This window comes from Cryptomeria japonica, chromosome 8, assembly GCF_030272615.1.
Source record: "Cryptomeria japonica chromosome 8, Sugi_1.0, whole genome shotgun sequence".
Taxonomy (NCBI): Eukaryota; Viridiplantae; Streptophyta; class Pinopsida; order Cupressales; family Cupressaceae; genus Cryptomeria; species Cryptomeria japonica.
The window spans coordinates 407,631,168-407,703,256 of NC_081412.1; the positions used below are offsets into that span (position 1 = coordinate 407,631,168).

The 72,089-nt window shown below is 37.0% G+C and overlaps 1 protein-coding gene across 3 annotated transcripts; it reads left to right on the forward strand.

Annotated features, from left to right (window-relative positions):
- The first annotated feature begins 5,172 nt into the window (after positions 1-5,172).
- On the forward strand, positions 5,173-54,665 carry LOC131028586 (transcription activator MSS11). Of its 3 annotated transcripts, none has more exons than XR_009102609.2 (5): positions 5,173-5,886; positions 47,411-47,468; positions 47,611-47,735; positions 47,841-47,958; positions 54,224-54,359. XR_009102609.2 is itself a non-coding variant. In XM_057958898.2 (5 exons), exons 1-5 carry the CDS (start codon positions 5,293-5,295, stop codon positions 54,272-54,274), a joined length of 939 nt encoding a protein of 312 aa, XP_057814881.2. In that variant the 5' UTR covers positions 5,176-5,292; the 3' UTR covers positions 54,275-54,665. The 3 variants fall into 3 exon arrangements, 2 of the variants coding, with proteins under 2 accessions (XP_057814883.2, XP_057814881.2); XM_057958898.2 differs by having other exon boundaries at positions 5,176-5,886; positions 47,611-47,728; positions 54,224-54,665; XM_057958900.2 differs by lacking the exon at positions 54,224-54,359 and having other exon boundaries at positions 47,611-47,747; positions 47,841-47,959.
- Positions 54,666-72,089: the final 17,424 nt, after the last annotated feature.

Consider the following 72,089-nt stretch of genomic DNA (forward strand, 5'->3'; position numbering starts at 1 on the left):
TGGAAGTTCTTCAACTTGTTCACAACGTTGTAGCAGGTCCATTTCCATCACCTTCATTTAGTAAGGCCCGCTATGTCCTCACCTTCATTGATTACTACTCCCACTTCACTTGGGTCTATTTTCTTATTCGCAAGAGCGAAGTGTTTGACAAATTTCTAGACTTCAAGGCTCATGTGGAGAAGCAATCAGGGAAAGTGGTCAAGATTCTTCGCACAGATAATGGAAGGGAATATGTGAACAAAAGACATGAGGATTTTTGTACATTCGAGGGGATTGATCTTCAGCATTCAGTTGCCTACACTCCACAACAAAACGAAGTTGCAGAATGCAAGAATAAAACTCTCAAAGAAATGGCTAGCCGTATGATACGTGCACATTCTCTTAATCCCGCCTTTTGGGCAGAGGCTATTAGTTGTGCCACACACATCCAAAATCGGGTTCCTCACAAAGCTTTGACGGGTATTACTCCCTTTGAGGCTTGGGCTGGTAGGAAACCGATTGTGAGACATTTCAGAGTCTTTGGGTGTCCAGCATGGGCTCGCATTCCTCTGCAGAAACGCAAGGCATTGGAACCTCAGAGTCGGCCTTGTGTTTTTGTTGGATATCCCGAGGGTGTTAAGGCATATTGATTGATGGATCCTGAGACACATGAGGTTTTTATTGAGAGGAGTGTTCATTTTGAGGAAAGCTCTCCTAACTTAGCCTCTCTACCTCCTCTACCTTCCTCCATTGTGGATAGTGATGCGAGTGATTCAGATGATGAGACTCCTTCAACTCTGACTCGTAGGGTTACACCTCCGCAGGGTCCACTTGCAGTTGAGGAGCCTCGTTCTCCACCTCCATGTAGACCTCGTTGGGCTTGATAGACACTTGAGTCAGCGGGTTCTCTTGTTGGGGATCCTTCAATTACATAGAGGACTCGATCACAGTATCAAGACCTTCCACATGCTTACATTGCTACCACTTCCGATCCACAGACATTTCAGGAAGCATCAGAGGTTCCCGAGTGGGACCAAGCTATGGAGGAAGAGTATAGTTCCTTGATGAGGAACAATACATGGGAGTTAGCCCCTCTCCCTAAGGGGAGAAAGATGGTTCGATATAAGTGGATTTATCGGACCAAGTTTGCAGCGAATGGTAGTGTGGATAAGTATAAGGCTCGACTTGTTGCGAAAGGTTTCTCTCAAGTTCTAGGTGTTGACTATACTGAGACCTTTACGCCCATAGCCAAGATGAACTCCATTCGCTTGACACTTGCTATTGTTGCAACTCATGGTTGGGTTTCATCGAGGATTCTTCCTTGGTTTGCAGACTGAAGAAATCTCTCTATGGCCTTAAGCGGGCCCCCAGGGCTTGGTACGCCAAGATGAATTCCTTTCTTCTCTCAGCAGGGTTCACCAGGTGTCATTCCGATCCGAATGTCTACATTTTGCGACAAGATGAATCACACTTGATACTTGTGCTCTATATTGATGATTTGATCATTACAAGGAGCATCACATCCATCATTAGCAGTGTTGAATCTGCTTTGCATGACATATTTGCTATGACTAACTTGGGTCTTTTGCATTACTTTCTAGGGATAGAGATTTCACAGTCATCTTTCGGGATTACTCTTTCGTAGCCCAAGTATGCTCTTGATCTACTTGCACGCTTTAATATGGCTTATTGTAAGCCTGCATCGACTCCCTTTCTTTCAGGAGTCAAGCTTGAGGCTAGGTGCTCTTCTTCACTAGTTGATGCCACATTGTATCAACAACTTGTGGGTAGTCTCATCTACTTGAATCACACACGCCCTGACATTTCATTTGCAGTTGGCATGGTTTCTCGCTTCATGCAGGAACCACATGAGCTTCATTGGAAAGCCGCCAAATGCATTCTACACTACATCTAGGGCACACATCATTATGGGATTCACTATGCAGTAGACACAAGACTTCACTTGGTTGGTTACATAGACTTCGATTGGGTTAGCGATCTTGATGATTGCAAGTCTACTTTTGGTTACAACTTCCACCTTGGTTCGGGCCCCATTTGTTGGTAGAGCAAGAAGCAGTAAGCTATTGCTCTCTCTTCGATAGAGGCTTAGTATCAAGGGGTTGTTAATGCAGTGACTGAGACTATTTGGCTTCATCATATTCTCACTGAGTTTGGGTTCTCCACTCCACGACCAACAGTTCTACATTGTGACAATTAGAATGCTATTGCAATCTCGAAGAACCCGGTTCAACATCAGTGGACCAAACACATCGAGATTCATATGCACTACATCCGAGAGTTGATTCAGGAGCAGGTCATTGATTTACAGTATTGTCCTACAACGGAGCAGGTTGCAAACATATTCACCAAACCCTTCACTAAGAGTAAGTTCCAACAGTTGTGAGCTCTCTTGGGGGTGCGTGATGTCTCATTAGGGGGGGTTAGCTGACTTCTCCTTCCTCTCTTATGGGGGGACTTTTTCCTCTTTGAGGTTTTGTCCTTCTTCTTTGAGAGTCTTTTATACATTTATCTCTCTTTTGGGGAGGAGTTTTTTCCCACTGGGTTTTCTCCCTTTATCCATTTGTGAGAGATTGTATTGCATAGGTTTGCTTGCATTTGCATATTGTACATGGGTACCTATCATGGCCTAGTAGCCAGGACCCATCTTGCATTGTTGACTTGAGTCTTCATTCCCCTAAGTTGCACTTAAGAGGGGGTGTTGGTGTAATCATTTATTCTTACAGGATATAATTACACTTTACTTAAGTTAACTTAGGATAATGCATCTCATTGTAGTTTGGATATGAGACACTTAGGGCAGTGTGCACATAGGGATGTAGCTTGTAGGAGAAATTCCACCTTTTGTGGTCCTATCTTGCTGTTACACTCCACATTCAGTGGGTCATCCACCTCTTGTGGAATATTATATTATTTTTGCTACCTACCCCTACTCTTTCTTTTCTACCCTTGTTTCTCATTGAGCCACATGTCATGATTGTGTGCTCACATATCCATTTGGCCTTGCCTATATATGCAGGCTTATATTCATTGTATTGGTTAATCTAGTTGATCATTTGCATATTGATGAGAATACAGTTTGTTCTTGTCATACTATTGTCTCTCTTTTATGCTTTTCATTGTGCCCTTGATCTTGGCAAAATCTCACAACATGCTCTTTAACTTCAAGGATGGAAGATTCATTCCTTCGATTTCATGGATGTATTCAAAAGGAGACTGGTATTATTTTTGTAAATCCTAGTGACAAGTAAAACTCCATTCTCATGAAATTAGCTAGGAAATTATAGGTATAATCAAAGCACATAAAGAACAATCAATAACAAGTAAGGATATGTAATTTTTTAAGATTCCAAAGCTATCAATGTATAAATATGTTTTGTATTCAAACTTTAATCCTTGTAATATGAATGGGTTGGATATTATTTGTGGTATTCTTGTTTATTATCTTTAGTAATAGTAAATATTAATGTGCGAAAAAAATCCAATAAGTTTTAGTGTAAGAGGAAAGAGTTTGTTATAGAATATTACACAGAATGAAGACCAAATAAAAGTCAAACTAGAGAAAGTTCAAAAGCTATTAAAGAGTGCATTTATAAAATCAAAGGACAAACAAGAGGAGACATATATAAAGAAAAAATAGGAAAAGTTTGCTCCCCCTTCTTGAGCTAATAATAAAAGCAACAACGAAGGGCAAATAATTGAAGAAGATTCTGTAGATAGCACTTGGTGCATTATATTGATGTCAACATCATTGTGAAAGGCAAAAATCAGATAGGAAACCACCATGGAGGTATGATAATACATCGAATCAACATGTTGATCATTATATATCTACATAGAATCAAAAGAACAACTACAACAATTAGTGGCATCCTAGCTATATGACTACTCATGGCAAGAAAATACATACCTTGATGAAGAATGATATTAGATGGGTGCAAAATATATATATATATATCAAGGATGGGATTTAGGTACCGTTAAGCTCAAACCACTACAATGATCACCTATGGATGGTTGGATGATAGGATACAATGTCATTATTGTAATGACTTATAAGAATCTTATTATTTAGCTTCTTGTCACATTTCGAGGATGGAACATGCCAATGAAGGATGGTGTATGATATTTATCTAGTGATTTGATAATATAATGCATTTAGGTGGATGAAGATGTAAATACGCGACACACATCCCTTAAGTCAATTTTATCAAGTCATGTGAACAACTTATGTGATTAATTAAATTAGGTGATAAGTAGGTCTTCACTACGATTGTGGTTTACCTCTCCACCGTTTTATTATTAGGAGGTGATTATTATTGTAAGGGGGGTTGTTGTGTATGATATTGTGTTTGGGATCTCTTAGAGATATAGTGTGGGGTTGCTTCTACCATGTAAAGAGTTTTGTATGTTGTTATCAAGGATGAGATTTAGGTATCATCAAGCTAAAATGCCTACAAAGATCACCTATGGATGGTTAGATAATAGGACACGATATCATTTTTGTAATGGTCTATATAAAGGAGGTAATTATTGTAAGGGGGGTTGTTGAGTATAATAGTGTGTTTGAGATCTCTTGTGGTTTCTACCATAAGGAGTTTTGTGCATTGTTATCATACTTCAAAGATTATTCTATTTTTGTATATAATTGATATTAGGACATCTTGACCCATAATCATCACTTATATTGTGTGTTAGAAATCTTTGATATTGCGTGTCATTTATCTTCTATATTGACATATTGCTATAATTACACAAATGAATCTTATTATAATAATAATCATTTTGTTAACTTTGAAAAGTGACAATTTGAATTTTTAAAAGTAAAATTGAAATCATATTTGAAATCTTAAAAATACAAATTTTAAAATATAAATCAAATATATATAAAAATAAATAATTTTATATATTAGAATATTGATTTTAAAATTGGAACTAACTTTTTTTTTTTAACCTACATTAAAACGTCCACATAAATAACTTAAAACATAACAATTAAAAGTGAAATATAAATTTTATCCTACACATTACAAGCATATTGGAGGTTCTTTTAAGATTGGGTATAATGCTTTGACGTCTATGCGTAATGTTTTTCAAACCATAAACAAAATATTGGGCGTAAATATTAATTTAAAGCTTCTTTAAATATATCATTAAATCTCATTTCAAATTTGAAATTTAAAGGAAGCTTTAAATTAAAGGACAAAGAGCAGAGCTTCAGGAGAAGCGGGAGGGCGACTGTTCGAATCCCCTTGGAAGCAAATTTGAAATTGGGTTGAAAAGAGGGAAAAGGCAATGGCTCTGGTTCAATTCTGCGGAGACGATAACGATTTGGACGATGCAGAACTCTGGGCCGTCATCGACTCCGCGTCTGCTTCACATTCCGTTCAGAAACAACAGTCCCGCAATAAGCCTCCTTTTTTTCCCCCGCCCGGCGGCCAAAAGACGATCTCAAAGAATGCTTGTTCTCCTTCGACAGATGTTTCTCCGTACCCGCAAAGGGCCCAGAAAAACCAGAAAAGATTTCAAGCAGACTATCATGTGGAAGAGGATTCCTCCTTTTCTCCCAACGGCGAAGTTGTGCAGCGCCCCTGGACGCGCCCCCTTGCTCCTCTGCATAAATTCGCCAGACACGACAATGGAAACAATAACAGCAACTACAATAACAATAATGATTCATGGAGACAGCAGCATAATAATAGCAATAGCAATTATGCCTGCTTCGTAAAACCGCTGCAAATTCAGCAGTCTTCATCTCCACCTCCGCCTGCCTTAAAAAAGCATCCGATTCAAGAGCTTGCTTGCCGCGACGCCATGGCTTCAAAGGAGAATGCCCCTGGCATGGTTTCTGCGACCCTGTTCAAGCACTATCAAGATACAGCCATGTCGGTATGTCTCTTTTTCTTTGCACATTTTTTAGAATTTATTGCCATTATAAGTATTCTCAGAAGATATTTTACAGATTTTCCAAATCTCTTCTAGATAGGCGACCAGCTTGTAAGTTTTTAATTTTTTCGGTCCACGGTTCTTATACCAAATCACAGTTTCTTGATGAAGAGTGAGGAAAGTCCCTTGAAATGGATGGCATATGCTTCTATAATCCGTAAGAGCTTTGGCAATTGTTAGGTATTTTCGAACTTGGAAAAACCAAAAATCAAGTAAAACCTGCTATAGATGTTTTTGAACCTTTGAACCTTTCAAGTTTTGCATTATGGTTTTTTGATACTGCTTAAATCCTGATGATGGATCGGTTAGCGAGTGATCCAGGTTGTCGATGGTTCAAAACTGTATTAAAGGTCTTTAGACAATGAAAACCTTAAAACATTGATTTTGAATCCTTTGTTCCACAAAGCATCTTAGCTGCAAATATTCATCAAATTGTTTTTTTTTCAAATGTTTTTCCCCCAAGCTGATTGAAATTGAACATTTTCACATTTTCACATTTTGCATCATTGTCTTTAATTTTGCCAAATTTCTGAACATGCTAGAACAATTAGCCGGCTGTTCAAAGTCCTCTTTAACCAATTTTAGAACGCTTCAGATTGCCAAGTAGTTGAATGCTTTAGCACCAGAAGTTGGATAATCGAATCAATAATATTCCCGTGGCATACTAAATGAAGGAATCTTGATTAGGATGCGAACAAACAAAAACACAAGTGAGGGAGCATTAGTCAACAGAGTAAGTCTGTCTATTTTAATCATACTGAATCAAATACTTGAAACCGGTAAATGGAATTGCAAGACACGTGCCAATGTATGCAATATAGACCGCCATCTACTTATTCTGATGGATGCAATATGTCATTTCTAGTGAATCTTTAGGTTATGCAATAGCTTTGCATTCTCCCGCAGCAGCGTTCAAGGAAAAAGGGAACATGACATACCATTGATCCCGATTTGGTAATATATGTTGCATTCTTATTACCTACAAGAATTTGTTGCATGTTATGGTAGATAATTACTTGCAATGAACTCTAATTGTTTGGGTGTAGCTTAGACTTTGAATTTGTATTTCTTTTCCAATACAATTTCTCAGGAGACTAATACTCAGAGGCTCTTGCAATTGTCGATACCACATAGATTGGCAACTCCATGGTGAATGGAAAAGATAGATCACAAAAAATTGGCACTAAACTAGCTAGAGATGCAAAAGAAATTTGATAGGAAGTGGGCAAATTGTGAAGGAAAGTATTCAATGGATGATTCTGTACGAAAGTACCATTTTGTGTTGGAAAATACATTATTTATTTAAGGACTTAAGGCATTATCACTGAAAATGAGACAACTATGAACATATCTCACATTATATGGATAACATATTGTTTTGCTGCATTCGAAACAAATGAATACAAGAAATAGATCTTATAGGACTAGATGCAATGCAACTATATTGAATAAACTAAGTCTATTCAACAGTTAAGAACAAAATTGCGATTGGTTGAAATTGTGCCTAAGAAAGCAGTATTATCAACCAAATCTCGCAACAAAATCCTATTTCTGTGGTAAATGTCATGGTGTAACATAATGTTGCTTTCCCAGTAGAGGAAGCTTAATTTGTAGTTCTAAATTATCATTATGTTATACCCAGTTTTGACATTCTTATCCGAGATGAAGCTGAAAGTACATTTTTCTTTTGATTTATAAGATAGTTATTACTTATTTTTCATTTTGTAAAAGTGCTCAAGTTTCAAGTCTTGTCAGTTAAATTGGGCCCAAAACATCATGTTCCTTGTCAATTGTCCTTCTCAAATCAAGAAGCTGATTATGTTGATGATAACTGTGTAGGGGATTGGATTAATTGGCATAGGAAAGTAAGGGAAGGATGGGATTGAAAAGAGCAGTAAAATGCTTCCGAACTAAATTCATGGAAATTAAATGATTTCAGTGAAATCTGTGAAATTCATTGGATCCTTGTCAAGCCAAAATTAGTAGAAAGAATTATAGGATTGTGCAATTCTTTCCACAAGAATGATCACCAAACCAATTACCTCAAGAATAAAACAAAAGAAGATTTGAACACATAGTTATGAAGTGTTGCAGGATACACTTGAATGGTGGCAATGAAAGAACTTGATTGCTTACAAGTGTTTATCTAGGCTGCATATATGTAGTCAAACTCAACTAAGGCATGATCCATGTGGACGTGCCTAAATAAATGATCCATGGATTAACAACATGCAAGGGTTGAATCACGACCTTTGATCATAAAGATCAAAATAGTATATACATTAGGTGTATAATGAATATGGGAGAGCTAAACGACAGTTCATTTAATTTTAATGAACACAAGCCACAAATCAATCTTGTTACTCAACACCCTCCTTTAATATTGAGTGAGCCAGGTGAAGATACCATAAATTGAACACCTTCCCTTGATGATAATAACTTGTATCCTACCATCTCTCAAAGACAAACAAATGGAACCTTTGCCAAAGGTTTGGTGAAGATGCTTGCTATTCTCTTTTGTTGTTGGAATATATCGTTCATCACTCTCCATGTTGCACTCACTCGTGAATGCAATGCATGCCCATCTTAAATTGTTTTAACTGCTGATGCAACACTATTTGTGGTCATAGAGGTAGCACTTTGATTATCTATCCAAATCTTGTAAGGTCCATCTTGTGTGATGGCAAGCTCCTAAAGTAAATGATGTGACCATTGCAATTGCGGTCTTCCTTGAGCCAAACTATAGAACTTGGCTCCTGTAGAAGACGTAGAAATAACAGTCTTCTTCTTGCTCATCCATGCAATTGGGCCAACACCATAACTGGAAATAAAATTAAAAGTAGATTTTCAGTCATCGTTATCAACACCACAATTGTAATTTGAATGACCAATCAACTTGGGCTAAAAATAGATTGAGCACTTCAATATCCAAAGCAATATTTACATACCTTTACATATGCTTTGTTGCATGATTCCAATGACTTTCCTATGGGTTTTCCATATAACTAGCCACATAACCAGCAACGAAAGCAATATCTAGTCTATTGTGAGTCATATCCAACAAACTCCCCACAAGTGATTGGTAAAAGGAGGCATCCATGTTAGAATCATTAGCAAAGTCCTTCCCTAATTTTGTCCTTGAACCATTACAATCTTCCATCTCAAATTTCTTTGAGAGTTTGTATAGACATCATGATCAGTGATATGTATGGCATGTTGATGTCATGGTAGGTTAGAATATACTTCTGTGATTCTTGGTATTCGATGGGTTGGTTTTACAATTGGATGGTTGGTATTCCACGATGACACCTATATGTATTTTTTGATGGAAGCATGAGTTTGTATGGTTGTCACTAATGTCAAACCTGGTTATCCGGATAGATATTGGTTCGGATATGCTCTTGGTTGTTGGAGTTACGTACTTTTGGTGTTGGTTGTGGCATTTTGTTTTGGATAGTTATCTCTTTCTCTTGCAGGAAGTGTGTCTGTCAGAATGGTCCAAGAAGCCTTTGATGCTCTCTGGATATGTTGCAGATTGTGTTGCGGTTTAGTGGATGTGGTTTCATGGCATGTTTGGTATTCTCAGTGTGTTTCTCAAATGGTTTCTTTGTTCTGCAAGAGAGCTTTGTTGATTTATGCTCAGGATATTCAGTTATGTTATGACTTGGTGTGTCCGATTAAGTTATCTTAATTGGATCATATTCTTTTGGTCTGGATATGAGTTGGAAGTTGTATTGAGATGTTTTTATGGGTCTCACCACGGCTGTAATGTCCCCACTTTGAAATAGAATTTAATAATAAATAATAATAATATTAAAATACAAAAGAATAAAAATAAAATTTAAATTTAAATGTAAAATAATATAATTAAATATAATTAAAATTTAATTAAGTTAATGAATGGTCAAAAGACATGGAAGGAAAAGTTGAGACTCCCTAAAACATGGGATATAAAAGGGAGAAGAGAACCTCATTTGAGAAGGGGATAATTGTGGAATCAGAAGTGCAGATCTGGTTTAAATAAGAAGTGCAGATCTGATCATGAAAGGTTTTGTCCCTTTCAAAGGGCAGATATAATGAAGCGTTACACTCTTTCAAAGGGTGCTAATGGTGGAAAGGGCATGTCTCTTGCCAAAGGGTATACATGATGAAGAGGTGTGACCTCTCCCTCACATTGAGAGATATAAAGGAAAGAAATCAAAAGCATCTGGTGACATCACCATGGATCAGATCAGATCAGAACTGTTATTAAGTTACAGGCAGTAACATCTTTGTTCTTGGTGGTATGCATGGGGATGAGCTGAATATGTATGCTTAATAAATGAAGCCTAATGATGTTCTTATGCAGAATTTAATAGTAATATTAATATGGGCTGCAATATGTATAACAGGGAATTAATGCCTTTCTATCACCAACTGTTCATATGACGATTAAGTAAATTATATGATGGAGTCTGTAATACCTTTCAATCTCACCATCCAATTATGGAGGGAGAATACAAGGAAGCAAGAGCACTAGGCTCCAATAGGTACGCCGACCCCGAGTGTGGGCCAAGAGGCCAAGTTGATGAGGTCCTCGGTGCTCTTGGGCTTGTTGGAGAGGCATAGACTCAAGGTGCCTTGGGTGATTCTCCTTGAGCTCCATAATGGTAACTGGTGTAGGGAGAGAAAAGGTTGTTGAATCCTTCATATAACTATGCAACATATAAGAATGCTTAATATATAGTTTATCAAGGCATAATGGAAATGTTGACTAATCTGTTGTGTAGGGTCCAGACCAAGCTTAGTTGACAATAGTGTCCCTCTATTGTAATCACTATGCCCTAAAATTGTGATTCAAGGTCAGATAATAAGAGGGTCCCATTAGGGGACATTACAATGGCGTGTGGAGATCTGCACGAAGTATTTTGCATTGGAAGATGTTGTGCGGCCGATTGATTGCTATATATACACGTTACGTTTGGTAACGACTTTGGAGAATGTATTAGCGTGTGTGGATTGTTGGATTAATCTTGGAAGGATGTATTTTAATATGTTTTGGTTCCCTTTTTCTATTGGAGTGGACCGCTTTGAATATTTTTGGTCAGGGTGGCTTATTTTGTGTAATATTGCTTATTCTGTTTTCGTCGACCCTCAATCAGATTTTCAATGATGTATCTCATATTTAAGAAGTGTGGATGGATGAGTTGAGTGTGTTGGTTGTGTGTGAATTGATGAGAAGTGTATGCAAATGATATGCAAGCAGATTTGAGTTTGTGAATGTCTGAAAGTCAGGTTGAGAAGAGCTTTGAAGGTGATATATTCAATAAGACAATGTGTTGTGACAATATAAGTTATTAGAGATGTTTGCCATGATGTTGGTCACTTGATCTAGTTGTTCAAGGACGATTTCATGTTTAGGAGAATCCTGCTAGTTTTAATTCAGCTATTTCCTTCATTGCTGATTGATAGTGAATCTTTCGGCAACAGTTTGTATCTTGCCCTAAAGTAGCGAGCCTTGGCTGTACAAGTCCTTGTATCTTGCCCTTAGGCAGTGTGCCTTAGCCTTGCAAGTCTTTCACGTGGTGTTGCTCCTTGGTAGTGAGAGTAAAACTTTGTAATCATTCTTATTCATATTGTGAGTTAGATTCTCACCGTGGTTTTTCCCTGTTTGGGTTTTCCATGTAAATCTGGTGTTTGTGTGTTGATGGTTGATGCTTATGTGTTGATGATTAATGTGTTGTTGCTAAATGAGTCGATGCTATTTATAATTACTTTGTTTTGAAGTTTTGGACTGATTTACCGCCCCTCTCAGTCTTGCCATGTGTTCAACATTTTTTTGCGTGAAGATGCCAGGGTTAGATTGAGGATAGGTGGAACAAAAGGTTGACCATTTGACATTGGATGCTAGACCTTGGAAGGTTGATTGAAGGGTATTCTATAATACCTTAGATAGAGACTCTGTAAGTGACATGTTGTATTGAATCTCTAGAAACTGAACATTATAACAACATTTGCTTGTTGATTGTGGGTTTCTCTCTTGCCTTCGAATGTAAACATTGGTGTCTTGTGTAATATTGTTTCTGTATATTGTTCCATTTACTTTTTGACATTTTTGTTAGATGGATTGGTTTATATGATTTATTGTTTTTAATACATAATCTTAAGTTCATTTAACCTAGTATATCGGTCATTTGTTGTGGGAGTACTTAATCCTTGACACCATGTATGATGCAAGAGCATCCTTAGTTATTTTGTGATTTTCTTTGCCCCCACAAAAAGGAAAATAAGAAAGTCTTTACGTCCAATGATCATTTGTGTTTTTTGTTTTGCAATAGGTGTTGAACCATCAAACAATTCACTTGCATTGTTAATGGTTTTAGTCCTTGAAGGTCAACATTGGATGCCTTTTTTTTGATGCAATAATCTACACAATTCCTGGAAGTATTAGCAGCAATTTTTTCTGATGCAAAGAGTCCCATTAATCTTCTAGGACTTGCAATAGTGCATACTTGTGGACATGAAGGACAACAAGCCATTGTTTTTGGGAAAAGGGGTGCAAAATAAGTTAAAAATGGGGATTTGGCATTTGAATCAGTAAACAATAGTTCAGAACACTCGTTTGTCTACATTTGGAGTAATAAATGGGTTGAAACATATACCACCAAATATCTTCGTGTGTTTCTTTAAGATTGGTTGGATATCAATGTGTATAGTTTTGCCTTGGGAAGAGTATTTGTCAAGGATCATGCATTGGGTAGCCCATTCCCCTTGTCCATGTCTAAGGATTCTTTCCATCTTTGTGGATGAAACTACTCTTGGTGATCCATCTCATACCCTCGTAAAAGGACTTCGTACCCATTATGTTTAAAACAAAGCTCCAATTTTGGAAGCTCTAGGTAAAAACACCCCAAAGAGTATCCATGGGGTTACCAAGATTACATCAATATCCCCCAAATTTACAACATAGAAATATTCTTTGGTCAAATGCTTCCCCAAGGCTACGTTTAGTTATGGAATTTTTCTAGTGCATGGGGAAGTGGATCCATTAACCAAGGCTACTTTTAAACCCTTAAAATCTTTTGTTTCTAATTTCATTTTTGGAAGCAAATTTTTGTCAATAAAGTTGTGGGTTCCCCCACTATCCACAAGGGCAGTTACTTTTTGTCCTTTTATAACAATTATTTGGAAAGGGTGGTGTTTGGATGTCTTTGAGATGGCGGCTAGGGTTCCATGCTTTTCTTTTTGCTTGTCTCGTGTTCTTTTGCTAGGGTTTTCCTTCTCCTCTTTCCATGCTTCTTTGTCGGACAATACTTCTATATTACATGCTTGGGTTTTCTCTCCACAAATGTGTCTTGGCCCTTATTTTTTCTTGCATTTGAAGGACAAACCTTTCTTTTTTAGGTGTTCTTGTTGTCTTTCAAGGTTTCCTTGTTTACAAACATGCCAATACTCCCATTTTTCCTTACAATTGAAACACAATTTTTCTATTTGAAGTTCTTTGTGGTCATTTCTTGGAGGAAATTTCCTTTTATGCCAATTTCTCTTATGGTGGGGAGTTTGAGGTTAGAGCTTTTGTATAGGGCTTGTCTTTTGATGATGAGATTTCTAACCTTGTTGCCTTTTGAATTGCATTTTCAAGTGTTGTAGGATCGAGGGCACTTGTCGAGCGTCTGATTGATTCTTTAACCCTTCTACAAAAATGTATGTGAGTCTACTTTGTGAAACCTTGATTGATTCTTTAACCCTTCTACAAAAATGTATGTGAGTCTACTTTGTGAAACCTTAGGTACTATGACTAGAAGTTTTTGGAATTTAGTGGCATAATCTTCTATGGTTCCATGTTGTTTTAGTTGTGTTAGTTCTTTAAGGTACCATTCAAGGTGTTTTTAATCAAATCCCTTGATAAGCCTTTGAGTGAATTCATTGTAAGTGCTTATATATTGGTGGCCTTTGGTAATAAGGCCATGATGCCACCAATCATGGCAGTTCCTTCCAAAAGTAGGATGGCAAATTTACTAGCATATTCCTCTGTCATGGGACTAAGTAGAGATAGGTGTCCCTTTTTTGGACCCATGAACATGTCGTGACTCTTCTAGATCCATCGAAATTGCGAAATGTCATTTTACTTGTCCTTTGTCTTAAATATTTGTTGGCCCGTCCTCTTTCCCTACTAGGGGCATTTCGTGTTTTAGCATCATAATAATCCCTAAAGGAAACATTCCTAACTTCGGGATCTAGTCTTGATTATGCTTCAACAATTCATCAACATTGTTAATGGGTGGATTATTTGCTTCTTCCTCTATTGTCTTTTATCCCCTAGGTACGAAGGAAGGTTGTGTTGGTCTAGGGGTTGATCCCCTTGGTGGTATGTTGTTATTTTCTAAATGATTTTAAAACTCTTCTATTTGTTTGGTTGGGTTTGAGGATATTGATTGTAGCATTCATATTTTCTAAGGTTTGGAGGAGCTAGAGTTGTCTTTGCACTGTGCTCTATGAAGGTCAACATTTCATCTCCCAACTGTTCACCCATTTTACTTCCTTGAGTAGAGTTGTTATTTGTTGTAGGTTGCTTCCTTTCCCTTTCTAATGCTCTTTGAGCTCTTTGGCTTAGTTTCATCCACTATCTTTCATAGGATGGTAGGAATGATGCTTTGATACCAATTGTAATGTCTCCCCTTTTGGTATTACCCTAAATATTGCCCTAAAATCACAAGTTAAAATTGTAACTCTACCAATGAATTGTAATTAGAAAAAAAAAATTTAAAATAGTTAAAATTGTAACTCTACCAATGAAAATGATTTAAGCAATATAAATCTCGGTGTAGGTCCTACAATCATATTAGACAATATTGGACATATAATTTATAAGACCAATTATTTCTACAAGGGTTATGGATCAAACATATAAGTACATAAACATATATTAATATTTATCATATTCCATTAGATAAATCATGTAATACCTATGTTCACTTTTAGTATTCAACCATAATTGGGGTTGAATGAGGGAGCACGATAGGGTGCCCAAAGCAACCCTCACACTAAGCTCAAGAACAAACTTTATACCCCTTGGCACATAGGTGGCAGACACGTCAATCATCCACCTTGGGGTGGCCTACCTAGTGCGGGTGCTTGTCTCTGCCCTCCCTATTCGTGACACCTTATTCACCCATCTATGATTGTGACTTCAACAATCAACCATCGTAGAGGTTGGAGAGAACCACAATAGGGCGCCTAAAAATCCTCTTATCTAAGCCCAAGAGCGGACTATATACTTGTTGACGTGTTTTTTAGGACCATGTTTAACACAGAATAAAGTTTACCAATAGTCATTGTATTCTTTGTTGATCAAAGTTATACTGTGTGCTAAGATTGCAAAAAAGTTCAGACGGCTAACTCTAAGGTTCCTTTAAGCCTGGACGTGACTTAGTCAGTTGATGAGTTTGCTGTTAACCTAAGGGGCCTTACGCATTCACTTGAAGAGGATAACAAATTTGTGCAAGTTCAAGGATTTGATATGAATGATTTAGCTTTGAAAACAATGTTTTTGCGGGACTTTTTTGATTTGGAATAAAATGAAAATAAAATGAGGTAAGGGTTGAGAGAGCTATGCTAAGACTAGTCTAGTCCTAAGAACAAAGAGATGAGATCACTTGAGCAGAATCAAACCACACTTCGCTTCGCTAGCATAGCACAACTACACGAAGGCGGTGCAATATTCAGGGGTTGTGTAAAAGGTTTATAAATCAACAATGAATGCCATCAGTTTGAACAACATTCATCCAATAATTGAAGTTAAGTCCACACATAAAACATGCTTAGACTACCCTTACAAAGCATGCAACAATCAACTACACACAAAAGGTATGAGCTCAGATTCTACAACAAGCAATCCTCTCAAATCTCGTTCATCTAACAACTTAAATAAAATTTACTTTAATTGAAGAGAGCGAGAACATGCAAGCTTCGAAACAACACAAGAACACACCAACAATTGAACAATGTATTAAGTGTCTGCTTCAAAAACTCTAAGCAACAATCTCTGAAAACAATCTCTCCTCCTACTTATGAGGGGGGTCACTCCATATAGGCCTTGAGCCACGAGAACATGCAAACCCTAATTAGGGTTTCACCTTGAAAGATTCTCCACTCAAGATGCAACAAGGTGGGAATCAGCAATTAGTACCCATCAAGCCCATATACTATAAATTCAAAAAAGCCCAACAAATGGCATCCATTTGTGCATTAAATGCACCCCATTACATTGAATTTGCCCAAAATACCATAAATATTCCTCATGTAGAAATAAATGCCCATCATTCCCCATGTGACAACTACATGTAGAAGGAATCTGTCATAAATCATTAATATGGCGGTTGCATGCAAAAAGATTCTTCATGCATTCAACATGCATTGACTAGGCTGCCACTAAGTCAAAATATTCCAGCAGTAAATGTGCTACCACTACTCAGTCAAAAGATTCTCATCCAAGAATGGATGACCATTATCCTGCTCATTAATTGCATACGTGATGAACTTAGTGATGATGGCTTCCAACTCTCTTACGGAGACACTTGGCATGCTTTTGATGTCGAACTCCATCAAGGTGATTTCTTCTTTGCTCTTGGAAAAGAAGCTCTCCCGCTGAACCATCATTTCCTGTGTTTTCTTCATCATGCTAGAGAATGAAGAAACATTTGCAAAATGTTCCTTAGAAAATAATCCTACGAAGAAGAATTCGCGCAGTTGGGATTTCAGGGAGTTCACAATCACTCCAGCTTCACTCAGCTTCTTTGCGAACAATGTTTCAATCTCGCTGATAATTTCTTCCTAGACCCTTCTAATCGAGTCTTTTAAAGTTGAAGACTCCATGCTAAATTTCTCAAAGGTATTCCTTTCTGAGCAAATGACGCAGAACCATCAGGAAAAGTCATACACCTCGTTCTCCTGAATTACTTTCCCATCAATCAGTGTTTGCTTTGGAATCTTCATTAGAGCCCTAAGTCGCGGAATGGTTAAGTCCTGATAGATCTGAACGTCCTCCCATAGACCTTCCGCTACCTCCAATCTGTTTAGAAGGGAAACAAATCTGGAATGAAGACGAGCCAAGTCTTCATTAAACTTCCCAGTTGTAGTAAAGACGTCTTCCACCTATTCCCTTGAACTTTGGGCCATTCCTCTGATTACTTCTGTGTCATCAACGACTTCCTTAGGTAGAGAGGAAGGAGGAATGAATGAGGGATTTACTTCTTTGAGCGGCCGCTTGAGACTTCTAATGTATTCACACAAAGGCTTATTTTCTTCCTTCAACCTTTTACATTTTGCCTTTGTTTTCTACATCTTTTCTCTCATGGCCAAGGAAGACTCCTCAAAGTCTTCTATTACTTGCTCGATAGAAGCATGTCCTAGATCAACTTGTTTGATTACATAATCTTCTGGTCTAATCTTGTTCCTATCTTTATCTACTGCAAGCTCAGCTATATGCAAGGTTTTGGATCCAAATTCATCCCTCACAACCTTGGAGAATTTCCGGGGAGCCTTCTTCTCTGTCGGCTGATCCATTCTCTTTAACAACTCTTCTAACTCCTATGCTAGATCAATTTCTTTTTTCGGCTCCCTTAATCTATCCATCAGCCAATCATGAGCGGGACTGGAGTGACTATGAATTTCCATCTGCTCGTGCTCCTGCGATACCTTATCCATCTCCCCAAGGATGGCTTCTACGAAATTATTCTGGTGGGTTTCTTCTTGATGAGGAAGAATTTCCTGTCTCTGATCTCTTGGCTGATTGGGTCTATGTGAAGCCATGACATTGAGAATGTCCTGCAATGGAGCATTGTTAGGAAGATTGTCTTGAGGTAGACTTACTGGATTCTCCTATATAAACATTTCTACCTCCTGCACACTAGAAGAGCTGGCTGGTGATTGCATCCTTTCCACCCTTGCTCTTTTCTGTGGTGGTTCATCCTGTTGAACTTCTTGCTGAACTTCTTGTTGAGCTTCCTGATGAACCTCCCGATGGACCTCTTGCTGGATTTCTTGTTGTACACTCTTCCTTTTCACTGTTTGCAACCCTTTTGGAACATTCCTTCCTTTTTTAGGACCAACCTCCTTTTGTTGAACTCCCCTTCTTCACCTTGGGCCTATGAAGATCCTCCTGTAGCCTTGTTGTGAGAATCAAGATTTATATTTTGTTCCCCAACCTCCTTTTGTTGAACTTCCCCTTCTTCACCTTGGGCCTATGAAGATCCTCCTGTAGCCTCGTTGTGAGAATTAAGATTTTCTATTAATTGGAAAGTCAGGCGGACATTTCCTTCTTTTAGCCTTCTTATATGCCGATCAACCCAATGTTTAGTAAATTTTAGAATCGGTCTGACCAAAATATCCAAATCATCAATTTCGGGTTTTGACCAATCTAGAAGCTGAGTAGGTTGATCTCTCACCTTTTCAAATTCAGGTTGCACTAAGTCTGAATCTTTGTTCACTTGATCCAACACCTGCATTACTTCACCTATTCTGATTGTTTGCAAGGGCAGCTTGGAAAACCTTTTCCTTTTGACATCAAAATCGTCCCTTGCATCTTCCCAATAGTCCTCCAGGTGAAATTTGTGCAAAAACTTCACTCTAGCAACCTTTTTAATCTTACGATATGGATCGTAGTGAAACTTGGTGGTGATTCATCAGTTGCCTTCTCAGCTGTTGCCATGTTCGGGCACACTTCCATATAGTCCTCGAGGGCGATTGGGAATTCAATAGACAACTTCCTTTTCTTCTTCTGAATTTGATCATAAGCTGTTAACTGCCTCATAAGTTCTAACATTATCAATTTGTCAGATGGGTACCGTGGCAGTTTATATGGCTGGAAAGCAAAGCCCTGTGTCTTGATATATGCGAACATTGGAAATTGCAGGAATGTGGCTCCAAATTTTTGAACCAATGCCCTAGCTTGTGGTGACACTTTCGTGTGGAGCTCATTCTGCATGAATCTGGTCAGGTACATAGTGAAAGCGTCATTCGCTAGCTTGAAAGAGTTAGTATTGTAGAGGTGCAACTAAGGATAAATCTCATGAACTTTTAGCTGTGCCGGTCCGCAACCCTCAACTCCTTTTCCAGACAGACCATCAAAGTCTCCCATCCTTGCAAGCATGTAAATTACAAAGGAGCTCATGTAGAAGGACTGGGACTTGTTTTCTTTCAAATCCTTCAGTTGTTCATGGATGTAGTGGTTGATTAACCTGGCCCAGTCAACTAACCCATTGGAATTCATAACCTCACCGATGTAGAAAAACATCCATGGCCCAAAATTAATGGTATGTGGACACCCCATTATCCTGCTCAACATCATTATCAGGTCCACATTCCTGTTTGAATTCAAAGATAGTGAGTGTCTTTGGCATTTTGGAGATATGCGGTCTAGGCCTCAGTAACCAATGCTTGTCGATAGTCTCCGCACATCTGTCAGGACCTGCATCATATATTGCTTTAGCTCCATTCGTGGTCCGGTAAGTCATCGAATGATGTGAAGGAATTCCGAAGGCTTCACCAATTGTTTTTGGAGTCAAGGTGGCTAACTTGCCACTTGATGTTGAAATTGTCCTCCTTTTTGGATTGTAGTGTTTTGCACATTCCAGAATCAAATTTGGACATTGAATAGAAGGGGGAAATCCTTCTGTCACAACAATTCCACTTCTGATAATCTTGGCAGCTGTGGGAGATGGACTATGCCCTGTTGTTCCAAACATCCTGATCCTGAAAGCTACCAAGTTAAATGTTCCTAAATTTGTATCATGGATCTCCTTCCACCTTGTTGACGTGTATTTTGTACACAATCATGCACAGAATAAAATACCCAAAGGTACCTTATCCTCTCTTGAATAAAGTCTCTGATTGCTGAAGATGCCGCAAAAAAGGATCAATCAGGGTGACTCCAATGTTCTTTTATGTAGGGTCTACGTGTGGATAAGCACCAGTGGTCGTTGTGATTGCTGTTTCATCAAGGGGACTTACGTATCCGGATTGCAGGAACAAGATTTTCCTAATACTAATGAATTCCAAAAAAGATCAAAAGGGGAGGGTTTGCAAGAGATAAATTCAAATCTAATCCTAAGAATGACTCAATGCGGGCAGGACTTGGTAAGATTCTACCAACTTCAGTATCGCCAAGGAATTACAACTTTACTGAAACTGATGCGATCTTCTAAGGTGAATAATGATTTTTCAAATCATCAAGAATCATAAGTACTACCATGAAGGTACATATCAATGACTCAATAATGAATGAAGGTTTATGCAATCCAAATATTTCCAATCGACCACACAAGGCGTCTTTACAATCAGTAAGAAGCTAGTGGTTTGGAGTATGAATCTCACCAAAGATCAAGCCCAACACTTAGTCCTTCAAACTTAAATACTACTTTGACTGAGAATGATTTAAGAGAGTAAACAACCATGAAGATAACCACAAGAATTGCAATAAAACACCATAACTTCAATATTTTATTGATCTCAAAGCCATCATAAACAACAATTGTTTGAAATTCCTTCTTCAAAGCTCAATCTTGCTACAAAATAACTTGCTTTTCAAAACTCTAACTATTTCTTATTGCTCTCTCTGAATTCTATATCTATCTATCTATATCTATAAATGAAAATGAATGAGGGTATAAATAGCATCCTCAATTACAATGAACGGTCCAGATCAAAAGAAGATCAATGGCCAAGATTATGACACCTAAACCCTAATTAGGGTTTATTACAAATAGCCCCCCTTTTATTGAACAATATTAAATGCATAGCCAAATATTAAATTTGGCACAAAAACCTAGGAGACATAGACCAATGAAAATTAAGGTGCCACATCATCTATAACAACCTTTCTTCTAGAATCTTATTCCCTTTCCAATGCTCTTTCTTAGCATATGCAATGAATCTAGACACGATTCCTTCGATCTCAGCAATTGGAATCTCGGGAAGATTTCTCATTCGTTCCTCCAAGTGGATGACCTGATCGAAAGCCTTGAGAAGAGCAGCGTCCCATCCAGGTTCAAGTTCCTTGATTTTCTCAATCAAGAGCATGGTAGCAAACATCTGATCCCGTTGCTCATCTGTAATAACATTCTCATCTTTGCAAAAGATGACCTTGACTCTATCTTCTAACTCTTGCAAATCCACATCTGTCTCAACTGCAATCCTCCTGCCAAGAATAGTACATAATACTTCAAACACTTTGTCCTGGATCGGATGGATAATCTCTTCAACTTGATTGCATTTGTTACTGATGTCCTCAAAAAGGACTTCCTTCATCTGGAGTAAAGTTGACCATTGGAGTAAACTATGAGGTCCCCCATCCATTATCTTTTCTTGCGTTAGGACCTTCCTTGATGTTTGTCTGATTACTTGCAGGACAGGAATGATAACATCCTTAGTATGAGCAAAAGCAACTACAGTTATCACCAGGTTGTGGATGATCTCAAGAACCTGAATAGCCCGATGAATAGTCTGCATCATTCTTGTTGCAAATTCAATAGCAACTGTATGGGATTTGTCAATCCAAGAGCTCATAAGCTGGACCAAACTCCTGACTCTCTCTGCCTCACCAATTGATTCAAAGGGAAGTGCCTGCGCAAGAGATACTGCTGGATCCTGACGCCTCAAAGGCTGATTGAGATGGCTAAAGTAGCCTCTCCAAGCACTGACCTCTCGCTCAAGCTTTCTATTCTTTTCCATTTCTTCTCTAAGCTTGTCCTTAAGTGCCTCAAATGAATCAGTGGCATCATCCAACGTCTGCTCGGCTGTGAGTGGACCAAGCTCAAATGTCTCTACATCATACTCTTCTGCAAGGATTTCACCTTCATACTTGTCCACTGCTGGTGTAGCTATCTGCAATTTCCTGGATCCTGTCTCATCTCTGATCATCTTGGACATCTTAGTGGCTTTCCTCTTTTCTGTCACTTCCTGAGAATTTCCAACAAGGCTCTCTAAATCAATCACATTATCTTCGTCCTCGATTACAATCACCCTTGTTAGTCTCTCCTTTAACCAATCTGGAATGGCAGATCTTGTTTCTCTAACTTGTATCTCCTTAGGCAATGTTTCTTCTTCTCTGAGAGGAGATGTCGCTTCGTCATCATTCTTGTCTTCATGTAACTCATTGACTTGACTTGGCGAACGTTGAGGTGCCTGTCCTTCTTCCTGTTTATCGTTCTGTACCATTGATTCCATAGATTCCTCCATTTCAAGTGTCCTCTTCTCTTGTCGAGAAGATGTGCCGGATGAACGATCTCTATTGGCCTCTTGCTTCTTCTTGGAGGATTCTCTTTTTTCAGGTCTCTCTTTCCTCTTCGATCCTCTAGGATGAGGATTGCCTTCACTTACGCTTCGAAGGTTGCCTTTGCTTGTGTTTCTGGGATTAGGATTACCTTCACTCACACTTGCTCCTCCTTCGCCTGGCCTTTCCTCCAAAGTAAAAGTCATAGATTTGCCCTGCTCTCTCAACTTTTGATGTTGCACATCAACCCATCTGCGAGTACAAGACAAAACTGGAGCCATCAAGGTATCTAGATCCAAAATTTCAGGTTCATTCCAATCTAGCCTCACTGCTTTGCTTTCTCGGTCATAAGATGATTGGAGATGTCTGCCACTGTCCTGAGCTTGGTCGGCCACTCTATAAATTTTGCATTTCCTGATGAAGTCTAAAGGCAATCTGGAATGCATCTTTCTTTTCACTTCAAGATCATCTGAGAGATTCATCACAAAATCCTCTATCTGAGGTTCATGTCTGTATTTCCTTCCGACTGTCTCTTCTATATACCCATAAGGATCGAAACTCTCTCTCATGGCAAAGAATGAAAATGAATATAAAGCTAACTCCTTTTCTGCATCATCCATGGCTAGAGCATTAGGACATACCTCAACTGAATCATACCTCAACTGAATTTCCTAGTATGATAGAAACAGGAACTCCATTTCCATGCCTGTGTCTGAATGCCTTCGCATAAGCTGCCAACTGTCTAGTTACCTCAAGTAACACTATTCTGTCTGTCGGATATCTCGGCAACATATAGGGAGGTGAAGGACATCCATGAACTCTAATATATGTAAACTTCTGAAATTGGATGAACCAAGCACCGTACCTCTTTACAAGCTCTTGTGCATCTTGAGATAGCCGATTGTGAATCCCGCCTTGCAATGTCCTGGTGATGTTCATCGTGAAGGTATCATTGACTAACTTGTAGTCACTTCCTGGAGGATGATGCAAATGAACATAGGAATCACAAACTCTGACTTCCCTGGGCCCTCTTCCGATCACTCCTCTGTGAGGTAGTCCTGCATATTCAAAACTCCTTATCAAGGCATATATGATGTATGAACTCATGTGGAAGGACTTGGTAGCCTTCAGTCTTCTTAACTGCACGTCCAAGCAATGGCTAATCATTCTAGCCCAATGAATTGTTCCTTTTCCTTGAACTATCACTTGGATGAAGTAGAACATCCACTTCTCAAAATAGAAGGCTTGAGGAGCCCCTGTAACTCGGTTGAGTAATGTTATCAAATCTCTATACTCCTCCTGGAAGTCGATCCTATGTGGTGTGTTCGGAATCTTGCTCAGGCGAGGACGACTCTTGAGTAACCAATTCTTGTTGATGATGCTCAAGCAAGTGTCTGGATCATCTTCGTACATGGACCTGGCTCCTTCTAAGCTTTTATAGATCATATCTTTATGTTCGGGCAGGTGAAGAGCTTCATTGATAGCCTCCTCTGAAAGATAAGCCAAAGTGTTTCCTTCCTTGGACACGATCGATCTGGACTGTGGATCATAATGGCGAGCACACTCGATCATCAACTCATGGCACTGGATTGCTGGAGGGAAGCCGGCCGTCTTGATAATGCCACTTTCAATTATTCTTCTTGAAATAGGTGATGGCTTGCCAATGTAAGGGACCTCTCGAAACTTCTTCACACTGAAGTTTCCCAAGTTGGTATCTCCAATGTTGCTCCATTTAGACAAGATCTTGGTCTCCAATTCATCGTTCTTTTGATCCTCCTTCATGAGGGCTGGATGATTGGTAGATGCTCCTGCCTTCGGGGTCGCCATCGTGACACCTAAACAACATTTCATAATGAGTAATAGATTTTGCAATATAGAAATATAGACTAGATTAAAGATTGAATTTAGGAAACCTCATGATAAATCTTTGAATTATCATTTCCTAAATATAACGATGCAATTTTGGAATTCAAGATTCAAAATTCAAAATTCAAAATTGAGGCTAGGACGATTCAAAATTCAAAATTTGGAATTGAGGCTAGGACGATTCAAAATTTGGACAAGGGGGATCTTGCCATACCTTTCTTGAGAACTAACTCTAAAAAGATGCAAAATTAGGAAATTCGCCTAGGCAAAAATGGAGATTGGAGTCTTCAACGTGAGCTTCTCCTAGCCAATGCGCCTCCTTTATCAACTTCACCACCTTGGGGTCTTCAACGCCTTAAGGGAAAATTCGCTCCAACTCTAACCACAAACAAAGTTCGCACTCCACCTTGGATGGAAATTTCGCTCCTTTCCTTGGACAAAATTCGCTCCTTTTATTGCTCTTCCAAATTCGCATGCAACAATGATTGAATGATGGTTTAAAATGCTTGAAAGTACCCCTCTTATATAGGCGCTCACCTCCTTAATTGCACATAGGCCGACTTTTGGAAATAAGGCAAAAAATAAATAAAATTGAAATAAAATGGAGGCCGACTTTTATAAAAATATGGAAATATAACCCCAAGCGCTCTCCTTTTTATTTAATTTAATAATTAATTAATTTAAATGCCTTTGTAATTAATAATTTCGATTTTTTTAAAAGGCCAAATTAATTATTAAATGCCTTATGCGCTATTTTTTAAATGCCATTTTAATTAAATATTTCAAAGTTTATTGAATTTTAGCATTTAATGTATTTCAAAATTTATTGGCGCCAAAACATGAGAGATATGAGGGATACTAACCACATCGCTCTGGTCCCTGGGAGAGGGACAGGAGCGATTAGCCAACTTGGATTGATTTTCACATTCAAAGTCGCTTCCTTTACGTCCAAACTGGGATCTTCATTCGTAACTTGGAGTTTGATCTATTCAATTTTTGAAATGAATGCCTCTTAGACCATTTTCGCTCTGGTCCCTTGGTGAGGGACAGGAGCGATTTTTGCTTTTACTCCATGGTCCTTGCCTTTTGAATCGCCAAATCAACTTGCGAGGTAGGCAATGATCATCCTTGTTTGTTCTACGCATGCCAATCTTGTCCTTTGCAAAGCAAACTTGATTTTTGGAGATTTTCGCCCTGGTCCCTGACTGAGGGATAGGAGCGAACTTTACATTTTAGTCAAAATTTGCCGAGCCTTGGGGTCAATTCCTTGTTCATCATCTTCGAAAGGCACTCCTTACTTTGCACAATTCTTGCCTTGGCGTGATTCTGGAGGGAGATGTTTGATTTCATAGAAATCGCTTTGGTCCTTGACTGAAGGACAGGAGCGAACTTGCATTTGTGGCACAAAATTGTTGATTTTTGACGTTAACTCCTTATTCATTATCTTCCTAAAGACATTTGGGATCCCGCATGATCTTGCCTTGACGTAGTTTTTGAAAGGAACGGTTGACTTTATTGAGATAGCCTTGGTCCTTGACTGAAGGACAGGAGCGCCATTTTGTTCTTTGTGCGAACCCTTGATCATATCAACTTCAAATTGTCTTCAAAGCGAAAAACGTTGTTTCTTATTCCTTCTTAAGTCTTGCAAACGATAGTAGTACTCTAAAATTAGGCACACTTGAAGAGTTCGCTCTGGTCCCTGGGAGAGGGACAGGAGCGCCTTAGGTAATTTGAGCAAGTTTTGTGGTCCTTTGCAACTTCGTTCCTCTTAGAGACATTCCAAACATCATTTTGACTTCGTGTCTTGACTTGGACCCATTCAAATTCGGAGGGAGAGGCTAGATAACCAAGATTTCGCCCTGGTCCCTTGGTGAGGGACAGGAGCGAACTTTCATTTGTAAGCTCATTTGTGTTTTGCCAACCTTCAAGATTATCTTCAACGGATTGGTTGGGTCGCCTTTCCTTCATCTCAAACTTGAAATTCACTTTTCCTTGGTCCAAAACTTGTCCTTTGAGAAAATCGCTCTAGTCCCTTGGAGAGGGACAGGAGCTATCTTTAAAATTCGCCTTGTTCCCTGACAGAGGGACATGAGCGAACTTGACTTCTTGGGTAGATTTTCTCTTTCGGGGTCCATTCAAGTTATATTCAATAGGCAAAACGTACCTTCCTTGATCTCTTCCACATTGCGAAATCATTTAATCCTGCAAGAATAAGGCAAACTTGGTGTTCAAGCTCCGGTCCTTCAGTGAGGGACAAGAGCGATTTTGTCATTTTAGCATATTTCCTTGCTTGCAAATTACTTCAAACTATATTCAATGGACAAAACGTGTCCTCCTTGATCTCCTCGAATCAAAGAATTGTCTTGACCCTGCAAGGACAGTGCAACTTTGCGAAACAAGCTCCGGTCCTTCAGTGAGGGACAGGAGCGATTTTTGTCCTTGAGGTCAAATGTTCAACTTTTATTGCAAACGACTAAGTCTGGGTGCTCCATTATGTTGATTTCATCCCTTATTGCGTTCTTGATGTTTCAATTTGATCAACTAAGGCCAAAAATGCCCTAAGTAAGCCATTTCGCCCTGGTCCTTGGGAGAGGGACAGGAGCGATTTGGCCTAAAACTTAAAAATTTGCCATCTTGAGTCTCAAAAAATCTTCAAAACCTTCAATTTATGCTCGATTGCATCTCCTGGCGACCCTGCACAAGACAAATGAAACCAGTCAATAACCAAGATGTATAAAATACCAATTTCGCCCTGGTCCCTGACAGAGGGACAGGAGCGATTTTACCCCTATAGGCCAAAATATCAAGAATTTAGGCTTTCAGTCACTTCACAAGGCATTATTAGGTCATCTCCAAGGCCAGGGGTCAATTATCAAACTTTCCAAAATTTGGTCCAAATTCACCCGGACAAAATTGCACAATTCCATCACTAACACTTATGCAAACTTTGAACTTGCTTTCAAAATCCTGAATGGACCCAAACAGACACACCTGACATCCTGACGGACTCGTCCTATTTCAAAATTGCAATTCATACGAGGATGCTCAATAATCTTCCAAAAAAATGACTGGACTTCGGCTTGAAAATATCAAAAAGGAAACCCTAAGGCTTAGCCCTAATCCAGACGACTCACTCACTTACTCAAAACCCTAAAAGCAGAGAGAGAAACAGGCAAAGCCGAGCAAAAAAAAAGAGGGGGTCCCCATTTCAATGGGGCGATGTGTGAAATGGTCACAACACACCTAGACACCATCTTGGCTTTCGGAAGGAATCCTTTAAGCTCTGCTTTTATCTGTGCCTGCCTGGTGATGGTAGCCGCCTTGCCTGATTCTACCATCTTGGAAAAGCCTCTTGAAAAGAGTGAATTTTTTTTCTAAGTATGACTTTCTTCACTTCCTCTCCAACTTTTCTTTCTTGAAACTTGCATGTGAGAAATTAATTGTACCTTCATGCTTATATAGAGTTTCTCCAACATGCTGCTAAGTTAGGAGGGATCCAATTTGGTAATTGCATTAATTATGCGTCATACTTTCCCTTTCACTAGGGCATGCAAATGGAACCTTCCTTTATTGCATTGAGTTGCATGTCATTCTTAGAATATTCCCTCGCCAAGTCATTATTTTCCATTTTTTGAAATTTCGAAGGGAAATTGGAAGGTTCTTTCAAGATTCACCTTATTTGTCCACATGGCTTGATTTTTCTTGCTTCGGAGGGAATTTTCAATGCTTTTCCATCATCTCCTATTTTTTAGGAACTTTCCTAAAATTTAGGACCCGGGTCCAGGAGAGAGAGATATCTCTCACAAGCCCAAATCTGCAAAAAATTTTGAATTCCGACAAAAATTGGTGCCTAAAAATGGATTTTTTTCCCAAGGGGATTTCTTGCTTTTAATTCCATTCCTGACCCCTAGATTTTCATGCCTTAGAAAATGTCCTCAATTTCCCAACTTGGGCGTGGAATTCATTTTGATGGAGGAAATTCATGAGTTTTGGAGACTTTGATTTTAGCGCCTTACCACACTAGGGTGGAATTTTCACCTTGTCATGGAATTGACTTTTTTGACATTTTCCTTAGCTCTCTCCATTTGGTGCCCTTCCAAGACTTTGGGCGGATTTTTACCTTGGCCAAGGAGAAATGAAATTTGGACCTTCTCCATGCATAATCCATTTTGGCGCCCTTCGAACTCCTAGGGCGGAATTTTGTGCTTGTCAAGGATTTTGAATATCTTCAATTTCTCCATGCTATCCCCTATTTGGTGCCCTATGAATTTCTTGGGCAGGATTTTGCATTAGGCATGGATTTTCATATTTTGGAGTTTTGTTGGACTTACTTCATTTGGCGCCCTTCCAAGATTTTGGGCAGATTTAAACATGTGCCAAGGAATTTCAATGATTTTACATTCTTCCATTGGATGAGCATTTTAGTGCCCTTCCAACTCCTAGGGCGGAATTTTGACTTGGTTGAGGATTCATTGTATTTCTTGATTTCCATAAGCACCTCAATTTGGCGCCTTACCTTCTTCTAGGGCGGTATTTTGCTTTGTGGAAGGAATTTCACTTTCCATCGTCCGGACTTAGTCAAATTTGGAGCTTCCGGATTGAAGTGCCATTTTGAATAAAGATGAACTTTCTAGACTTAGATGATTTTATGCTTTCCACTTTTGGAATGGATCACCATACTTAGCTGCTTTTGATCCAGTTTGTTTGCTTTGACTCCTCGGGCTTGTATAGATCTTCAAGAATGCTCAGTCTCCAGCGTTTGCTTGCATGGTCTTGTAAAAAATGAACTTTCCCAAAAATAGAGACTTTTCAAAATGTTAGAGTTAGAGCCCAAAACAGGACGCAGGATGACTTACTATAAATGGAACCTTAATAAAAATAGTAAGTTTGATTTTTGGCAAAATGAAGACATTCTGGGATGCAGTAAAATCCCTAAAAATTAGGAACTTTCTAAAATTAGAAAGTTGCTCCGATTTCGCTCAAATTTTATTGGGAGGTTCCTTGAAGGGTCCCGATTCCAGTTCTACACTCAGTTTAAACCCTAAAATCTAGGACTGAAGGTAGAAACCCTAAAACTGATAAAATGAGTCCTAGACTTAACCAAATTCACTCAAACGAAAAGCAAACTTGATCAATATGACCCCCAAACACTTGCAAAGCAAAGAGACTGACGAGATTGCCACCAAAAGACCCCAAAAACCAAAACCAAAAGATCGAGAGGGCCTAAAAAGTAGGGGGTCCCTGTTTTGAATGGGGTGATGTGTGATTAGGTCACAACAATACCCCCTTGGCCCATATGTGGCAAACACGTCAGTCATCTACCATGGGGTGGTCTACTTAGAAGGGGATCTCATATCTACTCTCCCTCGTATTTCTCTCTCACCTCCATATGGTTACTTGTTGGAGGAATAAGTAAATTAATATATAATGAACAACATTTCATATTAATGTATATACAAAACATATGTAATTAGTATCAAATCTATCATTGCATACCAAACACTTGTAGAATTAAAGTTATTGCAGATTTCTTCAAGAATACTGAGTGCAAATTATATGTTGATTCCTGATTTTCCTTGTATGATTCAATCTTGATTGATGCGGTCATGGCCTCTTTTGAGAGTGGTGGCCTTTCACATCGTCCTTTTTACTTCTTAAATAATTGCTGTTTGTAAACATCAGTTGTTGTCTTGATGGAATTACCTCTTAACAACATCAAATGACTGCCTTAATGAAATCGTTTCTTAATTATAGCAAATCTTTGCGGTAGGTAAGATCATTGCCTCAAAGAGTTCTCTCTTCAACCATTACAGATCACTGCCTTAGAGAATTCTCTCCTTGACCATTATCATACGTATATGCTGTGTATACACCGACCTTTGTATCAATGTGGGGTCATATTAATGTTTGGGTTCAATTTGAGTTTCAGAAATTTGTGTAGTCTTCAGACAAGACAATTTTCTTTATTAAAGATGATGCCAACATTTGTTTTAATGGCAGGGGCATGACACTCCCTTGCCCTCATGTAATGTCTCATCGATTGCAATCAAGCTTGGGTTCTTGTACTTGTAAATCCTTATCAGATCTTTCACATATGTAGTGTACTTGTCCCTTTTCCAAGCATTTGTGACTTGACTTCGAAGACTCTCTACACGAAACAACATAGTTTTTTCCTTTGAAAGTCATTTTCAGACTCTTCCATCTTGCTTGGCTTAGGGGTAGTGTCTTAGGTTGAGCGAAAACATTATGAAAGGGTTTCTTATGCTATCTTGAGGGTGTATCTTTATTGTAGAACTTGTTCTTAGTCATTGACTTTTCCAAATTTAGTGTTCTCTTGATAGCACCTTGTAGGGATATTGGGTCAAAAGCTTTGACCAAAATCTTGAGAGGCTTGGAAAGTCCCTCATCAACTAAGAGAATGAGCCTCCTTTTTGTCACGTCTAGTACCATAATTGACAATCATTGGAATTTTCCTACATACTCATTCACTGTGCCATGCTGTCTCAAGTGGGTTGACTTTGTGAAATTTACCTTGGGATCCTTCCTGTCAAACCTATATATGTATGTGTAAAATCAACATAGGCGACAATGTGGCTATGTCCTTTGGTGATCAATCACTGATGCCACCACTTGCGGGCTATACCCTCCAAATGAAGGATTGCAAATCTAATGGCTTCCTCTACCAACAAACTAAATGGAGGAGTTGCAAAAAGATTGTGCAGACTTATAATAAAGAATAGGTAGTGTATAAAATTTAGATAACATGGATGGTGCTCGATGGTTGGACTATTTCCTACAAGAATGTTTGTTGTTTAAAGGACAATAGTTGTGTGAGTGCCAAGGCTCCATGAGAGAGAAATTCATGAAAGAGATACATGAAGACAAATTGGTAGGACTTTTTGGAATTGACAAGACACTTGTACAACTGAAAAAAGATATTATTGGTGTATGATAACAACAAATGCAAAGAAATATGTTGACTATTGTAGACTATGCTAGCTTGCAAAAGGGTAGAACTTGAACAATGGTTTATATCATAGCAGCAAAACTCATTTGGGGAATAATTGGCAAACCAAAGGTATAAGATTTTTTGAGAAAATGGGGAAAAAATCAGATTAAAAAAAACGTAAAAAATTGTAGGGAAAAAGACAAAATGACATTTAAAAAAAAATTATAGGCATTTTCATAGCATAGAGATATATAGAGCTCTAAAATATAGAGTTTAACCATGGATTATAGAAAAAAGGATTTTGTTGTTTATATTCATATCGCTGATTACATTGCATTGCACAAAGCATGATTTATAGTACATAAATAATAACTAGATGGTTACAATTGACAAAATTTTAATTACAATATAGTTTGTACTGTAAGGAAGCTAAGTAGTGGAACAACTTCCTACACTAACCTTGAGAGGAGGATAATGCAAAAACTTTCACTGATCTTTACAAGAGTTGCAAAAACATAATAGAAATAAACATAAATAGAATGTATACCCCAACATAGTGATTTAGATGGATAAAACCCTTTGGGGAGAAAAACCCCACACTCCAAAAGCCTCCCAATATATTATTTAGAAATCAACAACAAATTACAATATACTTGCAGAGCGGACTTCTTATAGGAGCATCGCCAACGTAGATGCATAGGCAACTCAATAGCTATTAGACGCTTTAAATACATCACGATACACAACTGTAATACAATGCCCTCATAAAATAGGGTTGCCTTTTAGGGCAAACAAAGCGTACAAAATATCTATCTTTAGATCTATGAGCTAATGATAAACAATCAAGATTTACAATGACAAATTATACATAAAATGTGGCTTCAGGGGCGTTGCCACCGAAATCCCCCGCTAGGGTTTGTAACCCTTAGACACCCACTGAGGGGCCATCCCCCCCCAAACCTCGTAAGGGGGTACCACCCCTTGCAAGTCCCTGTGGTCATTTATCAATAGTAACTTTTTATTATTGCAAGGTTGAGACACCATTTTCCTAAAAAATTTCCCCCTTTACCTTGCAAGAGCAACAAAAGGGGTTCCAACACCATGTTTTAATTGCTAGGGGCTGAGAGGCACATAGACTTCGAACACCATCCAAACTTCTTTGTGCCCACAAACTTAGTTAAATAATCTGCAACATTCATTAAAGTCTCCACCTTAACCAACTTCACCTTGCCATGCTCAACCATATTTCTAAAAATGATACTGAACATCAATGTGCTTGGTCTTGACATGAAATGTCAGGTTATTAGCTAGGCAGATCAGACTTTGACTGTTACAATAAACTGTCACTGCACCTTGTTTTATTCCAATATCTGAACTTAGTCTCTTAAGCCAAAGGTGATCAAGCTTTGATACCACTTGTAAGGAAGTTAAGTAGTGGAACAACTTCCTACATTAACTTTGAGAGGAGGGTAATGTAAAAGCTTTTAGAGATCTTTACAAGAGTTATAACAAAAATAGCATGCATACCACAACACAATGATTTAACATGGGGAAAACCCTTTTGGTAGAAAAATCCCACTCCAAAAGCTGCCCAATATATTATTCAGAAATCAACAACAAATTACAATATACTTGTAGACCAAGCTTCTTACAGGAGTATCACCAACTGAGTTCCAGAGGCAACTCAACAACTATTAGACTCTTCAAATACATCACAATACATCGCCATAATACAATGCCTTCATAAAATAGGGTTGCCTTCTAGGGCAAACAAAGCACACAAAATATCCACCATTAGATCTCTAACCTAATGATAAATAGTCAAGATTTACAATGACAAATTATACATAAAATGTGGCTTTGGGGGTGCTGCCCCCAAAATCCCCCATTAGGGTGCGCAACCCTTGGACCCCCTGCCAAGGGTATCATTCCCTCGGACAACCCCTCACGCTCATTTATCAATAGTAAACTTCTATTATTGCAAGGTTGAGACACCATTTTAGCAACTATTTGAGCCACAATTGTAGCTATTCTTATTCAAGTAAATTTTCTTTGAATTTGCATATAAGTGGATGATGGACTTAAAAATATTAATGGACATAAAGTTGAGAATTTGAGATATTATAGGTGCAATTTTCAATGAAAAATCAGAGCACAAGGAACATTCCCTTTCAATGGGATGGTGCTGAAATCTATGTGGATTGTTAAAGTGAAAATATATGGGGCTTGCTTTGGGAGGGATTAAGATAATCCCACATGACTTCTCTGAAGGCATGTATAGTTTTTCTGATACCCATTTAACATGCATGGAATGCTATGTTATATATGTCTAAAGCATCCATGTATTGCTATTGTACTTGTTGCAAGCCTTTTGAACTTCCATGTATATAACTGACCTAAATGGGTAGCTTTCTAACAAGCGCAAGGCATGCATTTAAGCAATGGGTTTAACCAATTAACAAAACATTAAGCTTGGAGAAAATATAGGAAAAATAAATATAACCAAAACAATTCTTCATCTGAAAAGGAAATTTGTCTCAACCTAACCTTGATAATCTATACAACCACCTTGGTATTATTGTTGATAGTTGAAATGTTAAAGTTCTATTGAATAGTTAGGATCACAAAAATTCCAAGAAAGCAAACCTCTTTAGGTTGATATGAAGTCAATATAGTTTTGTTTTAGTTTATTTTGGCTTTCTATATTTACTTTTGGCAAGTATTCTTATAAGTTTCATATATGTTAAAAAAATCAGATGGAAGACTTAGTATTTATGATATTATTTATAATTTCCCACCAAATTGTGTCTTTGGATTTACAAACATGGAAAGGATTGCTATGATCCTAAGGTAAATGATAGTAGTGTGGAATATGTAATGTCCCCATTTTTGGCTTCTCTTGCAATGCAGTTAGCGTTGACTTTCGTGGTTTGTATTATCTTGTTTAGAGGGGTAATTTGATGTTACCAATAAGCTCAAATGGTTTAGGAGAGTTGTATGACACCTTCATATGTTATTTTCAGCTCTCGGTTTAGTCTCCAAGATTCTTGGATTGAGCGTCTAGTTTTAGTAAGTCACCTGGTCAGGTTTGTTTATCATCTTTCATTATCAAGATCACTTGTATGCAGTTTTCGATTTTGGTGCATGCCAACCATTGTCGCTATTTGGGTGTAATTAAGAGCTATAAATAATTATTTTTACTAAGATTGCCATCCGAATTAAAATATTTATTGGGCATTGTGGTATTATAGCTTGTTGAAGAGATAACGAAAGCATTTAAATGATGAGATGCTAAAAAGTGACTTTCAGTGTCGAGAATGTTTTTAAAGTAAGATAAATCACTTTTTGGAGTTACAAGGCTTAATAAATTAATAAAGTGATTTTATAATGGAGTTTTCGAAAAGTTACCTTGAAAGCTTATAAAAAGGGGATTGAGAGCTCATTTTCTTAGTGTTACTCGGAATTGTGTTTCCACCCTAAAGGCACACGTTTCAGAAATGAAAACGGTTTCGAGTATAGAGGGATGATTGGAAATGTTTCCAAGCCATCCTCAATCAAGCAAAATTTTCGGAAATGGTATCGGTAATGTGGAAATGGTCAACTATGTAGTCGGAGACCGGTAACCGTCCCTCGAACGACTGGGGATGGCCATGTCGTCCCCCTATTGTCCCGGGGACGGACGACCATTTCCGGCAGCAGGAGGGATAAAAAAAGTTTTTTTTTATAAAATTTATTTTTAATATTAAAGCGGTAAACCTAATTACGGATATCTAAAGTAATTCCATTATGATTAGAATTAGCCGAGTGAACTCAGTTAAGCGATTCTATCTCGAAGGGAAGCGGCCAGTCACATTTTTAGTATCTTTGTTCTCTTTCTTTTCAATAAGACAATGCATTGAGGTCTACGGATTTTTTTTACCTTCCATGATTTAATATTTATACCATGAAATTCATGTAGTTTAAAAAACTATAAAAATTTCTGATAAAAAAGTCATTTTCAGATTTTCTTAAATGTTCTTAGTTCTATAATGATTTGATGAATGATCATTTATTTAATGATTTTAGAATCTAGATTCTGATTTATAAATGTTATTATGTTGCTATGAATGTTACTGTGTTACAATGTTATATAACTATATAATTCATGAATATATTTAAAATTTCAGATTTCTATATATATATATATAGCCGTCCCCTACTCTGGGGAAAAAAATCGTCCCGGAAACTGGTTTCCCTGTCCCAGAAACTCGAGGTAACATAGCATTTTCTATGTTGAAGATTATATTTCTATGTATGAAATGCTTGTGGTTTTAGAGATTGGACTTGGTTCATTTGAACCTCCCTGAGGATGAAAACCTTTTGGAGAGAATATTAACTTTGACGGTGAAAGATCTATACTAGCTAATATTTGGCGGAGGTGCTCATATTTCGCAGAGGGATTCAGCGATCGTGGTGTGCAAAAATTTGTGAGGTCTTCTTTGAAGACAAATTTATCTGGTTTTGAGGTTTGCAATTACAGTTTGTATAAGAATGCCTCAAACTACATTTTTTATGAGCAGTTTATTTTTGTTTGATGGGTCTTGGTTATACATTGGTATACATTTTGTATTATTATTCTTGGACACCATGCCTTGTTTGATCAAACAATCTCATTGGAAATATTGGTTTGAACTATCTTGTGAGTTGGGCAATTCTCATTGCAAGTTTATTCCTTCGTTCATGTTGCCTTGAACACAATAAGCTTGGAAGTTGGATATAATGGTGGGTTTTGTTTTAAGGGCTTGTGGCTAATGATGAGGTCTTATTTCTTGTTTAAGTGACTTATACTTAGCAGGCTGTGTGAAGTGTGAAGAAAATTGCGTTGATGAGATCCGTAATGGCAAGCGTGTGAATTTCATGATATAGCAGGTATCTAACTAAGCTTGGCATGTAAGCAGGTTGTAAGGTCGTTTGGAGTTTAAGAGCAGATTTGGGTAGTTTTGCATACTTTTTGTTGAGTGGCAGACATACCAGGAGGATGTGAGCATTTGGGACCCTTGCTGGAAGCCATCAGAGATTGATGCTAAGGCATGAGATCCTTGTTTGAAGGGATATTGGAGGTCTGAAACATTTTCCACACTGGACATGGCTGTATGAAGATTCCACTTTCTATGCGTGGCCCGCTTAATTGTTAAATATGCTATCATACCTTGTCAAATGGTGACGATTTGCTGATGTATTTACTAAAGTTCTATGCCTCTAAGAACAAGTATACTTTCAGTCTGTGTATATTTGAAGGAAATATTTACTTCTGCAGCTATATAAAGGTCAGATTGAGAAATCTATTTCTTATTTGGTTCTTAGAACTTATAAATTATTTCAGTCTTGCTTTAGAAGTATACTTTGTATTTATATATTATCTTGCAATACCAAAAAAGACAAAAAAAACAAGGATCTTATAATCTGAAACAACAATCTGTGAACAATATTCTTTCTCTTTCATATTATTCAAACTGTTTGACAAAATTACTAAGAGGGAAAAAGTGAAAAAATTGGGCAAGTTTGCATAGGGGATCTTACAGAATACTCAGAAAAAAATGGCACATCTCTTAACCATTTCATGTTAATGTCCTTAACATCAAATGTAGAAGCATGCCCAAGAACATGTCTCTATTTTAATGTCTTCAACATCTATTAAAAATATACATCCATTCAAGGTTGCCTAGCTACAATTTGCCTCAGCAACCTGATGAAATCTGGTGAATCTTTGATGGTGAACTGCATCCTAGCAGCTAGCGCTTAGTTTTGTGCTAAAAATCAACAAAAATAAAAAAACCCAATTAAATAGGAATTTCACACGGTTAGGGTTTCACATAGGTTGGTGGATAGTAAATGCATTTCTTGGGCAATTTTTTTTTTTTTTTGCAAATTTTTTATGCATTTTAAGCCCTTCAAAATCATTGAAAATTGCAGCTGATTAAATCACAATTTTTTGGGGAACAAATTGTTTCAACAAAGGATTTTTTAAAAACACCAATTTTGGGATTTTTTGAGGATTTATGCTTCTATGGTTTATACAAATCATTACCTATTCCAGAGAATCCTTGGGAGCATATCAATATGAACTTCCTTTGAGGCTTGCTTAGGACACAAAATGGAAATCTTTCCGTCTTTTCATGGTTGATTGATTATATTAATGGCTTGTTTTGTTGCATGTAAGACAACTAATGAGTCCACAAACGTAGCAATTTTGTTTTCTGAAGAAGTGGTTTTCTTGCATGGGTTACTATGAAGCATATTGTTGGATAGAGACACATTTTTGGAGCACTTTACAGAAGAAAGTAAACACCAAGTTGCAGTTTAGCTCATCATACCATCCTTAGACATATGATCAACGGATGTTGTGAATAATGATGGGGGTAAAATGAGTAGTATACTATTCTAAATTTTTAGCCTTATCTTGTCCATTTTATATCACCATTATACCCCCTTTAAACACCGTATCCAACTGTTTAAAGTTGCTTATATGATTGATAGAAAGAGGGAGTATTTTATGGAGTTTAAGATAAAATACATGGAAAATATGTGAAGGCCGTTTGTCTCAATTTAGCAGATAGACAAAGAATGGTATTTCCGAATGTTGTAGCCATTGCATACTTTCCATTTTAATCTCACCTTGCCACATTTCAGAGGTAGTTCTCATCATTTTTCGCTAGTTTATTTGTGTACCTCTGTAGGGGCTTCCCATGGGCAAAAGGACTAGGCAACTCATCCAAATTGCATTACAATTTATTGATTCATTATGTAGAGGGAAGGAGAATCACTAGCAATATTTATGCACACATTTGCCTCCTCTTCGTTTAGAAATTCTCCAACCTTGTTGATTGCCATGTAAGCTATAGCTTCTCAGCCTGAATGTTTACCTGGTGATGGATGTGCTTTACTCGAATCCCATCAAATTTACTCATCAACTTTGGTAGCAGTAAAGAATGTTTTTTTAATTTCCAATTTGGGCATTTATGATTTCTGATGGTGTTGATGGTTATTAGTGAATCTCCTTTTATAATTAGTTGATTCAAACCGAGTTTAATTCCCATTTGGAAGCCTAAGAATACCACTTGGAATTCATATTTTTTATTTGTTCTTGTTTGAAGTTTTTTTGGCTGTTGCACAATGATGGTGTCATCATGATTCCTAATTAAGCAGTCCCCTCTCAACAAACCAAGGTTTCCTCTAGATGCCCTGTTGAAATTGAATTTGAATCACCCTACAGTTGATGGCTCCCATCTTGTTTCATTTCTTTCTTTCTTATTCAGAAGAATCTGAGAGGCACACTCTTATAAATATGTGAATTTAATAAAAATACTGTTGTCAGAGGAAAACAACACACCACAAAGAACAAAAGAAAAAGTGCAGTACGCAAATTCGGAGCAGATCTTTTAATAGCAGATTTACACATGTAGATTAGTAGAAATTTTTAATAGAGTGCTAATTTCAGAGTGAAAACAGCTATTTCATTAGTGATCTTTGTCATATCAGCAGTTTATCAGAGCAGTATGGGGGATCTACATCAAGTTTGGAGACGATCAAGTTCTACTTTTGAAGAAGTTGCATATTGTTGAGTTCTTTTATGATTTTCCATGTTTCTAAGGACTGATTTTGGGATAGTGAAAAGTTTTCAAAGATACAACAGACTACAGGAAAAATATTAGTGTCATCTGCTCTTTAAACTTCTTAAAAAATTTATCAACTGTATTGATCAGATGAGAAGGAAGAAATGAATGCTTATATATAAAATAAGTCATAATTCGTTCTTGATTGACAATTGAAGTATAGTATAGTTGTAGAGAGAAAATCTTCAAGCTATCTTTGAGTCTGAAGGGAGATCAATTGAAGAAAAATATTCAAAGTCAAAACATCTAGAAGTTGTCAAAGTTGTGGAATGTTTTTGAGGATTCCACCATAAAAGCATTAAAGGGAATTTTCGGAGATTTATTAGAGGGTTTTAGAATCAAGCCACCAATATTGATAAATTGCTATGTTATCGGTTTGGGCTTGAGTTTGAGTTTGATGGTTCGGTTTGCAGGTTTGGTCAGAACTGTTTTGGGAGCTGGGTTTATTTTGGGTTGGTTGATATAAAAGCATATAAAAATTAGAAATATATACTCATTTGCAGCAGTAATTAAGTTCAAAATACACCACCATATTAATAGTTGAATAACATAGAAAAATACACCACCATATTAATAGTCAAATATTTGTTAGAGTTGAATGTCATGATATATATAAAGTTAAAAAATAATATTGTCAAGTGTCAACAATCAACCATCATTGATCAAATATTATATGGGTCATCAAAAATATTATCATCATCATCTATATTAGATATCTATGTTGTGGTAAATTAGAAGAGCCATAAATAGTGCCATTGGCATTGACACTAGCACTAGCACTAGCACTAGCACTAGCCTTCTTATGCTCACTAGGTGGCTCATAGTCATCATCAACATCAAGTGCAACAAAGTGGGCAATGGAAGCATCCAACTCGATACGCTCTGGCTCGATATCCCACTTCTTTGTCTTCCCTTACTTGTTGTCACTTTGTTTGTGTGTAAGGAGCCGCAAGTTTGAATGCACAAGCACCAACTCCTTTGCCTTTTTTGAGTGTAGTCTATTGAATGCACAAACATGATGGATTGATGCAGTTGGAAGCAAAATTCAGCCCAGGTTTGTCCAGGCTGAACCCATAGGATGTGGGCTGGGCACTATCCCAACCAGAACTTGGACCCTGAACTAGGTTCGAACCAGACTGGGACTTGGGGCTTTCCCTCGGCAAATCAGTAACATAGATAAATTGTAAAGATATCTAGAGTTCATCAAAGGGTTTGCCAGACTTTGTTGGAGTATAGAAAAACATTGTTTGAATAAAACTGCATTTTTTAGGAAAGCCTATTTTTAGTTGATCACCATTTTTTGAAAGAAAACCGTATTCTAAATTTGCAATTTTGACTAGAGCCTATGCTGTTTTTAGGATTATCTATTTATAGGCTAAAATTTTTTGTATTGTTAGATTATTTGTCTCATTGTGTGAATGATGTGAGCATTAAGATATAAATTTTAATAACTTTGTTAGTTCAATTGGCAGCTGCAAGTTGTAATATTAGAATTAGTGGATACATGTTGGGTGCTTGGTTTTAGCCACTAGTCTCATGAGAAAGCATTAGATGATTGGCCTTGCAACTCTTTGTTGTCTTGGATACATGTTATGTTGGATTCACATATTGCAGGTATGTGATAGTTTGCCATTTAGAATGTGAATTTGGGGTTGAAAAATTTGTGTCTTTTTTGGATGTGTTTCAATGGATTCTTATTTGCATAGTGGTTGTGTGTGGCTTGTTGTTGCAGGGAAGGCATTGGTTTTTAATAGATGTGCATTTTGCAATTTTTTTTGTTTAAAACTGTGTTTCTTTTGTAGATTTGTAGAATTTGAGCATTGTTAGAGGGAGCATGTGTTCTTTTGAGCATGGTTAGAGGCTTTCTCATTAGTCTCTAGTTCTTGATTTGTAATTGTTCTAGAATTATAAATCTTTTTGGTATGTTGGATCTGATTGTGTTCTTCGATTTGATGTTTTTGGTATGTGAGGAATTTAGAAGCTGCCTTTGTTTTGTTGTTGTCAATGGAGGGTTGAATTTGCATATTTTTTGGTGGATGCAAGTTGCATACTTTTCAAAATATTTGAGTTTTGTGGTTTACTTTGCTTTGAATGGGAGCACTTGCCACGCTTCCAATCAACTTTGGAGGTCTTGCATTTTGCATGAAGAACTCATAATTAGATTTATAGAGTGTTGATGGTGTTATGTGCGTGCAATAGGGAGAGCCACAATGATAGTGGTGGTGGTGAGGTTTTGGTTTTTTAAGCATCTTAGTTCTTTGTTGTAGATTGTTTGGATGCTATGTAGTTGTGGATTCTAGGATGGTGGCCTATAGCTATAATGGAGCATTGGTATGTTGAGTAGTAGAGAGGCAAGTGAATGGATGGTTAAGAAGGCCTTTTGAAGGACATTTTGGAAGAAGAGTGAGGTTTTGGGCAATATTAATGGTGTTGGTTTTTAGTGTTTTGGGGATGTGAATGATGTTGCCAAGAGAGGCTTTGGATCACTGTGCTGTATGATCGTTGTTTAGGAACATGGTTGTGACAATTATCTTCTAGCTTGAAAATTGTAAGCATGATGCCATGCAAAGCTTTTGTGGATGGAGTTGGATTTTTGGCATGACATGGTCGATTTTATGAATTTGTCATAGGGATATCACAATGCCATGGGCAGCTCTAGAACACTCTCAGTGGGAGTTTTGTTGGTGATGGAATTGCTGGTCATAGACAGATAGTTTTCTAGTATTAAGAATGTGTGTTATTGTGCCATGGTGGATTTTGGGTTGCATATTGGAATCTTAGTATGATAGTTGATTTCAAGCAAATTTGTTTGGGAGTGACAAACAACCTTCTAATGTGAAGATGCACATTGTGGATCCATATGGAGTTAATGTAGTTTTCATTTTTTCTTGTATGTGCAATGGGATCATGTGGCTATGATTAAGGGACCATTTGCTAGATGAGTAGTGATCATTTTTCCTTAGAGAGTGACACTTCTGGATATTGTAGTGTTGTAGTTTGGAGTTTGGATAGAAATGAAATGATTGGAGTTGTATGTAGTTATTGCTTGATATATTGTTGTGAAGATGGAGATCTTGGGTGTTGGAGATTATGTTTTAATGGGATAAATCACTTGATATGGTTTCAACAAAGAAAGATTGAGGATCTTGCAGTTGGAGCTAGATGTGAGTGCAACATGAACTTGATGAGGAGATTGTTGTGGAAATAGAGTTGGAGTGACTTTAACAATTGCAGGAGGACGGAATATCATATACCCATTGTCAAGGAGGTCCACTTGTCAAAGAATGCACTCTAAGAGTTATAGCCCACTTGGTTCTTAGATGCATTCTTTTCATGTTGCTATCTCATGTGAGTGAGTCTTAAGTTATGGATATGTTAGTTTTGAGGACTAGCTTGATTAGTACGAGGCATTGTTAGGGCTATGGGCTTATTCCTTGATGTGAGAATGTATGTATATATGGACTAAATTCTAGTTGAGCAACTTAAATCTTTCAAATTCATTGCTTTGTTGGTATTGTGTTTGACCTTGGGATTGAATGGCCATGCATTGAGATGACATTTTTATTTGAGGATTTGGTGGAGATCTACATTACATAGCCAAGGCATTTGGTGGTTTGATAGGACATGGTGTGGGCATAGTTCGTATACTTGGACTTGACTTGAATTTGGTAGACCCCAAAACTTGACTTGGTAAAAGCTCGACCATTCACTAGCAATTTAAAAAGTATCAATTTGAAACAGGTCACATGTTTTGGTGGTTTAGGGCACATTTTTAAATGCAAAGGGTATGCATTTCAATCAATAATTACATTTTACATGTTTTTAGTCTACAAGGATTTTTGGGGCATGTTTTTTTGTAGTTGAGGGCATGTTTTTCAATCTATAGTCATGTTTTTAGCGCCCACATTTTGAAATAGAACAAATATTAGGGCATGTGACAAGGACAATAAAATACTAATTTTTGCAATATTTTGGGCATTTATTATTGAGTTTTTCTTGCATTTTGGTGAGTGGTCAGTTTCTATTTGAGTTACTTATTTCAGAATTCTTCTTGCGTGTACTTGACTTGCTGAGTATGCTACCTACGGTTTATAGTACATATCTCCATGGTCTAAGTTTCATCGTAGTATAGGGTTTTATTCATATGTTATTGTAGTTGGAATTTTTTTTGAGCTATGTTAGATCACTATATTGTTTTCAAGCACGGTGATTGTTTGTCGTAATTTCACTTTATTGTTTTTATTAATGGCAAATGATATTAATAGATCTTTTAAATTTCAGATTCTATTTGATATGAAGGACTTGGGGCAACTAAGTAATCATAGGCTTGGAGATTATGAAGGATAGAGTGAAAATAAAACTTTGGCTCAACCAAGGGAATTATGTTTTCTTACTTTTGTAGTGGTTGAGCTTATAGTAATGTAGATTGGTGAGTGTTCTTTAACACTAGATGTGATAGAGGACATGAAATATGCCCCCTATACAAATGTAGTTAGCGGCCTTTTGTATTCAATAGTTAACATTGGACTAGACATTGCTTGAGTGGGAGTCCTAAGTATATGTCCATTGTGGACGAGTATTGGATTGTAGTGTAGAGGGTCTTTAGGTATCTTCGAGACGTGTCTAAGTTGACTTGCTACTTGTGAAGACAAAGCTTTAGTACAACAATGGAGATTCAAGGATTTCTTTAATTTTGTGTGTAGGATATATGGATAGCAAAAGGTTTTCTTGCAAGTATGTGCTTCACCTATTTTGTGGTGTGGTTAGTTGGATGAGTGAGAGATAGGTGTGGTTACTTTTTTGGACAACACTTTCAAAGGTACGATTCGTTTGTGACAATCAAAGTGTCACAAATGGTAGAAAATCTTATTTGAATGGGCAATTGGAGCATTTTGATGTGTATTCTTGGATGTATCAGATGTTTTGACGAAGTTTGTGAGCCAAAGAAGTTTAGATGGTGCTTGCATCATAGCCCATAGTGGTTAGTTCACTTGTTTTCGTTTTCTTTTTTCTCTTGCAATATCTACAACAAGTGAGAATGTTAGGAATAGGGGACAAGGTGTATGGTATACCTTGCATGTCGTAGGTCTAGTTGGGACTATTTAATATTTGTAATATTTTAAATAATGTGCCCATTGGAAAATGGAGTCCGACTTGAATGTAATCTTGAGATGATGTTTATAAAAGCGTCTATGTCATGTAAGATGTGTAAGAGCATCAATGGCATTGTACAATGCATAAAGAATTTTTGATGCATAGGAGCATGTAAAAGGGAGTTACAAAGTGGATTAGTCATGTCATAGAAGACTCTTGACTAGTTTAGATGGTGCTTGCATTCATAGCCCATAGTGGTTAGTTCACTTGTTTTCATTTTCCTTTTTTTCTTGCAATATATACAAGTGAGAATGTTAGGACTAGGGGACAAGGTGTATGATAGACCTTGCATGTCGTAGGTTTAGTTGGGACTATTTAATATTTGTAATATTTTAAATAATGCGCCCATTACAAAATGGTGTCCGACTTGAATGCGACCTTGAGATTCCATACTAGCAACCTTTGCTACTTATGAATTATATTGTGATGTGTATAAAAGCTTCTGTGTCATGTAAGATGTGTAAGAGCATTAATGACATTGTGCAATGCATAAAGAATTTTTAATGCATAAGTGAATGTAAAAGGGAATTACAAAGTGGATATGAAAGTCATAGAAGACCCTTGACTAGTTTAGAAGTTGTAAAATTGATGTGTAAGAACTTCTTTCAATAATTTTGAATGGATCATAATGGATCCCCAAAATTTGGTGAGCCAAATATTTTTACATAGGACTTACATAGTATTCCTAGGGGTGGACACGTTGTTAGTGGAACATGGGAATCTTGGACCAATTTGGGCACCCAAATTGTGGTCATTGTTTTGGCTCATGGTATTGGAAATCGTTGCTGGTTTCTAAGATTATCTTTGCGTATATATTAGATGTTTGGGTTGGAAGTATTGGGCCCTTGTTTATGTAGGGTTATGTTGCTAGAATCCCTCTATGTGTTGATCTCATTGAAGCACCTAAGTTATGATAATGTATTGTAACATATAGTTACTGATAATACCTTGGGTGTTTGTTGTAGAGGCTTTGTTTTTCCCTTTGAAGGGTTCTTCTAGGGTATATTTTTGTCACTCTTGTTTTGTGGTTGTTGTATTCTTTTTCTCATTTTTTCTTCGACTCTTGCTCTTTCTAAGTTTTGTTATTATATACTGAAATGTTTTTGAAATATTTTAGATTAGATAACTTGTAACTCTCTCCTAATAGAATTAATGTAGGAATCATTCGCATATTTTTCATTTGATATCATTGCTTAGTCTTGAGTTTTGGTGCTAGTGAAGTATGTGGGCATATTTCTTTTTAGTTGAAAAGGCTTTCAGAATTGATCTATACCATTTCATGAGAATGCATTCAGTGTTAAATCTTGAGTACCTGTATCTTTATGAGCCTGAACAAATGAAATAGGAGCAATTTCTACCTTCTTCGAAGGATTTGTGTATTGATGGATTATGTAACTTTTGGAAGATGTAGTTTTGCAAATAAAGACAATGGAGACCATAAAAAGGGTTAGCGAGTCTTGGAAAGCGGAACCCAAAGGCCGAAAGGTGAACCAAGCAAGGTGGTACTTCAATGAGAAAGTGGGAGAGCTTTTCCCACATGTATTTTATTGTTAGACTTGTGTGGGACAAAAAGCCTCTTTGAGAAGGGAGGTGTGATCCATAAGGATCCCAGAAAAGTATCAATTGTCAACAATAAGTTGTTTTTTGGAAAATCAGTTTATTTTCTAGGTTGAAATCCACACCTGCAAATTTGAACCTAATCAAAATGATAACAAGAAGATTGCATCAGCTCTATCCACACATACAGTTTTGATCCACGATTGTTCAGGGATTGAAACAAAACAGTGTCCTGCCCACTTGTAGCTTAACTAGGATCTATTTAGGGCTTGAGAGGCCTTTTGGAAAATCAATATCAAATTTTTTTGGTACAAACCTGAATCATTTGCAAATTTAAACATAGTCAAAATAACAACTAGGCAATTACACTACCTTGAATCCACACTTGCCGTTTTGACATGACTGTTCACGGACCGAAACAAAACAATTTCCTTTCCTCTTCTGACTCAGGGAGGATCCTTTTAGGGCCTGAGAGGGATGCTCCAGCACTAGCAACAACTATAAACGAAGGTGGAGAGTACGTGTTTTGGCATGAGTGACAAGATTTGAGTATTGTAGTTGAGGAAAAGTAGATTTCAGCTATTCATAGTTTGTAGAGGATTGACAGTCTAGTTAAGGATCAACTATTGTGTTATCTAATTCCTATAATTCTAATAACATCAAGGTAGACAAGCACTTGCTGCTACCAAGCTGGATTTTTGCCTCATGTTGTTTCTAGGGTAGAACTTCTGAGTTTATTGTGTTGAATCTTCTATCTCCAGCATGCTATTTTATGATTTTCAGCAACATTCATCCTTTTTCAATACTGTAATTCTTTGGATCAAATAGAGCAGAATAATTAAAAGTGGTTCTTAATAGTGACTATATTTGAGAGTTTACTGACCAATATTAGTTTCATTAATAATCTAGCTGAAATTTACTCACTGGTTGCTTGAATATTTTCTTGGAGTTGTTTTGAAGGATTTTATTAAGCTATAAATTAATCTCATGTCTCCAACCATTTGTGATGTAGAGATGAGAACAAATGCTTTAGTTAATATTATTCCAGATTGACATATTGTTGAAGAATATTTTACAGATGATATAATTCCACTATTGAGTGTTGAAAGAGTATCATCAATTGAAGTCACATGTGACCTGTCCAGTTGAAAACTTTTCTTAACCTTGTATGCAAATTTAATGAATGGTGACCTGTAAATTTCACTAAAAGAGAGATGCAATATCTCACATTAAGAATGTACCATAAGTTATTTTTGTGATAGGTAATGGTAAGGACCACTGGATGCTAATTACAGTCAGCTAATGTGCAAGATCTACAAGAATAGTTGTTTACAATTACATTCATCTTGGTAATAAACTTGTATCAACTGATCTTTAAAGGAAGTCAGATAGGAATTCTTTAAGATGAGGAGTTGCACGAGGCTGCTATCATATCTTGGAATTTTCTTTTAATATTCAAGCTTCATTTTTAGGTTTGATAGTTTATTTCTGGGTTCACTGGACATTTGGAGTTCCTTAATTCTTGTTCGAGTCTTGTTGCCAAGGTATGTTTTCATATGCAGACACTTGTGTAAATATATCTATGGACCCACACAAATTTGTGTGTTAATGCATGTTTCTGTATTTTAGGTACCGTGCTTTTATGTGCGTTTATACAGCTGGATTGTAACTAACCATTATAATGGATTGTTCACAATAGCTAATTGGATATTTTTAGTTTCCCTATGGCGGGGTCTTCATTTCACCATTTTCTTTTGCTGACAGTTTTGTTTGTACAAGGAACTCTAAACTGCAATTGTAATACTTCCTTCATGGATCATGTAGTCTATATAAAAAATTTCTTACACAATTTCCTACAGATCTCTTTTTAATTATTGACTTTGGAAACTCTGAAACTTATGCTATTCCTTCAAATTTAAAGTATCGTGTGTTACATGGAACTTCAGAACTATGCAGAAGATTTACTTTTCTGATTCATAAGAAATAAAACACTTTCTAGTTTGGGAGTACATTTTTACTGATGTTCATTTGTACTTTCAGATTTTGGAGAAATCCGACTATACTATACTCCAAGGCAAACCGTTCATCAAAAAAACTGGTATATAATTCCTATAAATAAGTTTCAATAGATGCTTAGGTTCCTTGACTTTCTTTTATTCCATTAATGTGCAGTTCTTTAGAGGCACTTTCACAGTATTCAATTATTTTCTTAGTACTTTTTTTGAACTTTTTAATGATAGGTTGGCGAAAGATAGCTTTTTTCTTCAATATTTCACTTGAGATTAAAGACAAGAACATTCAACTTGATCAAAACCTTAATGTACTTCGAGCCGAATTTGTTGCTCGTGCAAGCATGCAGTATGTGGTATTGTTGTAGGCAAGTCATTATTTTAAATGCTATGGTATCATATTTATGTAGATTTCTAGGTGAATTCAGTGATTATAGCACAATATCATTGTCTTTGTCTAGGGGTGGAAGGTTTTCAGATGCATGGGGTTCTTGTGATCGTGTAGAGAAGAAATTCTCCAAGCCAAATCATGATATCCCTAGCACAGCTGAGACAAGAGCCAAAACTAGAGCTGTTCAGGTACATATCAACCTTGCTAGAGCTTGTGAGAACATATTCTCTTTGCTTTTATAATTGATTATTATGAGTTTCTTATTCATATCAATGTGGTGCTTAGGTATCTTTTAAGTTTTATATGTCTATAACCCATCATTATCAGTTTGTTATTCATAAGATTGTGATGTGTAGGCATATTTTAAATAATATATTATTGTAATTCTTTTTATATATTGTGAAAAAAATATTTTACAATGTGTAATATTTGTAGGGCTTCTTGTGAGTGCTCTCCTAACCAATGCAGTACTCTCTTAGTTATTCTGTTTGTGCCGAATAGTCTTCTACATCTGAGAAAACCATGCCATCCTCAAAATCTATCATAAGGAATTCCAAAGTCACTACTGCAAACAAATCTTCTAGACTTTTACGACAAGCTATGAAAGTTTATGCAATAGCAGTTTCAAAGACTTTCAAACCATCTCTTACAGTTAAATGGTTGATAGTGCCCTCCTCCTCAAGCATTTCATTTTCTTTGGAAGAGATGGAATAATATTTGTGGTTTGCCATAGAATAGGCCCTAATGTGGAGGTTCATTGGTGCATACCTGGGACCGAAAAGGGTGTATCCAGATTCCATAACAATTAGAAGTCCTCTAGATCTTATATTACTAAAATGTGTTAAACAGGACAAAAATAATAATAGAATCCTTAAAATGAAAGTGTGAGAACCCTAGGTCGCCTAGGAGGGAAAAATCAACACAAGATACCTCATTGGAGTTCTTTGAGGGCATTCATTAGGGCCTTAAAGGACGTCTTAACTTGTTCTTTCCGTGAAAGTTTTGTGAGGATCAGAAATTTCTTTAGTGTACCATTGAATGATTGATGTGCTTCAACTTAGAGTCCATCAACAATTTTTCTAATAGAGGTCCAAGCATGTGATATCCAATACCGAGTGCCTTGGGGAACTCATTCTTATGCAACTTGAAAACCATTGGTGCATTAAGGGAAGAAGTCTTCTTGTTTCTTGTAAGAAATTTTTAGAGGAGGTGGTCTTATCCTCGAATTTAACCTTCTTGAAGATTGGAAGGAGAAAGCTGATTGGGCAACCTCAATCTTAAAGACATTGGAAAACTTTATGCTTGATCTCATAAAAAATTTCTTTTCAATTTTCTTGAACTAAGTATCTCTTTAATTCACGAGTATTGACCGACTTTTTTATTGAAGATGGTGATTAGAGTTAAAAGAACGATATTATCATGTATTCAAAGCCTTTAGGAAACATCTATTATTGAAGAGATCTATAGAAGAGAAATCTGGTCCTTTGTAGTAAATAATATCCAAATTGTCAACCTCAAATGATTTTGACTTTGATCTTTGAATGGCTAGAAGATTAATCAGCAAAGTTATAATTTCTTTGAATAACCTTGTCAAATACCAAAGGCAACATCAATAAAACAAAGGAAATAAAGGAAGAGAAAAGCATAGATGACAACTAAATTGCTACCCATGGCAATTTATCTAATTTGTGTGTATGTTTTGTTGTTGAACTCAAGCAAATCCTCCTTAAGAACTAACTTTACAACATTGAGGATGAAGTCTACCTTGCTAGGAGGAAAAAAACCATAAATGAAAAACTTAAGAGCTTGAAGACCACATTCATATGTTTTTGAGGTAAAGAATCTGAATGTCAATTGTGAAGAGAAAATCTTTAAGAGGAAATTAACAAGTTCTAAGATCATGGGTGAGTAAATATGAATTACTCAAGTGGTTTTGTTGATTCTTAAAGATTGGGAATAGTTGAAAATGGGGCCAATGGGAAGTTGGTTCCAATAATTAACCACAATAGGAGAAGATGGGTCTAGTAGCTAAGGAAGGTTTATGAGTCTTTGGTAGGAGGTGGATTTCCAAGCTTTGACAGACTTTTGCTCGACTTGATGAAGGAAGAAAAACTGATCTTTGCCAATTAAGTTAACCTTCTAAGCTTTATAGTAAAGAGGCCTCACATTAAGGAAAAGAGATTCCTTAGAGACAAAGGGGGCGTCAATATATACATCAGAGTCAAAAAGCTGGAGACCCTTCGAAACATACCAATCCTTGATGAGAAAGTGATGCCAAGGTTCTTGTCAACAGGGTGGATAACATTAGAGGGATGATCCCTGATGGGAATTGATGGTCTGTCACTGATGCTGGGGGAAAACTGTAATTTCTTGAACCCTCGTTGTAGAGAGTTGAGAATATAAAGAGGGTTTTGCTTCAACATGAATATCTTCCAATGGAAGATATAATTCTTTAGGATTGGAATATGATCATTATCATCATCAGAAAGTTGAGAAGAGGTGCTACTAGATTGAATTCAAGGATGGATGGATGAATCGAGCTTGAGACAATGAGCAAAAGTGTCAGATTCATTAGCAATTGTAAAGAAGGCATTGGAGGGGGATTAGGAATCAATTTGTGAATGAGACCCAACACTTCTCGACAACTGAAAGAAATCTATTTGAAATAATTGTCAATAGTGAAATTTGTGATTCAACTATCCAGCTTGCTAGTGGAATAATGATTGCATTATAGAAGGTACTAGTCATCAGGAGCAAGGAGGGCTTTCCATCCACTAATTTTTGGGTGGCGATGGGTAGATTTGTAAGAGATAAAGCTTATCTTTGGTGTTTTTGAACAGATGGGGCATCTTTCCTTTTCTACTATGCTGAACAACCATTTTGGATTGATTTGCACCTTCCCGAAACCCTTTGTGGTGGGATTTAGTTGGGTGGTCTGATTAGGGCCTTTACTCTCCTCGGAATTCAAAGGAAGGGGACCTTGAAATTGCCCAAACTAATGGAATAGGAAACTAGAAGTTTGTTGTTGCATTGGTTGTCATGAAAGTTGATCTTCTTTAGTTGGCTCTTATTTTGGATCTTCAATTGACCTCTAGGAGGAGGTTTAGTAGGCTTTTCTAGAGTAACTTTTGGACCCTTAGTATGAACCTCATTGTAGAAGGATTATTCTCATGATGGCTAATCCTTCTCTGTCCGAGCATTACTTGTAAGGGCTCATTGTTTAAGTAGTTGTTGAATAAGATTATAGAGTCTTGATGTATATTTTAGCACCAATTTTTCCTCAATTTTACCAACATTTTTCTCAACATTTACATCATTCATCTATTTCCATTGCTTACATTTTTACAACTGCTAATTTATTAAGAATTTTAGCCTCACACCTGAGGGTGAATTTGATGGGAAGATCAGATATGGCTATGATGATCATTGTAAGAAAAAGTGCTTTCACCTCAGATTTCTAATTATTACTGGTATTTGAAGAAACAACATTGTCTCTAATTGTTGGACTAATGGTATCATCTAGGAGGGCCTATATGTTGAATTTATCTAGCGCCTCATTCATGGTAGAAACTACATGCTAGATGTATTCAACTTAGGTTCAAGCATATTGAAATTGTGTAGAATGAGCAATTGACTCAAGCCTTTTTTGGAAACTATTATTGATGTAGCCCTAGTATTGGATGAAGATCTTGGGAGGGGTTATTGGAACACTATGTAGAATTTCTCTAGCATTCAATTTGCACTTCATGGTGTGAGTAGTGTTGTTGGTGTAAAGAGATTTACCAAAAAGAGTTCCAATCTAGAAAATGCGAATCCAACAATTTTGTAACACACTGAGGTAATGGGGGATCTTGAGGAATAAAATCACCACTTGGAATGGAAGAAATAGTGCTGGAATAATTAACGGTAGTTCTTTTTTAATGAGATTCATTAGCTTGGATTAAAGCCATGCTCTAAAAAATAAACTACGCTGCTTGCACTTTGATAGGAAAAATTTTGGGTTCTATTTCTAGACCGGAAGCGTAGTAGTTCAAAAGATAAAAACACAAACATATATAATAATGCACAAGCAAATGAGAGGAGACATGGTTAGAAGCAAAAGAAAGTAGTTTTCATAATTAACTCTCAATGCATTTTGGACTTTAGGCCCTCATCAACAAAGTTTGATTGATTACAAATGAAATAGTTTAGCCCTTGTCTATAGGTTTCCTTTATGTCATTGTGAAAGTTCACAACCCAAAGAGATGGCTTGGTCAAAAGCAAAAATATCACACAAATTGTGGTAGAAAAGGACAAAAATAATAAAAGTCCCTAAAATAGTGGAAGGTAAGACCCCTAGCAGGCCTAGGTGGGGAAATACAACAAAGAAATCTCACTAGAGTTCTAGAGGAAATATTGAATGGCCTAAGAGAAGGAGATCACAACTTATTATTTCCAAGGAAGCATCATCTTAGGATCTAGTGGTAATTTCTTCGGTAGAAGTCTAAGAATGTGATATTTAATGCCAAGCGCCTGGTTTTGGATCTCCTGCAAAATGAATTCTTGCAGAGTCAGTCATGTGTAATTAGCTAAGGGTCACTTTTAGTCATCTAGAAGGTGGTTTTGGATCTCTTGCAGAATGAGGTATTGTAGAGTTAGTCATGTGGCTTGCTGGAAGTTAGTCTTGGATCTCCCACACAATAAAGTCTTACAAAGTCAGTCATGTTGTTGGCTAGAAGGCAGTTTTAGATCTGCACAATGAGGTCTTGCAAAGTCAATCATATGGGTAGCTAAAAGGTAGTCTTGGATGTCTCTCATAAGGAGGTCTTTTAGAGTCAATCACATGATTGGCTAGAAAATGCTCTTGGATATGCAACATAGTGTTTTGCAAAGTCAGTCTTGTGGCTGGTTAGAAGGCAGATTTTGATCTCTAATGCAAATTAGGTCTTGTAGAGGATATATTGGGAGTAGCAACCTTGAGGTTGGTGACAACCCCAAGTAGAGGGTCACCTATTCTGGTCCTCAAAGTTCTGCTTGACTATAATGAAGGTCGATGGGGTATCTGTGAGAAAAGGAAGACGTAGATGCATAAATGAGAGTCCAGATTAGACATCTAGCTCCAACAAAGCATGAAGAAGTAATAATCATAATATGAGGCATAGTGGAGTAGTGTCTTTATTGGTGCAATAGTGCACATGGAGTGTGTTGATGACTTTGTGAGTTTGTAAAGTTCTATGAGGTAGCATGCAGCATAATTGGAGGTTTGTGACAAGTGGACAAGGAGAGGGATCACTGTCATTGTCTTGTAAAGTTGGTTGAGAGTGGTAGTTCAGGTTTGGGTTTTTGTGATAGGTCTTCTAGAGGGTAGTATGTATGCAAATATCTTGGGTTGGTGAGAGTCTGAAATAGTAGAAAGGACTATAGTGTCCTTTAGAGAGCAACCTCCCTCGAGGGAAAGGGGCAAAAATGAATCTTGTGATGTGTGGAATACAATATAGTAGTTACTCATGGATGCCATGATATTCATTTTTGTTAATGAAGAATTGTCATTTTTCTGCAAATTCTCATGTTTTGTACTTTTATGGCTTTCATAGTGTGATTCTGATAGCCGTATGATGGCTCTCCTTCAATTGACCCCATTGTGTGTGCATCACCTACCATTGCATAGATTGGGCAATCAATGGCTTACATTGAAATATTGTGCCATGTCCAGTGAATAAACAGCGTAGATAATCATACATATGCTAGAAAAAGGGAAAATAAAATCAAGACTTTATTTGTTTTTGGAAACTGAATTACATTAATGTGTAGAGAGATAGTGGTATAAGTCAATTACATGTTTTAGCTGTTTATAGATTGATATAGCAGTAAAAGAATAAATTTAAAACATGAGAGCATTTTGACCAATGTCCCCAAGTTGTGGATGGTTGTGAACCAGATTTTGCTAAAGTATGAGCTTTTGTGTTTGTTACAACTTAGTGAACTGGCTAACTGTGAACTCTGGTTCTGGTAGTAGAATATGGTCTTCCTTAACCAACACATCTTAGAAACATTATACCTTATCTTTTAATGGCTGAACTATGATTACCTAGAGATAGCCATCAATACTGTTGATTGTTCTCAAACCTGCAATTAATGCTATTTTTCCTGCCAAAGCCTCTTGACAGTGATTGTACATGGCTGGTAATGGGAAATTAGAGTTTTCATTACCTCTGGGGGCATATCTGTTGCTCATTCCTTAGCATCTACATTCTATTTGATGCCATTTGCAGTCCTGCTTTTAATTTTTGAATGATTTTCCTTAATCCACTCACATTGGGTAAACTCCAAGCTCTAGACAAGCTTTCATTATGTTCAAAATAGTAGTATTTAGTTTACTGTTCGTTTTTGTCTCCTTACTGGAAATAAGAGACTTTGTTTTGAATTTGATGCAACTTTGTCGTAATACCATGGTTTTCCATGACTAATGCACAGGATCTGCTTGGAATAGGAGAGTATAAACAAGGAGTTGGTAATTCTCGTTGATATGTCCAGAGAGGAGGTTTGAATACTTTATAGTAGGTGAAGACCAGGGAACAAACCTGCACCAAGGTTTCATGCTGCATCTCAAGATAAAACGACAATTGCTAAGGAGTTGTGGCAAAACACAATATACAGCTGACTTTTATTGGGTTCTTCACAGTCTCACTCTATTGTATATTACTATTCTTCAAGGCTTTGATCTTCAAACTTTTGCAGGTCAAAAGCAATTATTCCTTTTATATTTCATATTCATATTCATGGCCAAACAGTAACTATTCTTTGATGAGCATAGCCAGATAAATCTATTCTCATACACTAAAGAATTTAGTATGAGCATGAAGAGGACGGTTTTCTGATGATTGATCATTTCTTCAAATGGATGATTGAACCTTAATTGATTGTTGGTAACAACTCACGTTGCTTGTGTCTTTTTTAATAATTGCTTTTTCAATAGTCGTAGGGAGCCTGTAGTCTTTTTCTAGTATTGCCAACAGTGTAAATTGTGCATTGAGAGAATTTGAAGGAAAGCAACACTTAAATTTATCATGCAATTCAAAATGAAGTATCACCAGTATGTAAATGCATTACATTTTTCAGGTAATACAAAGATTGGATAAAACTAGGTTTTGTCAGCTTGTCTTTTGTTATGGAAAATTTAAAGATTTGTTAGTATGCCTAAAAAAGATTTATAACATTTAAATTAGCCTACTGATGGTTGATCAAATAGCTATCTTGGCAATTGCTTGTGATTATATGTACTGATATATCAGAGCATTAATTTCAGCTGGTTTACTTAAAGAAGGGTACCTTATGTCATCTCGTCATTGATGCCAAGGTAGTATCTACAAGCAAAACATTTTAAAGTCAATCTTTACAACATAATGATAATCTCGACATGTCCAAGTCATGTTTTGATATCCCTTCACAGGCCAGGACTTGGATATTTCCCAAAAATTGAGTAGGGGATAGTTGGGGTATACTTGTACCCTGGAGGCACATAAAAGTCATTGGCATGACTAAACCCCATAAGGAAACAAGATGATTTTATTTTTGCTGAGAAGACAGTTGTTCAATGGAAAGGTAAATGCATTTTGTACTATTCCTGTTGTGCATTGCCTTGAAGATTGGTCATAAAAGTTAAAATATGTGGGAAACCCTGGCTGGAGATGCCTTGATACTAATTGATGTTGAAGAGCCCTTTTATCTATTTACTTAGTTGTCAGGGATGATATAAGTTGAATCTTATAAATTTAATCTTTTTCACATGCTGCTGTTCCAGCTTTCAATGCGTTAATTTTGTAGTAAAACTTTAGTTGTTCCTAGGTGTGTGGGTTCTTGCAGGTACATTGATTTTTATCCTTCTATCCACAGCAAATTATAGTGCTATATAGTTGGAATGCTTTTATGTTTCATTTAAATATATTATTGTTGCGATTTATGCATGACCATTTTGGACAAAATATTCAGTCATTGATTCATTGCAAGATTGTCTTTGATCAAGTTCTTTTTTCCTTTTATTTACAACATTGTAAACATTTAAACATTGTTCTATGAAGGTTTAGGATGGGGGAAGGGGAGACAATGGAGATGGGTTTGTAAAAGATGGGGTTGGGGGAGGGGGGAGAGACCAAGTATCTTGATTTAAGGGTTGTGGTTGGCAAGGGTTTGGGCGTAGAGCCCCTTGTAGTGGGGACAAGGGTGATGGGTGTTTAGAATGAGGGAACCAAATCCTTGATTTAGGGATGGTGGTTGGCAAGGGTTTGGGGATAGAGCCTCTAGCAGGGTTGAGGGGTAATGGACCTTCCAAGGATTGAAGGGGCATGCACCCAACAAGGTTGAGGAGTAGTAACCCTTATGAGATTTGGGGACAACACATCTAGTGTGTTCCTCGTGGGATAAGTAGGGTCAAGTGCTAGGGGGATGTTTCCCCATAATCCTTGCATGTTGAGGATGGCCTTGTCTTGGAAATGACAAGAATTTGGGGCAACTTTTCTCTTGGAACATTGCAATAAGAAAAATTAGAAAGTTAAAAGATATTATAAAGGAATGAACCCTCAACAACTAACAACTAATACAAAGAATATTACTCAATATCTTATGATGAACATCTTGTTTGGTAAACATTATGTAAAACTAATGTATCTTGTAGCATCTTCAATTGATGCAAAAATATCCTTGAAACATTTAATCCTAATAGTTGGAAAATAAATTGTTTTGAAGTTGCTTTTGGTTCACTCAACAGGTTTGGGTGAAAAGTGTATTATGTATGGAACTATTTGTATTAATTTAACATTGGTTTAGACTATCTACTCTAGACTAATACTTCATCATACTGACCTTGTAGATTTAGGTTGTGATTTAGTGTTTTGGATGCCAATGATTGTTTAAGACATTCATTTGTGGAATGCTTTGGTGATTAGATATTGAAAGCACCCCTTCTCAAGTTACAACCTTGGCTTATTTCAACTAGCAAGTGGATTGTAGATTGTATCCTTGCAAAATTTATTTGTGAATGCTTTTAGATAATGCTGTTCTAATAGGGATAGGATATGTTAATGGAGGAATTATTTAGAGCTTCAATTTCGGGTTAGATGTTTGTAAGGTTTGTTGGTGAAGGTTCAAGTAATGTTACTTGAGTAGAGATAGACTATGTTAATGGGGGTTCTAGGTTCTATCCCCTTTTAAATTCTATGTAACATGGGGACATGCACCCGCATCTCGTCTTAGTGTTCTCAAGAGGATTGGATGGCAAAAAATCTCCTAGCTGCCCTTGTCACTAAGTGAATAATGTAATGTCCCCACTTTGAAATATAATTTAATAATAAAGAATAATAATAAAATTAAAATAATAAAAAATAAATTAAAATCTAAATGAATACGATTAAATATAATTAAGTTATTGAATGGTCAAAAGACAAAAATGAAAAGTTGCGACTCCTTGAAACATGAGATATAAAGGGGATAAGAGAACCTCATTTAAGGGGGAGAATTTGGGGAATTAGAAGTGTAGATATTATTTAAATAAGAAGTTTAGATTTGATTGTGAAAGGTTGTGTCCCTTTGATAAGGTATAAATAATGAAGAACTAAACTCTTTCAAAGGGTGTCTCTTACCAAAGGGCATACATGATGAAGAGGTGTGACCTCTCCCTTTGAGAGATATAAAGGAAAGGAATCAAAGCACCCAATGACATCACCATGGGTCAGATCATATTAGAATTGCTATTAAGTTACAGGTATTAAACATATTTGTTCTTGGTGGTATCCATGGGGACGAGCTTAATATTTATGCTTAATATACGAAGCCTGATAATGTTCCTATGCAAAATTTAGTAATATCAATATAGACTACAATATGTATGACAATCATACTTAATTTTGTATACATTCATAGGACATGAAAGACTATAATATTAATAGCCATCCCTTAATACTTATGCTAATGCCTATGGATGATGGAAATGATTTGTGCAAAGGGAAAAGCGGTCTAAATCCTCACAAGTCAGGCAATATCGAGATGGGGTAAAATGGTGGTAGTGAGCCTAAGGTTTCTTTTGACATTACATTTGTGTGGCAGTTGTGCCTGTGTGGTGGATTCTTTCTTTCTTACTTTGGGTACCGAGTCCTTTTTCTGGCGGTTTTAGTCAGGCGGTAAACCCACTTGCAATGAGTATTCTGGAAGTGAGCCATCTTTGTGTTGAACACAAGATGTCATTGAGAGGGGGGGCGAGTGAATCAATGATTTCCAATCTTAGCCCTTTTCCAACCTATGTGTGTAAACCGGTTAACAAATCTAACATAAAAAAGACATACTAGTTAGAAGGGAGAATGACACAAATGCAACCATACATAAAAGGGATACCACATAACAACATATGTACGAGGGAAACCCAAGATGGGAAAAACCTCGGTGAGAAATGTTGCTGGAGACTACTGCTCCAGCCTCACAATGAAACATTCAGTTACAACATTTAGGGCACCAACCCAAGGAGTACCACTCCTGCTTTAGGGCACCAACCCAAGGAGTACCACCCCCTACACCGAGCTCCAACTCAGTGATTACAAAATCATATTTTGAATACAAAAGTTATCTTCTTGTTACAAAAGAACTTTGTAACTCTCATGTATGTCTCTCCACCAGTTTTGGTCTCTATAGATCTTTGCCAGTTCTCTGCTCACCTTCTCTCAGCTGCAACCTTAGCTGTTCAACCTCTTCTTCTTCTCTGCCGGTTCTTCTCTTTGCATGCTATCGGTTCTCTGCTTGCTGGTTACTTCAGTTGCAGGCTTAACTCCGCACTGATCTCTAGGTTGCTGGATCTTCTCGACTGCTTGCAACTCCTTCTTTGCTTTATTGCAGGTTCCAACACTATTGATTTACACAACTGCAACTCACTTTGGAGTTTATCGATTTCTTTGTCCTTGTCGGTTTCGCCTCTGCCAAAACCTCTCACCGGTTACACGTTCAACACTCATTCTCTTCTCAGATTAATGTTGAGCACTTGACTGATTGGCTTTCTTCACTAGCGTTACTCTCCCATTTAGCAACAAACTTCATCGATTTTGACTTGCATATTTATAAACAAGTCTTCACGTCAAAAACCAATTCAAACTTTAGGCGGTTAGGGTTTCTTCATCGACCTCGAGGCAAACTAAATTCAATTAGATCTCGTTCGAGAGATATACCTCCTGCAACGGATCAATCAACTCCACCAATCACACGACTTCCAATACACGTTTGCTAAGTTTAGCAAACACAACTACTTCTTTGGTCTGCACTTGTCAAACACCTATGAAGTGATCATGCATATAGCTTCACCTACCCTGATCAACACTTGGACACTCAACCTTGATCATAAAGTCATCAAGTCAGATCATTGTCCTTTGATCAGTCTCAAGCCACACTCTTCTGCTCTATGACCCGTGAAACACGCTATCAACATTAATGTCGACCAGTTACCACCTACCTCACTGACAACACTTTCACCAACCTGTGCATGCATGCCACTTCACCTCCACGTGGCCCCTTTGTCAACATCCACCTTTGTTGGGTTGGTTATGTCGGTTTGGATAGGATCACCGACCAACCACACAACCACACAACCGGGTTCAACTACCGGTTCACAAACCCTGCCGGTTATACCCTAACCGGTCTACTTTCAACCTTGCACTCTACTTCTCTTCCGATGGAACACTCAACCGGTTAGCATTCTTGCTAACCTACCTTATGCACATCCTCATCAGATGGGAGTTTTCTGCATCTGCACTTTGTCAGCATTACCGGTGGACATACTTACCGGTAAACACCTTGATGACACCATGTCATCAACCTTCAACTGCCTCCATCTGCGGTAACACCTTTCTTCACCATTGAACCGGTTCTGCTATTAACATGTTTGTCAAAGTGACAAACATATCCTTCCTTCTCTATACCGACAACTCATTATGTCTTCTTGGCTGATCCGATGCACATCCCTGATCTTATGCACCTAAGACAACTTAGTGTTTCACCAGTTCATCCAGTGTGAGGCTTCAATCACTTGCCTTTAACTTTGTTGTCTTATCTTCAAGAACTAAGATGCATTTCATGCAAATAGGAGATAAGCTCCACTTATTGGTGGGAGTGGATCGTTGTCATCTGCATCCTGTAATGCACAAATGTGGCTTCCCTGTTTGAGCAGCATATCTTCAAACAGGCACATGTGATCCGGTTTGGGCACACTCACTGTCAGTCTTCTCTTCATATGGTGATTGCATCTTTATCTGGTGGGAGTCCTGCTAATTGCCATCCACACAGTATACCGGTGACCTGTACATACTTCTCCTTCGGTGTTGATGTGATTCTTGATAACATTCAACCTCTTCATCACAATCAACATCCAAGTATCTTGCTCACCCAGCTTGTACACTGGTCATAAGATTGCCGATTGGCAACCACTCACTTTGTTGAATTATTTCCTCCATGTTTATACTTGCTCATCGGTTAGCAACCATACATTGTTAACACATCACTTATCAGTTGACATCCTCTCCTTACCGGTGATAGACTATACCGGTAACCTGCTAGATTGGTTGACATCAATGACTACACATCAACTATTTTCCCATACCGGTTGTCCTCCTATACCTATTGACATCAATGACAACACAATGCCAACACTTTGTAAAAATCACCTTAAGCAATGTCAATGTCGTAACATGTGTTTTCATATAGAGAACTAACATTTTCTATGGTTTTTCCCTTTTTGGGTTTTCCATGTCATATTTGGTGTTTCATGTGTGTTCTTTCATGTTCATATCTGTTTATGGTTAAGTAATCTGAGTTTTAATTTACTAGATTTGTTTCTGTGGGAAAAGTAATATATTTATTATTATACAACTAATTCACCCCCCTCAGTTGTCCAAAACATTCAACAATTGGTATTAGAGCTTTGGTTCTTAGAAAGTAAGTCTAATCGCTCGAGGAGATCCGATGGCACATAAATTGACTATTCGTACTTTTGAAAGATCCAATTGCAATTTCTGGAGAGTAAAGATGCAAGGTTATTTGATTTCTCTGAGTTACAAAACTTAGAAAGCTGTGGAGACCAAGTATTCGCTACTGACAAATGGACCTCCTACATCGGATGAGATTGAAGATTATGAAAAAAATGAGCGAGCAAGGTATGCTATCTTTAGTGCTTTATCTAAAACTGAATTGGCAAAGGTTGTTGCATTTTATGCTACTTATGAGGTTTGGGAAATATTGAAAAGTATCTATGAAGGAAATGAAAGAGTCAAAATATCTAAGATGTAGATTGCTAAACACACATATGAGAACTTGAGAATGGAAGAAGGTAAAGCTGTAGCAAGCTACTTTCACAAGGTTGATAGTGCTGTAAATGAGATCATAGATCTTGGCAGTGTCTTTGATAAGAAGGATGTGATACAAAAGATTATGAGGACTTTATCAGAGTGTTATAGTGATAAGATTTCAGCTATTGAGGAAACCTATGACCCATCAAAATTCACTAGAGAACAATTGTTTGGGACTTTGATTGCACTTTAGATGAGAAAGTTTGTAGAGACAAAGCAAAATTAGAAACAACCTTTAAATCATGGAAAGATGTAGATGAAGATTCAAATGAAGATGAGTGCTTGGATAAAATGGAAGCAAACTTTGTATGAAAGTTGAAGAGAGGAACCGACAAATACAAAGGTATGTTACCCCTTAAATGATTTGAATGTGGAAAGATTGATCATTATGCATCTGGATGTCCGTAAAGAGGATCAAAACATAAGTTTAGGGAAAACAAAGGAAAGTTAAATAAGAAAGCCTACTATGTTAGAGATGATGCTAATATTTTAGATGATGAGTCAGATTATGAGGATGCTGATTGTTTATTCTTGGTAGAGAAAGATGGACCTAAACCTAATAATTCTAAGATTGTTGAGACTGTTGCTTCAACATTGCATGTTAGGAGAGATAGAAATGAATTGTTTATTGATAGTGGTTGTTAAAATCATATGAATGGAGACAAGATTAAGTTTGTAAACTTGAAAAATATGATGGTGGTTGAATTAGATTTGGAGATGATCAAACTACTCAGATTGTTGGAATTGGTTCTATTACTTTTGATGGAAAGCATAACACTGACAATGTTTACTATGTGAAAGGATTACATCATAATCTCTCGAGTGTTGGAGAGATGTGTGGAAATTGTTAAAATGTTGTCTTTTAGAATGGTGGCTGTGAGATTCAGAACCGCTATTGCTACGGGGAAAAAGAAAGGTGGAAACATGTATCAACTAGAAGCTGCTACAAGACATTGCTTATTATCTCAAATCAATAAAATATGGTTATGGCACTGGAGGATGTGTCATATCAATTTTGACAATTTGGTGAAGGTTAGTATGATAAAAGCTGCGAGAGATTTACCAAGGCTAACTAAACCAGATAATAACATTTGGAAAGAATGCCAAGTGGGAAAGAAAACAAAAGTAGCGTTTAGAGGAAAGGAACAATCTTCTATCAGATTATTGGATTTGATATACTCAGACGTTTGTATTCCGACCAAAACAAGGAAGTTTTAAAGTGAGAGGTACTTCATACTCTTAATTGAATGATCATCATAGAATGACTTGGGTTGCATTTCTAAGAGAGAAGTTAAAAGCATTAGAAAAATTTAAGATATTCAAAGCTAGAGTTGAGAATAAAGTAGATAGAAGAATTAAATGCTTGAGATTTGACAAAGGAGGTGAATTTATTTATGATGAATTCGATACTTTCTGTAAGAAATATGGAATTAGAGGACATTTATTAGCTCTTAGGACACCTCAACATAATGACGCAGTGGAAAGAACGAACATGATTATTCAAGAGGAGGCAAGAACTATGATCAAAGAAGCAAATCTATCAGAAGTCTACTGGAGAGAAGAAATACACACTGTTGTGTATACCCTTAACAAAGTTCTATTTAGGAAGAAGTTGGGGAAGACATCATATGAGTTATGGTATGGAAGGATCCCATCTGTGAAGTATTTCCATGTTTTTGGAAGTAAATGCTATATCATGTGAAGAGATGAAGGAAATCTTGGAAAGTTCGATAGCAAGGTTGATGAAGGTATATTTCTCGGTCACTCTATGAAGAGAAATTTTTACAAATGTTATAACAAGAGGCTGAATAAAATTGTTGTAAATGAGAATGTGAAGGTTGATGACAACATTTCTAAAAGAACTAGTATTCAAGCCGGATATGAATTTGATGAAGAAGAGAAGAACATGTATGAAGACAAGCAGGAAGAAACACAAGTTGCTCCGACAACTGTATCAAAACCCCAAGTTATGTGTAGAAAATTCATTCCGAGATTCAAATTATAGGAGATATAAATAGAGGAGTTATTACAAGAAGAAAAGTTGCTGAGGAGAAAGTTCTTTTGTGTTTAATTTTTGAAACCGAACCTAAGATTGTTGAAGAAGCTTGTGATGATCATAAATGGTTGAAAGCAATGAGGTAAGAGCTAGATCAGAGTGAGAAAAATTAGAGTTGGGAATTAGTACCTAGACTGACATATAAAAATGTTATTGGAGAAAAATGGGTATTATGAAATAAGATTGATGAAGATGGTCATGTAGTAAGGAACAAAGCAAGATTGGTATGCAAATGTTACACACAATTTGAAGGCATTGATTTTGAAGAGACATATCCTCCTATTGCGAGAATGGAGGCTATTAGGATGTTTTTGACTTCTGCAGTATATAAGGATTTCAAAATCTATCAAATGGATGTAAATTCAACATTTCTAATTGGAGAGATGAAAGAAGTCTACATTGAACAACCATAAGGATCCAAGTTATCAGATGATCCAGGTGTTGTTTGCAAATTGAAGAAGGCATTGTATGGATTGAAGCAAGCTCCTAGATCTTGGTATGGAAGGTTAGATAAGTATCTACTGAATCAAGGTTTTTAAAAAGGGTCTACTGATAACAATCTATACTTCAAAATTGAATCAAGTAAGATCTTAATTATTGTTGTGTATGTGGGTGATATAATTTTGGAGGAAAAATGATGTGCAAAAGGTTTGTTTGTGAAATGCAAAAGGTGTTAAATTTGTGTGAATGTTGTCATTTATGTCAAACTCGATGATACTGTTAGGATCGGATGTAGCATATGTAGTAGTAAGTGATATTGAATAGATACTGAGCAACTAAGTTTGGAGTTATTTTCGGAAGATCCTCTTCTCCGGAATCTTGTGTTTTGTTCTTATGTTTCACTTACCGTGGTTTGTATTAAGTTTCGATATTAGTTGTGTTTGTTGTATTTCCGAATGTTTATATTACATTATTATTTATGCTCCGGAACTTGTGGTGCATGTATCTTGAAGATACGAGTTGTCATGCTTGGAACTTGTGCTTATGGGTCCATATCTTTGGGTTAGGTAGAACCTTGTTTTGCTCTGATAATTGAGGCGTGTGTTTTGGTAATTGAAGCGTGTAGAAGATCTATGAAGGCCGACTTGGTTACCCTTTGCTTTGATCAAAACATATTTTGGTAACGGGTTGATTCAAGCAATACTTTATTGTGTAAATCATTTGTGCTTAGGCTGACATATTATCTTGGTGTATATGTGAGATTTTGCCAAGATCAAGAGGCAATGGAAAGCACAAATAAGAGAGAACAAAATAGATGATAGAAATAAACTGTATTCTATCAAGATGAAAAATATGATCAACTGTATCATTAAGCGATACATACAATAAATATGAGCATGCTTATATAGGCAAGGCTATATGGATATGTGAGCACATAAACATGACATGTGGCTCAATAAGAAACAAGGGTAGGTAGGAAATAGGTGTGGGTAGGTAGGAGAAACAATATAATAGTCCACATGAGGTGGATCACCCACTAAATGTGGAGTGTAACAACAAGATCAACACCATAAAAAGTGAAAATTCTCCTACACACACTATCCCAATGTGGCACAAACACCCAAGTGTCTCATACCCAAACTACTATGAAATGCATTTCCTAAGTAAACTTAAGTAAGGTGTAATAATATCCAAGATGAATAATTATTTACACCAACAATATATGCTTATCGATATATATATACCATTTGGGTTTCCCACGTATGAAAATTTAGTATTCATTTTGTGGTTATGTTGATACTTATTCCATATTTTCTGATTCATGTTGATGAGATTAATTGCTAAAGCTTATTTATCAGAAAAAGTGTTATAAGAGTAGGAATACCGATTCACCCCCCTCTCAGTATTCCAGTCCATTCAACCATTCAACAAAAAGAATTTGAAATGTTTATGATTTGTGTGGTAAATTTATTTCTTGGATTGCAAGTGAATAAAAAAAATAAAGGCAATTTTATCTCTTAGTCAAAGTATGTTAGAGAGTTGTTGAAAAAGTTTGGCTTAGAGAATTCCAAACTGGTGTGTACTCTAATGACTACTAGATGCAAGTTGAATAATGATGATAAAACTTCTAAAACTGATGCAAGCAAGTACAGATTAATAATTGGAGGATTGTTGTACCTAACTACTACAAGATTGGATATCATGTATGCTGTTTGTCTTGCAGTTAGATTTCAGCAAGAACCAAAAGAGTCATATGTTGTTGCAGTAAAGAGGATATTTAGATATTTGAAAGGAACATAAGATTTTGGACTATGGTATCCCAAAGGATCAAACTTTACTCTAAAATCTTATACTGATGCAGACTGGGTAGGAAGGTTTGATGACAGAAAGAGTACTAGTGGAGGAGCATTTTTCCTTGGCTCTCAGTTAGCTGCTTAGTTAAGTAAGAAACAAGATTCTGTATCTTCATCTACTGCAGAAGTCTAGTACATTGTAGCTGCTTCATGCTGTACTCAGGTACTTTGGATGAAACAAACATTGAGGATATTGGCATTTTTTTTGATGAACCTATTTCAATCATGTGTGATAATACAAGTGCAATCAATATTTCTAAGAACCCAGTATTACATTATAGAACAAAGCATATTTCTATTCGGTATCTTTTCTTGAGAGAAAAAATATTGGATAGTGAAGTAAAAATTGAATATGTACCTACCAAATAGCAAGTTGCAGATATCTTTATGAAAGCTTTGTGCGAAGATACTTTTGAGTATCTCTGATGTAGCAAAGGTGGAGTACCAATCACAATCAACGCTTGTAGTGTCACCTCATTGTTGTTAAGGGAGATCTTTCTCCCAACTCACCTATTCAATGTTGGCACAATGTTAGACAAGGATGAGATTTCAAATTTTTAGTCTTCTCTCGCCCCCCAAAAGATCAAAACATCCCAACTATGCTTAATAGGGTCTTCTCTTTGCACAATAGTGTAGTCACGGTGAGTAATCAAATGGTCCTTCCAAAGTCACCATACGCTAACAAAGACTCCCAATTGCTCTAAAATATTGTCAAAGGATTTTAACATGTGTTCATGGAGTGTTCAACCTGATTTAATCACACAAGAAGTTTGGAGACACCTTCTACCATCTAGACCTATCTTGCTCCTAGTTTCTACTAACCCTCCTTTTTACGACCGGTGAAAAGTTCTCTTTGCTCAGCCACTTTCTTCACAAAATGAAAATAGATTCAGATACCCTTTTGGAAGTCCTAAATAATATTTTGAAATGGTTATATGGTCTTTTGAGATATGTCAACCAAAAATGGGGTTTTCTCGTTGCACTAGGTGTCAATTAGCCCTCTTTTACAAAGCAACTACCAACAAATTGGGTTCCAAATTTTTCTTATCAGCTTTCAGGGTCTTGGTACATCCCATAGGTTTATAATCTACCATTTCTTGACTTGGTTCTTTCCTTTCCTTTGCTGTATTTACATTTTTGTACACAAGCCCTTGTTTGCTAGGGTTTTCAGGTGGTCTACAAGAAAACAAGGATTCCTTGCTTCTTGCTTGATGAAATCAAACCATATTGGTGGAAAATCAAAGTATACTCAGAGGCTTTTCACGTACACTTGGTTTCATGAGCTTAAAATTCCTGTATGGACCTGTACAATGTCATAAAGTGCAACAAAACAATGAAAATTGCAGAAAAATGGAGTATTTTATTGTTTTGTCTTTCAAAATATCTCAAACCACCATTAACCATCATTCCTAAACCAATTTGAGTATTTTTAAACACGTTTTTCCTGAATTCCAATGGCCATAACTGATTTACAAACAAAGTGACCATTCAACTTCCAAAATTGAAAAGTTGCTAAGCAATTTTTTCAGCATTTCAACATTTTTTTGCAAATTTTCACTAAATGACCCTACAAGAACTAATACATGTAAAAATGGTCTCAACATGACCTTATTACATCAAATAAACACAAAACATGACCCTAGAATCCTATATACAAACTTTGACCAATTTTGATCTTGGTGCTCCTAGCCCATTCACCCGGAGAGGAAAATATGTCATGCCCCTACTGAGATCAACTATTGAACTGAGGTACCATGCTGATTTATATCATCCTATAACATCCATGTAGCATATTCATTTGGTAATCCATTGCATTTGACCAAGTACTCATTGTAAACTTTGTGTGTTGTCCTCTTGATTTCCCTTGTGTCCAATATGCCTTCAAGTTTCATGCACTGACTTGGGGGTAGGTCTTTGATCCATTCTTTATCTTCAATCCCTACTATACTTGCTTCTTCTCCTACATCCATAGATCCTTTAAAAGGATAAAGGTCAGCTTCATTAAATATAGGTGAGATGGCTGCCCGTGGGGCAACTCTATCTCATAAGCATTTTGGCCAAATTTATGGACCACTTTGCAAGGTCCAATCTTCTTCATCATTAGTTTGGTGTATTTTCCCTTAAGAAAACTCTCTTTTTTCAAATATGCAAACACCAAGTCCCCAAACTTTAACTGAACATCCCTCTTTCTCAAATATGCCCTCTCCTTATCTCTTTGCACACTCTTTTGAAGAGTTTCCTTCACTTGCTGATGTATGTCATGCATTGCTATGGAAAATTCCTCTGCTTGTGCACTCCTCCTTTCCATTCCTTTTAGATCTATCAACTCATATACACCCCTTGATTTCATGCCTTACACAACCTCAAAAAGACTTTTTCCTATGCTTCGGTAAATAGTGTTGGCAATTTGGAAGAATTGATTATGTGTTGCATTGATGTCAACACTAGAGTTTTTGTTTTCTACCGGGTTCCAGTAGAGTGGTTGGATTATGATGTTGATTTGGAGATCTTCTTCGGTATGTTCCAGCTTGTGGAATTGGTTTGGATTGGTTATTCATGTGTTCTTGATGCATATCACATTCAGTTGGTTCGAGATTTGATGATCCGAAAGCTATCATTTGTTCTAGTGAGCCTTTTGGTTACTGGTAAGGGTTTTACCGATAGAGCTTTGTTGAAGATCTTTTGATGAATCCGATAAGTGGTGTTGGTGCAACTTCTAGAAGGTTATCAGGATGTTGATGGTTATCTTGTTCGTGTTCCAGTTGATCGGTGGTGTTGCATTTGGTTTATGGCGACCTATTTTAGGTTCGGTCTTAATGTTATTCTATTAGGTTATGGACCGGTTTATGTAACATGTTGGTTGATGCTCCCAATGCGTTACCGATCGGATTTATTGATTGGTTTATGTTGTTTCGGTATTAGGATGACTTAATTTATCATTGGTTTGCGGGATCATGTAACAAATTTATTGTATTATCTTTTAGGTGGCCGACCTAATTGTTTAGGTCCCAGGTTGGTATAAATATGATGTAAGATCTCTTTGTAGATCATGGTATATAGGTTATGGGATTATCTGCGTGCGAAAAAAGTTGTAATCATATGCAGAGGTTTTGGTCGATCATAGGTGATCAAATTGGGTTTGTGTAAGAGGTTTAAGACCTCTGGTATTGAGCTTAATAGGAACTGTACTTAGACATAAGAGATGCCATTCTTCCAGTTCAATCTTCATTCCGGATTGTAGTCCGATGTTTTCTGTAGTAAGTGAGACTCCTTTATGATGAGCAGTGCGCTCTAGGCTGTTGGCCTTCCTGCATGTGCATGCCCCTTATTGTAATATTTATTCATCTGATCCGTGGATAGATATTGTGGGTCTCCAATCCCACCGTGGTTTTTCTTCATCAAGGTTTTTCACGTATAAATCTATGGTGTTATGGTGTTCATCTGTGTGGTTGCATTGCTACTTATTGTTATATGAATTCATGTTTACCAGTTGTTGAGTTGTTGTGTTAATAAGGTTAAATTTCTCCATTTCGGTAGAACACCGATTCAGCCACCCCTCTCAGTGTTCTTGGATCCCAACAATTGGTATCAGAGCCTGGTGCCTCGGACTAAGTCTAACAGCTTGAGGAAGATCCTGTATCCGGAATCTACGAAGATAAGTTTGAGGAAGGAACTTCAAGTAGCACTTGAAGACTATGATGCTGAAAGGTTGAGGAACATGAAGCTACAAGATGAGTTGAGAACTACGAAGGAATTCTTTTTTACTCTGCAGGATAGGTCGTCATCTGCACAAGCTAAAAGGAAAGAACTTTGTGATAAATTACAAAATCAGGATGATGGAGAGAAGAATTCTTTATAAGAATTATGTCAGAAGTTGAGTCAGGAGAATGGTATCATGAAGAATGAAATGCAAGCCTTAACTATGAGGATGTCTAAGGAGATTGAACACTGAAATAAGAATGAATAAAATCTTGCCTTATGTCTGAAAGACAAATCTGAGGAAAGCATTAGGTTGGTGCATGAGAATGATGTGTTGAGAAATGAATTGGTGCAATCACAAAACAATGAGCAAGAGTTGGAGAGAGTGATGATAATCCTAAGAGGTGATCTAGATGCTGCAAATGAGTACAAAGATAAGTTCAAGGTTAGTTCTACAAAGCTTGATGAATTATTGAAGGATCAAAGAGACACTAGAGACACTAGAGGTCTCGGATTTGAGCATGGATAAAGCTATGCTACTGCAAATAAGGAGAATTCACTAGATAACCAGAATCAAAGATCACTGGTAAGACAACCAATGCACATAAATTTAATGGTAGATGCTTTGTTTGCAATAAGTTTGGTCATAGAGCAAGTCAATGCCGAAATAAATTCAATCAGAATAATAATTCAGTTCTCGGTCAGTGTTCAAATTGTAAAAAGTATGGTCATAGGACAAAAGATTGTAGAATGAATGTGAGATGTCATGCATGTGGAAAGTTTGGACATATGGCTAATCAATGTAGGTCGAGGAATGGTCAAGGTTACAATATGGCAATTAAGAAAAAACAATGTTACTTGTTATGCATGTAACAAAGTAGGACATATTGCTAAATTTTGCAGAAGCAAGAACCTACCAGTAGGAAGTGATAAAACTAATGAGAAGGGAAAGCAGAAGGTTGATGATATTTAGAAGGAACATGAGAAGTAGTGGGTTATGAAGTCTGAGGATCGACCGACAGTATCAAATGCCCCTAATGTGCATTCGACTGAAGCATATTCCTCGGTTACTCAACCAACAGAGCAGAATGTTCCTGCACCGGCAGGAAACTCATCCGGTATCTAAGGCATTCGCCTTAGGGGGAGGCAATGTGATGACAAATCCTGCATTACCCCTGGTAGTGGTCTGAAAGCTTGTTTCAGATTATGGAGAAGTTAGTTTGAAGGTTAACCGACGAAGATTTGTTGGATCTTGGATCTGGTTTGGTTTATCGCTAAGTCACTTTATGAGTTATGGTTTGGTCATACACCTACAGTTAAGTATTTCAAAATCTTTGGTAGTGAATTGGAAAGTTTGATCCTAGATGTGATGAAGGAATATTTCTTGGTTATTCTAATTAAACAAAGCATATAGATGTTATAACAAGAGATTGTAGAGAATTGTGGAGAGTGTTAATGTCAAGATGGACGAGGAGTACAAAGATCAAATCAGAACTTATGAGAGAGAACCGGAAGTGGAGATGATCATAACTGAACCGGTAGCACTTGTACTAGAATAGAATGTTGAACCAGTTACCCCGACAGTATCAAAAAATTCAACAGTAATTGAAGATCAGATAATTGGACAAGAAGAAGGTTGACAACTGATGAGGTATGCTTAATTTCTTTAATTGTACCAACATCAGTGGATGAAGCATGTAAGGCTGAATGTTGGATGTGAGCTATGGAAGAAGAATTGGATTAGTTAGAAAAGGACAAAACATGGACTTGGATGTTATTGGAACTAGGCTTGATTGATTTGCAAAGGATATTTTCAGAAGGAAGGAATTGGTTATGTTGAATCCTTGTTCCGGTAGCTAGGATTTTTAGATATTTTCAAGGATTTTCAGGTACGGTTTTTGGCTTATGATGACTTTACACTATGAGCATATTTAGATGCAGATTGGGCTGGAGATATAGGTAACCGGATAGGCTCATCCGATGAAGCTTTCTTTCTTGGAAATAAACTTGTTTCATGGATCAACAAGAAATAGTCATGTACTTCTTTATCTATATTGAAGCTAAGTATGTTGTTGCTACTAGTAATTGTACACAAGGTCTATGGATGAAACAAATGTTGAAGGATATAAGGGTAGATTGTAATGAACTAGTAGATATTCATTATGATAACTCTTCTGCTATTGACATATCAAAGAATCCGGTATTTCATTCTAAGACAAAGCCGAAGGAGAAGGTGGAAGCAAATGAAGTCAGATTGGTTTAAGGAATCATTTGAGTACTTCAGAGATAGATTGGGACTTTTTGCCCCTCTGATAGAGACTTGAGTGATGCTGATTGGCATCCATCTGACATGCATTATTAGAACTATCATTCATTCTGGATTGATGTGTTGGCGCTACTACTCAGGGGGAGTAGTCAGCTCTGTGGTTTAGAGGATTTATGATTTTTCTTTGATGTTTATGTCAAATTTCTGGCATTGATGTCAAAGGGGAGATATATTTATGTGAAAAATAGAGCTTAACATAGATATCAGTTTAAGAGGGAGATTGTTGGCACAAGAAGGAACACAATTTCAGATTGATTTATCCCATTTGGGGAGTTTTGTTTAGGTCCACGATTATTAATTGGTACAGAGATATTTGTTTCAGAACTTCATTGATATATTGTTTGTGGGAGATTATTGGATGTCTTCCTTTGGGGGAGACTTGTTTGGCATTTCTTGGCACTTGGATATTTTTCACATCTAGTATTTCCATCAATGCCAAAGGGGGAGATTGTTGGCAATTTGGAGGAATTGATTATGTGTTGCATTGATGTCAACACTAGATGTTTTGTTGTCTACCAAGTCCCGATACAGTGGTTGGATTATGATGTTGATTTAGAGATCTTCTCTAGTATGTTTGGACTTGTGGAATTGG

Bases quoted from the DNA above. Each gene is read 5' to 3' on its own strand.
- LOC131028586 (XM_057958898.2), top strand. From the start codon at position 5,293: ATGGCTCTGGTTCAATTCTGCGGAGACGATAACGATTTGGACGATGCA. The intron at 5,887-47,410 runs GTATGTCTCTTT...TTGTACTTTCAG, and splicing joins ATCAAGATACAGCCATGTCG to ATTTTGGAGAAATCCGACTA. The intron at 47,729-47,840 runs GTATGTGGTATT...GTCTTTGTCTAG, and splicing joins GTTGCTCGTGCAAGCATGCA to GGGTGGAAGGTTTTCAGATG.